Source organism: Abramis brama (assembly GCF_963993115.1).
Source record: "Abramis brama genome assembly, chromosome: 2".
Lineage (NCBI taxonomy): Eukaryota > Metazoa > Chordata > Actinopteri > Cypriniformes > Leuciscidae > Abramis > Abramis brama.
The window spans coordinates 64,155,246-64,227,334 of record NC_139964.1 but is presented as its reverse complement, the minus strand read 5'-3'; positions in this window follow the sequence as shown (position 1 = coordinate 64,227,334).

The window sequence follows — 72,089 nt, the reverse complement described above, 5'->3', positions numbered from 1 at the left end:
TTCCCATGAGTGAATAAATAATTTCAGCTAAATGAAAATTGGGAAAGAATGAACCAGACACTCCCCCCAAACCCGCCCCCCCCGCAACTAACCTGAGGCTAAAATACAGACACACACAGTCATTCCCCAAGCTGTTCAATTAGCAAACAGTAGATTAGTATCGATCCCTGTGTTTTTCACACTGTGTGAGAAGTTTTGCTCAGCTCATTAAAAAGTTAGCTGTTCTTACTGAAAATTTAATAGTCACATTTCCACCTAATGAAAGCATTACCGACACATGCTGTATGAGAGGGCCTATGAGGGCCACATTTTGGAGCTATTCATAAAACATGAGTCTGTGTACACAATAATCATTGTATTTAAACTGTAATTCAACGTTATTCTACTAACTATAAGTTACTTTGCAACATGTCCACTAACTAGGTTAAGTTTAGGTGCTAGGGTTCGGGTTAGTAGAATAAGTTAGCATCAAAGTTACTTACAGTCAGTAGAATGTATTTTGGGGATATTAAGCAGACAGTCAAATGCTCAAAATAATTAATTGGTTTGAGTATATGGTAAACTTAAATTCCACAAATTAGTTTAATCAAATTGACTTATATGAGTATTTAGAACTTTCCTTTTCTTTTGAGACCACCAAACTGACGCATCTTAAGAATTGTTTTGAGTTTTATGAACTTACAAACTTAAATTTAACTGAAAGTGTGCTGGAATTTCTATTTCCCCAGCAAGCTTTGCCATGACACTATAAAGGGAGAGCAAATACTAAAATTAAGTTAAATATTCTACATTGTCATTTAGCAGTTGCTATGCTATACTAATGCTATCAAAGTATTGTGTTACTAATTAACAAGTTAGCATTCACTGAAGTTTCCACTACCACATTTTTTAAAGGTCCCGTATTATGCCCCTTTTCACAAGATGTAAAATAAGTCTCTGATGTCCCCAGAGTGTGTATGTGAAGTTTCAGCTCAAAATACCCAACAGATCATTTTTTACAGCATGTTTAAATTGTCATTTTTTGGGGCTCAGAAAAACGCGCTGTTTTAGTGTGTGCCCTTTAAATGCAAATAAGCTGCTGCTGGACGACCCAGGGGGCGGAGCTTCATGAGCTCGCGCTCAGTCTCTCAGGACAATTTCATCTCACGGAATGATGATAATATCAGAAACTCTCAGTAACGGTGTTCATTTTGAGTCGGACAATAATGCCTACAGAGTCAGAGTGCTGTATAGAGATGAAACGGGTATAGTTTAGTAGTTTAATTACGGTTATTATAACGTATTTGTCATCTGCTTGTATGTATCCATTATTTATTAATAGCCTACAAGTCTGCTGTCTGAATGATGATCAAACATATACTGATGAGTTTAATAAAGTTTATTGTACATCACACAAAAGATGAAGCGTCAGTTTTACTTCAGAAAATCACCGTAAGAGCTGAGTAAACACAGTAAGTTATAAGAAGTGCGCAAGTACATAAACGAATTTCGGTAGAGTTGAGGGAGCATTCCTGTGGGCGGAGGTTAGTCAAAAAACTGTTCTATTGACGTCATTAAAGAAGGAAGTAGAGGGATGTAGTCCAAACGGCCCGTTCGATGTAGGCGACTTCTGTTAAATAAAATATCTCGCTTGGCATTGAACTTTGAGCTTTATAATTTTACAGATATTATTTATGCTCAAACAGCAACATTACACACTAACTAAAGTTTGAAACATGGGATCACGAAGAACGGGACCCTTAAGTTGACATTTCATGAAAATGTTAAGTTACAAGTATAAATTAGCTTACTCAAATATTTCAAGGGCAATCAAATTGTATGAGTACAAAATAAAAATCTGCTAGTTCTGCTAACTTAAACTTTGAATATCACAACTTGAAAATTGTGATGTAACCGATTACCTGATTTTTTTTTTTTTTTTTTACTTTTGCCAACTTATTTGGGTTTACAGTGACTAATATTCGAATGACTGCTAGTTGACATGTAGTTGCAAAGTTAGTTATAGTCAGTAGGATTTCTAAAGTGGAGGATCGAAATCAAGTGATTTACCAATGCACCTGAATTCAGAAACACTATAGTGTGTTGTTCCAGTAAAGTGACTTTACTTTCTCTACTTTAGTGTCTAAACTTTTAGGATACGCAAGTGGACAGCTAAGGTTAGTATTTTGCAATTTAAATTTTGCCCTCTCACAAATGTGCCAAAGTTTCAGGTCAGATTCTAGACATCGCCGGACAACAAGGACACAGCAATAAAACTGCTTGTAAATTTCTCCCCGACCCGTGGAAACAGCATGTATTAGTATTTGAATCCTTGCATAGTTTTCAGCCAGTCCTGTGATGATGATGCTCAGTTTCAAAGTACTAACCAAAGTCAAACACATCAAGCTGATGAAATCTGTGCTTACGGCACCACAACAGTAGTTTGTGACCTCACTCTCCACATTCAGATGCTTTTTCTATGATGACACTAAATGAACTTGAAAAAAAGTCTTGTTTTGTATCCAGGGATTAGAGAATCGTCCCTGCACCAGCATTTACAGATTGCCCTGTATGATTTACTAGAACCCGCGTTCTGCGATCACCCTGAGGATAACTTGTTTGAACACAGTCAGACACAGACACTCTTTCGGGAAAGCTCATGAGAGCTCCCATCATGAGTCTTTCTATCCTTAGTCATGCGGTCCCGTGTGTTAAGAACTACTCTCAAGTTTCGTGTGGCCCTGGAGGAGCGAAGATGAAATGGACTTATTTCTGGTTTCCACATTCAAATGCTCTTACCACTGCAGCAAAAGTTCACCCAAAAATGAAAGTTCTGCCATTTACTCACCCTCATGTCATTCCAGATGTGTATGACGTTCTTTCTTCTGTGGAAAACAAAAATAATAGTTTAACAAAATGTTTGCAGGCTCTTTTTCAAAGAATGAAAGTGAATAGACTGTCAAGCTCCAGAATAATAAAAAAACATCATAAATGTATAGTCAATCTGACTTGTGTTATGGAACTTGAACATAAATAATGTATAGGGATATCAATTGTATATGAATTTAGACTGATTTATAATGATTCTTGATATCTTATCTGTTAACACTTTACTAAGGTTTCATTTGTTAACATTAGTTAACTAGTTAACATGAACAATACTTGTACAGCATTTTTTAATCTTAGTAAAGTTTAATTTAAACATTTACTTATACATTTTTAAGATCAAATGTTGTATCTGTAAACATTAGGTAATGCACTGTGAACCAACAAACATTTTTATAAACAAAAAATTATATTATTAATTGTACAAATTATGTATAGTATTTATATTAATAATTGAACTTATAATGTACAATAATTATTAATGCATTTTTAAAAAAAAACATGGTATATCAGCAAATATTGAAATGTGCAATTAATTTGATTAATCAATCCTATATCATAACACCAAAAAAGGTGTGCTGCATTTTTCCAGGACTGAATAAAATAATTTAACAATGTAAAAAAAAAAAAAAAAAATACTAACCCCGGACTTGAGGGTTAGTGTATAAGTCAGCTTTTAATATTCAACCATATATCCAATGCTCTTGTATGCCCTCACAAATGGAATATGTTTGTCCACTAAGACTTGTTTAAGCAAGCACTCATTGTTCTAACCTCTCAGCTGGAACAATCTCCAGAAGAATAAATATTTCAGAGCTACCCCTCTGTTCTTAGAGTCCCATCAGGAGCACACTGGAATTAAAGCCTCTAATTTGCACGGAGCTTTTCATTTATTAATGCGAAAATAGAGTTCCAGTGTCGGAACATTAATTTGAAGGAGGATTCTTGTTTTCATTATGATTGTGTGCCGATCCTGCGTTACCTTTCTTTTAATTAACTTCTGCACGGACCTCCCACAACTCAGCAGCTGCACTTTAATTATCTCGCACAGCCTTATCGTTCCCACATAATCTGTGTTAACAGCAACTTTACAGAACTGTTTAAGAGGCGCTCTTGTCCTGCACACAGACGACGTAATTTACTTCACAAAGTTGGAAGTTTCAGAACTTCCTCTTTTTATGTCTTTTATCCTCAGCAGCCTATAATAATAAATAACAAAAAAGTTACAACTTTCAAATTAAATTTTTTTTTGTTCACAATACAATAGAAAACTATCTTCTTTTTTTTTTCTTTTCTTTTAGCTGTAGGCTACTGCTTTGAAATGGTTCCCGGATTCTCCATCAGTGGACTGTTTCCTTCTCTCCTGCTGTTGCAGTGACACTGGGCTCTGTCCTGCTGCTACACATGCGTCTCGGTGACGTCGATGCCCGTACGCTCTACAAAACAGAATCTTTCTTGTTCTTACGGTGTTTGGTGTTTTTAGCCCCCAACAGCGCCTTCCAGGCAGCGAGGGGATGGGTAGGTTTAAGGTTGAGGTTAGGGTTAGGGTTAGGGTTAGCTGCCTGGAAGGAGCCATTGGGGGCTAAAAACACCATCGAGCTGTTCCTACACCGCTAAAAGGCCACACTTTTGAATTTTCACATCCCTATAGAGCCATCCCCATTGACGTCTGCGGCGAATATTAAAGTCACACCACTAATGTTGATATATGGATCAGTGCGTGCACATTTCGATTAGTTTTGCATTAGCAAATGAATTAGGTCTGCAACTAACAATTATTTTGATAATCAATTAATCTGTTGAATATTTTTTTGATCGATTGGATTTAAAAAATAAATAAATTATACGTTAAAAATGTATTCTAATCCATTATTTTAAACAATGTTATTCCACATGCTGCCCAATGCTGTCCTCCAATATGATAGTGAATGTATCAATGTAAGCTATGTTGTACATTATAAGCAAAAAAAAAGGGTTCAAATACAAATATAATATTCTAAACCAAAATTCAACTGATATCACAAAATCACAAAATGTCTCTTGTTAATTCATTATATTAGGCCTACAACAATGGGCTATTCCAACATGGCTTTACTGTTACTGCTTGCATAAATATGATTAATTGTGTTAAATGTAGAATTGTAAACTTAAACTTATATATGTATATATACATATATAATATAGGCTATATATATATATATATATATATATATATCCTGTTGACCTTCACTGTCTCAAATTAATGTGTGTGTATATATATATATATATATATATATATATATATATATATATAAAGATTTTAGCAAAATGTGCTCTCTGTCTGTTTGACGCGCATGGCATGCGCTAATTTGAGACAGTGAAGGTCAACAGGACTTCCTTGCTTGTTATAATATGCTTAATGGAAATGTTTGTGGGACTTTCTAACATTTACAGATAAGGGTATAACCATAAAATGTAAGTTATGCGCTGAGGAAACGTGTCAGAGGAATTAAACATCATACGCATCTGTCAAAGCACGAGAGGGCACGAGGCGGTTAATGATAGCGGCTTTTGTTTGAATCGCTTTTAAATACAAAGCATTCTCATTTTTCGGACAACTTGGATCATGTACCTTTCCCGCAGCAGCTCACTCTGTGTCTTCCTGTTTTAATCTTTTGTCCACATAAATTAGTTATTCACTACTATAAAGCACCGTGGCAGGCTGATGGTTTCCCGGGCACAGAGCGCAGAGGCAATAATCAGATTCGTTGCCGATTATTTTAATTATCGATACTAGTCTATTTTATGTAATAACTTAGTTGTTGCAGCCCTAAATGAATATAGACAACAAACCAAAAAATGGTAAGTATATCATAACTTACCTTGTGTCCTTGGAAGTCCATAAGGTGTTCTCTGTTAAACAGTGGTGTTTTGTTCCTGAATCTGTTGATTGAATGATTCATTGGCTCACTCAGTTCTGATACGTGTTTCGTTTTGACTGAAGCAGTGTTTTAGAACGAATTGTTTATTAATTATATGGTTTAGTATAAGTTAGTGACTCATAAAGACATTCGTATCACCTGTTTCATTCCTGAATAAATAATTGCTCTGAAAACAAACGGTTGAGTGAGTGAACGATTCATCACTTCAAAATAGTCTTTTGTTTCCTTTCTGAATGATTCTGTGTATTTAAACGAATCTGTTTAGCGAATCAGTCACACAGTGGTAACATCCAAATATCCATACTTCCCTATTATATGACAATGACAACATGACGAATACAGTGTGTCTGGATTACTACTTCACATCCATTTCGTTACTGGATATTTAAACAAATCAATTGATTTAATGGTTCCATAACTCCATAGTGAAGAATCATTTTCGATAATGAATGAATCCATGTTTTAGATCAAATCAGATACGAATAATTACTCATTAAAAAGACACTTGTCGCCACCTATTAATGTAACTATGTAACCTGCAAAAACAATCATGTCCTTACATCTTGTGCACTAACTAGGTATTCCAAATCTTCTAAAGTCATTGTGTGGGGAATTTAAATACTTCTTCACTGATAATCCAGTCACACCTCTTAAATCACAGTCATACTTTATTTCCATACCATATTCATGGATGTGGCATACAACATGTATTATCCATCATAGTTATGTTTGTTCCTCACATTAAATCAATAACTTCGAAAGACTGGAAACCGATTCTCTTTGACTACTTTTATGTTGCTTTTTGGTCATTTTGGAGGTCGAAAGCCCCTTAGTTCATACGCTTTTGAAACAACATGAGGCTGAGATAGAAAGGGTTATATATATATATATATATATTTTTTTTTTTTTTTTTTTTTTTTTTTTTTTTTTGTATTTATCTGAGCTGTTCCTTAAAGTAGATGGCTGGATTTTGGTTGACTGGTCAAGTCTTTAATCCCCTTTGTTCTTCATGGTTCCATGGTCTCCTGACAGGGGACAAGTGACATCCAGTGGACACCTGCGAGGTCAACCTGAAAAACATATGGTGAAGCACGTAAAACAGAAGAAGGAAGCAGTTGTTGTTGTTCTTAAGTGTTAATGTTGTTGGTCAGTGACAGAGAATATGTAAAATAGGGACAGGTTAGGGCAAGGGGATGTGATGTTTTTGTAGCTTGATGGGGACAGTGTTGAAAGGGACTGCTTAAGATATGAGTCATGAATATGCAATGTGCTTGTTTCTTTGAACCCATAAGCAGGAAAGTTGAGACTCCTCTCTGATGTGTCAGAAGTTATTGTAAAACTGTTTTATCAGAAGATAACCATAAACACAAACTGCCAAGAAAACATATATATAGAGAGAGAAATAGCATTTCTCCTCAAGATATAGCCAGACGATGCAATACGATGACAATATTTTATCAGAGTTTATAAGGTTTATTAATGTCCCCCACCCATTTACTTTGATTCTTAATATTCCAACAGTGTTGTTGTTGTTGTTGTTGTTTTTATTAATGTTGGTGTTGCATCATATGCCTTTTATTTCCCCTTATGTCTTTGCACCACATGCTTTATTTTGACAGAATTCAGTGGCATGCTTGTTTGAAGAGAGAGACAAACTGAGAAATGCAACCAGATGTTAGTAAAAGTAAATATGATATTTTGATGGCAGGTATATGATTTATAATTTTGCATAAGGGGTCACCTTCATGTGCACAAACTGCCAGAAAATATTACATCCATCTATCTATCTATCTATCTATCTATCTATCTATCTATCTATCTATCTATCTATCTATCTATCTATCTATCTATCTATCTGTCTATCTGTCTGTCTGTCTGTCTGTCTGTCTATCTATAAAAATACGATTTAAGTTCAATTGAATTGCTTTAATAAAAAAAAAGACATTACAGAAACAGATAAATATATAATATAGTATTACTATCTATGTGATTTTTTAATCAAATTGAATTCGATTTAATTGTATATGTGTATTTGTTATTAAAGTAAGTATTAGGCTAGCATTATTCAATAGCGAGTGACTCAGGCTCATAGGGAGTTTTATGTTACAGTCACGGCTCTTTCTAAAGGTTGTTTTCACACACGGTTTGAAATGCTTTCCTTGTAATAAATATTTCATGTTGTTTGTAAATTGTACACCTCTTTCGCTGAACAGACTCTATCCCTGGCCCCACTAAACCAGGCAACCTCCATTCACAATAAAATAAATGAATAATAGATTCATAGTGATGCATTGTGGACTCCAGGGCCCAAGGCATTGAGGTGTTCGGAGGTAAGCACATTTAAATGAAAATCTGCGAGCTCATAATTAACTCGAGCTGCAACGACCAAATCAGGGTGAATATAATTTCTCTGTGAACTTTAAGATATTAACTTAGTTTGTGGAGAACTGCTCCAGCTACGTGAGGTTGATGAATCCAACTGCTTTAAGTGCCGACTCACATTTTAAATAGCTTAAGTTATAATTAACAACTAATGGCATGCCTAGTCTTTTAGAGTGTTTATTGTTAATTAGTAATGATTATGATTATATTATTGAAGTGACCACTGTGAAAGACGTACCATATGTGTAGGTTTGTTACCATATTTAGCTTGAAACTGGGCTGTTTCATGAAGGGTTTGCTGCGGAAGGAATAAAGCAATAAGCCACTTGTCGATTATTGCATGCTTACAGTATTCTCTTTCCTTCATGTGTAACAAATGACCCAGCTAAACTGACATTTTTCATGTAGAATATGTTTAATTTCATGCTGAACATGTTCGGTAACTCTTGTCATTTTAATAATTTAATAACTCTTGTCATTTGTAATGGAACAAAGGCCTTTATAACAATGCTTCATCATCAAAGATCGAGTCAATCTAATATTCCGCTGATGGGTAGACATGCTTTTTCAAAATCACATGCAAATTGCATTTTTTTTCTTCTTTTTTTTTTTTTCAGCAGTGTATTGGCGAATATCACGAAAGGCAATTGGGCAGTCCAGTGGCCTACAACACATTACAATTCTTGGATACAACATCAGCAAATTCGCTGCCGCTTCCGTTAAAACCTGCAACCTTGGTGATGATTGCATTTAATAAGTCTTGACCTCATATGCCTCTAAGGACACCCAAGGTAGTCCACTAGTCCTAGTCTTTCAGTATTGTGTATGCAATTGTGAAAGCAAACATTTGAGCAGTTGTGCACAAGGCTATAAATACATATTAAAAAAAAAAAAAAAAATCATTTTGACAAGAGCATGACCTCCAGTCTACAGAAGAGCATACAATTATAACCAAATGTTTACTTGAAACCTTGAAGAGATAATTGAATATTTTAAAATTGGAAATGTATTTTCTTAAGTTTTAGTTGTAATACATTTTCAGTCTGAAACAATATATTGTTTACAACATATATTTGAATTATATTGTAGCAAGGAAAAAAAATATGTGTGTCAACAGTATTTGTAAGCTTGTTTCCATTTCGTAATTAATAAATAAATAAAATAAAAATGTAATTGTGTTTTTTATTTTTTTATTTTTTTATGTCACCATTCTGACCTTAATCTCGCAATTTCGAGTTTATGAGTTTATATCTTGCAATTCGGACTATTTGTTCTCGAAATTCTGATTTCCAATGTTTTTTCTTTTTTTTTTTCTTGTGTCATTCCCATTTATACAAAGTCTTACTATGATAGCAAAAAGCAATAAAGAGCACCTCCACATACTGTATGCATCAGTGCCACTGCAAAACCCGCCAGACATGCAGTTTATTTGCACATTACACAACAGTTTACTTGGTCAGTGGGTTGTGCGGGTAGTTCAACAACATTGTGCGGTTCGGTTAAAGTGTTTAGCTTCTACACAGCACATAACTAAATAAAACAGGGGTAGTTTGACCTTTATTTTGACATTAAAATACATTAACACATTTAATATGAATCTCTCTCAAAATCTTTTTTCATGAGTTTGGCTGATTTGTAGAGAGCAAGCATGCCTACGCAAGTAAACCAATCTACTTCCTGCTTTGCTTTCATCTTGGAGGGATCCCATCTCAATTTTGTTCCTGCCTCTGGCAGAGCGCTTTCCTGTTCTGACTAATGCTGTTGGATTCAGTGTAAAGCATTAACCTAATGTTTGACACAATGTGAGTCTTTTGCTATCCAGCCATAGCATAGCATGAGAAATAGACTACACCATAAAGTTTTATTTCCATGTTCATGAGTGAAACTCAGATCTCCACATCAAGACTGATATGATAATACTCATCATAAGGGCATAACTCAAAACTTCCACAACAATATTTGGATGTAATTTGGTGCATCTGAATCTCAAAGGCAAAAGTTCAAATGGCTGCAAAATTGGACATAGTATTACAACAAAGTTATAACTTTGTTTCCCATAGTAAATGGCCACAGTCCTTATGAAACCCAGATGATATTTCTTGGTAAGCTCTAACCTCAAACATTTGCATACACTGAAAAAAAAAAGAATACTTTGGACTAGCTTAATTTCAGTTATAATGTGAAGCTCCTTCTGTTAGTCATTGTTTATTTTGTTTACTTACTATAAATTAAGACAACTCTGAAAGTTTATTGCGAGGCCTTTTCAAAATATGCAGCATATAAAAAAAATTAAAATGAATTTAACACACACACTCACACACACACACACACACACACACACACAGTTTTAATAAAATTAATAAACCCACGATAATTTATGCAGTTAGCCCCGGCTGCTTAACTCTACAATACATGACCGGATCTCCGTAAAATCAATTTGAACACATCTGAATGAAAGTTTATCATAATCCAAAATACCATGACAAGTACAAGTGAAAACTTTTGATTTAAACTAGTTTTGTTCGCATTGTAATCTGTGAAATGCGGTGCTTGCGCTGATTGAGAGACAGAAAGCCGCTTCTCTGACTCTCGGAATCTTGAGTGTGAATTCAGTATCTTTCGTGGCGTATTGCGATTTAATAGTGACATACACATACAATTATGTCAATAACACAAAACAAAAAAAGTATTCAAGTAAACACAGTCGGCAATGTCTTAAGTGAACATAACCAATTTGGTGAAACCTAGATGTTTCAGTATTAGATCCATGAGCTCTTAAAGTGACCGCAGTCCGTTCAATTTCATTTCAAGTGTATTTGTCACGTTTACAGATTTCAGTTACAATTTGTACATGCTTAGGTTGAGGCTCAGTCATTCTACAGTAGTGCAATATAATTAAATACAATACAATTTAGAGGAAAAAATTAATAATATAGGCCTATATATGCAAAACTAATGTGTTATGTTAAAAATATGTATGTTAGCTTTGCATATTAAATAATAGAATGGGTAGTATGTGTGCGGTATGTTTTAAAGTGAAAAGGATAAAAATATTGTGTATACTTAAACAAATATTAGGCTAAATCCTTAATGTTAATCAATTAACAAAAGACAAAATCGCTCACTGCTCTTATAATAACTTTTGTATCTTTAATATCTGTAATATTTAATAAATACAGTGAAAACTATGCATTGATTCTTTTTCACATTTGATTATTCAATTTCTGTATTATTTTTACTACATTTTAAATTAACATACTGTAACTGATTTTTTTGTTGTTGTTTTGTTTAGTAAAATTATGTATCTTTGTTCTGTTGTATTTGTCCTTTTTAGACTAAAGAACATCAGTACAGTGACAAGGTCCTTGGATGTGCTAAAACAGTGGCCTTTATTTTTTAAAAGATCAGGTGAGTTGAACTGAATTTACTTGTGTTGGTCTACACTTAATTCTTACTGTTTCAACAATGTTTTGTTTTTGTTTTTCAGGGTCTCTGCTCTCTGCTGAGTATTACAGGATCACACAAACTGATCCGAAGAGCACCTTTTTCTCTTAGTTAAATGAATACACATCTAGTTGTACAGAGCAAGTGGTGGAGCGTATGGAGATGAGATGAAGATCCTCCTAGACCAACTTGGTCATCAAATTATTTTGCATGTGATCATAACTCTCTGGTTAAAGGCTAAATGGTGCCATCTCTTTTTCAAGGTAATTCCCATGCTTCTCTTTGTATATAACTTGTTCCGTATTTGTTTTTCTGTCTTTCAGACACAGAAACTCCAATGTTCTTCCTCAGAGAAAGTCTAAAACTCTTAAAGGTCTGCCTTTGTTTATGAGGGAAAAGTCTGTAAACATCCTGAAGACTTGCCTGGTAAGAAGATCATCAAGCATATACACTCACACCTGATATATTTCACCTATTTACCATATGCTGTTAAGAGATAGGTTTTGTGTGATATACAAAACTTATCATCAACAAACAAAGTCATGGTAAAAATGACTTTATTAAATAATCGTAGTTGAAACTTTCTCAGTGATCAGTTTGACTTCACCTGATAGCACAAATTCAACAAGTTGTTATTTTACCAAAGCAAAGACAATGGAAAATTACTGTTTCACAACACTGTCTGGAGACATTCCCTCTGATATCTAACCTGTTAAAACAATACAGTGCACAATCATAAGGTTAAACTGTAATGTAGCAATAGCAGAGTAAATAAAATTAATATAATATGAAAGAATATGAATATAGGAGATATAAACAAGAAAAGGCAGCATGGAAGTAATCCATGTGACTCTAGTGATTTAAACCAATCTTCACTGATGCAATATGACCAGTTTTGGGTGATGAACAGAATGTGTGCCTTAATACATGTACGATTTTGGGTGACCTAAAATAAAAAGCATTAAATCAGAATGGCCGTGGATTCTGCTGTGGACGAGTGCCACAGGCAATCACATCAATGCTGATATGGCATTGTTTGGAGTTGGGAAATGTTTTCCGTTTATCAGTTTTAGCTCTATGGCTGAATTTGAACATGCTTAAAAAACATGACCACCTTTACTTTTCAAGTGAAGTTACATGAGCAGACCTTTAGGAACACTCTGTGGTCTAACATAATTCAATAAAATAAAATAAAAATGACCCTAATTTTATGCTGATTTATTTTCTACTGCAGGACACAGAGCCAGAAGACATTCACAAGGGGAGTAAATGAGGATCTTAACTATCGTTGAAGATGATGTTGCCACTATCCACTCAAACCCAAATATAAGGTGCCTCTCTGTAGTAATATAAGAGCAGATTGGGCCACATAATGTGCAAGACCTTTGCCACAGTTGTTACTCTCCTCTTTGGCTTGATTTATGGCCCCAATGTTAACTATTCTAAAGTATTAAAATACACCAGTAGTAACTGGTTAAGAAAAAAATTGTTTAGTTTGTTTAGAAAAAAACGTTTATTTATCTTGACCTAAAGTGCTCCGCAAGGCTGATTTATTTTGCATAGTCCTTCAAAAGATTGTCCAAGTAGCTGCAATCCATATGGATAATTGTAAGGTTGAGCATTTATTTATTCCAGTTTGTACTCTAATTTTGTGCATAGTCTTTAAAAAAAAAAAAAAAAAATCTTGAAGTAGGGCTGGGCGATATATCGCATGACATTGTTAGGTGCATCTCGTCACACTGTAAAAAATTATAGTAATTTTAACGGTAAAAGACTGTAAAAATGCTACAGTATTTTTTACAGTACAGTAAAGCCGGTTCCTTGATTAGTAGTAAATCGCCATCACCTGCTTTCAAATGGAGCGGCATTTACAACACAGAGCAGTAGTTCACTGACAAGCTGAGCCATATCGCATTAATTATCACAGGCGATACGTCTGCGATAATTAATGCGATATGGCTCACCTTGTCAGTTAACTATGGCTCTGTGTTGTAAATGCCGCTCCATTTGAAAGCTGGTGATGGCGATTTACTACTAATCAAGGAACCGGCTTTACTGACGAGATGCGCCTAACAATGTCATGCGATATATCGCCCAGCCCTATCTTGAAGAGTGGAATAGAACTTCATCACCTTAAAATATGTGTACCTAATGCAAATAGAAAATGTGTTGTTTTGCAGAATATTTGTCAATAAATAAGTTCTGTAATGATAGCAATGTATTTTGTATTGTGTTGTATTTACTCCCTGCATTTGGATTCTTAATGTGAAGGCTATACAAGTATCTGGGTGAGATATTTGAAGATATTTATATATTTCATCACGACCAGATGAAAACAATAAATTATCTAAATTGACAGAGTGTGTTAAAGATATAAAATACTGGATGACGTGTAATTTTCTGCTATTAAATTCAGATAAAACGGAGGTATTACTTATTGGTCAAAAAAACTGCCCACAAAACCTCTTACAATACAACTTTACTTTAGAAGGATGTCCTGTTACTTTATCCATTACAGTAAAAGACCTGGGTGTTATATTAGACCGCAACTTGTCTTTTGAAAATCATATTTCATATGTTACAAGAACAGCCTTTTTCCACCTTAGAAACATTGCTAAGCTACGTAATATGCTATCAGTTTCTGATGCAGAAAAGTTAGTTCATGCATTCATGACCTCAAGACTAGATTACAGTAATGCTTTATTAGCTGGTTGTCCTGCATCCTCAATAAACAAGCTACAGTTAGTCCAAAATGCAGCTGCTAGAGTTCTTACTAGGTCAAGGAAATATGATCATATAACACCAATTCTATCATCTCTACATTGGTTACCTATAAAGTTCCGTTTCAATTACAAAGTATTACTAATGACCTATAAAGCACTAAATGGTTTAGCTCCTGGGTATTTAACGGAACTTCTATCGCCCTACAATCCATCGCGCTCTTTAAGATCACTAAATTTGAGGCTTCTGGTCATTCCTAGGATATCTAAGTCCACTAAAGAAGGGAGGGCATTTTCATATTTAGCTCCTAAACTGTGGAATGGCCTTCCTGATATTGTTCGAGGCTCAGACTCGCTGTCCCAGTTTAAAACTAGATTAAAGACGCATTTCTTTAGCAAAGCATTCACATAATACTTACCTTTTATACTACAGTTGAATCAAATTGAATGCATTATTGTTATGAACAGCAGCTACTGTACGCTAATTATTTCCCATCTGCTTTTCTGTTGTTATCTTGGGACGCTAGTCCCGAGGTAAATACAGATTGTCTGCTCCAGTTTGTATCCAGCCTCCCATGGAAACTACAGATGCCCCAACACCCGTGCAGAGATGACTCGACGCCTGTGAAGAGACGACTCGACGCTGGCGATATGTTTATGCCCTAAATTAATGCATGATTACTTAACTAACTGTATTTTTTATGTACATTTCTGAAATGCACTTTCTGTAAAGCTGCTTTGAAACAATATGTATTGTGAAAAGCGCTATACAAATCAATTTGAATTGAATTGAATTGAATATTTAAGTTGAATCAACTTAAAAAAGTAAAAAAGCTGAATCAACTCAAAAAAGTAAAAAATTGAATCAACTTAAAAAAGTAAAGCAACCAGCTGCAAAGCTTTTTTGAGTTTACTGAACTTCAGGACCTCTGTAGTTGTGCTTACTCGTTTCTTTGAGTTGGACTGGTAGTTGGATGAACTTCGACCACTGAAGTTGAGTAAACTCAAAAATGCTTTGCAGCTGGTTGCTTTATTTTTTTAAGTTTACTCAACTTTTTATTTTTTACAGTGTACTAACCCTAACAGTCTACTAGTATTAGTTGCAAAGTTACTTATAGTTAGTAGAATGTCTAAAGCGGACCACCGAATTAAAGTTTAACCTCATCGGTAACTTCAACTCCCATGCAGCATCAAATCAACTGCTATTTGAATGTTACAGGATGTTTAATTCATATTAAACATCTGACATGAATGAACATTTGGCGAGAGCAATGACCCCATGTAAACAACCGTTCCAGACACAGACTCACCTTCAACGTGCAGAGGTCAAACCCCTCAAGCTGCTGATCTCTGAACAATTCAAAGTTGATTTGTTATGATGATAGCTGGCCACATGTTCTACCTACAGCTTAAAAGGCCCACATTGCAGCTTATTCAGGCAATTTGTCGGTCCTAAACCGGTGATCATGAAGCGAAAGTGTTTCCTCTACCTCAGTTTTATGTTTGGCCACACAGTGACCTGGTCAAATATGAGCTAGAGCACATTTGATCCTAGATCAGACAATGCGGTGCTCACCGGGCCTGGTTATAAATGAACATGTCTACATCTAGATTTCTATTTTCACTCCAAATGGATTGATGCTCATTTAAATCACATCGGAGGCACACAGGCGGTAAACTGGAGACCTACTCCAATTAACTTCAACACCCCAATGACACCCGCTCAAGTACACATATCAGAACTGAGCTATCAAGCACACTGTCTATTTTTCTCTCTCTCTGTCAAAGCTCTTCTATTAATACTGTGGCCTAATTACACCAGTTCACACTGACTGACAAAACCAATAACCCAAAAATGCTATTTGACAAAACAATATGCAGCCGCGGCCCGTCGTGAAGCAATGCAACTGTCAGCTGAAATAATGGTAGATTAATAAATCAATGAAGTTGAGTTTTTAAAGTGATTGTTTTACATGCAATGTATAAAAAGAAGATTCAAAAAGCAAATCCATGTCATGTGTTTTCTTGGAAAAGCTGAAAGTGTTTAAGATGGTGTATATCATTACATATAAATCATTACATATATAAATGGATAGGCACTTACAGCTTTGGATGAAGTGATATTGATTAGCTCTTCTATATGGGAAGATAAATGCATTTATTTGTTCGTTTGAAAACTGAAAGTGAATAAAAACAGCACGGTGGGGGTTCGTCAGCGACAATCATTTTAATGAATGTTTTTTGGTTGAAGTGTTTGTTTAATGAGTATTGAAATGTTAATTGCGGTACAAAAAGCATAATCATGTTTTCCATTAAAACCGCTGAATAGATAAACAATAACAATAAGCCTAAATTGTCTGCAAAGTGTGATTAGAGATCCTAAATATTTGCCATCGCTGTTCACTGTATAGTACTTAATGTCTTTCTGCTTTATGACTTTGAACATCTTTAATAACTGCTTCTCATGCTGAATCAAAAATGATTAGTATTCATTGTGAAAATATATTTGTGAGCTCTTGTCAGGCCTATATGTTCGACTCAGTGTGCGATGTTGGCGGATTGTCAGCCTGGGGGAAAATTTATGCATTAGGAATTTGCCTCATTAGACATATTCTGAACGGCTACAGACCATTCAAAAGATAAATTTAGCGCTGCTTTCATCTTAGTCGCGCAGTGCTTGTGTTTCTCGGAAGCTTTTGCATGGAGTAATTGGCATCCTTAACACAATGAAACATTTTCATTAGAAGTTACACTGGTCTCAAATTGCAAAGACATTACAAAAAGTTTGATGATGGTGGATGATCATGTGACTGTGTGGCTGACCACTTCTTGTTGAGAAGTTGATAAAATACCTAAAATCACCTATTTATAATAAAAGAAAGTGTCATTATTCAGATAAATTCACTTCAGTGTTGATTCAATTCAGTGAGTGTCAATGTTGCAGTTCAATTGTGAACAAAATTCAAAGACTGCTGTAAAGTAGATCTGGAAAAGCCAATTGTGTCCTTTTTTTAATTAACACATCATAAATCCTTCTTCCAAAACGTGTTTTTGTCTTACCCTGATTCACTATGATAATCCTATTATAAGTGTTTATATTTTAGACCTGATTTGATAGTTTTCAGTGTAAATTGCATACATCACTGCATGATTTTGCATCGACGCCACATTTTTATACTTGAATTGAACTTTTTGCCTGTATGTTGATTCGATTAGTTTTGGACTGCCGTCTTGAACTTGAGATCGTGACATGCTTTGCAACTTATAGCCATTACGAAATTGAGTCGCTGTGTAAGTTACCGTTATATTTTTTGCTCCATTAACAGAGTTAATTAGACAAGATAAATAAGATAGTTCCAAATTGATCCTACATTATGTTTACATCTGTGCTTGTAATACACCCAGTGGAGTCAGTGTCATTCTTGCAAGTATATAAATGTTTAGTTAATGTGGGGTAATATGAAGAAACCCTTTTGGACAACACTCTCTGCAACACTGAAGAAATACAAAGTTCTGTTATGAAACTCTTGATGGCGCAGGCTGATAGGTCCATAACTCAGTCTGCTTGTAATCACATCATTCTCTATAGGGCACAGCTGATTGGTTCCTGCTGTATCAGTGTCCAATGAGCTCGCTGCTCAACCTTCAAATACTTGGTTAGCATTTGTAGCAGTGTAGTGCGCTTTCAGAAACCCTCCTCCTTCCCCAGCTCCACCTGTATAGACCTGCTACAGGTAATTCATGTAAGCTATATCAATGCTATCTCACGACCAATTCGTACGAGTGAGTAAAAGGTGGATAATTTGTACGACCTCACTCGTACGAATTTGTACGATTTGTCTAAACCCACATAATGGGTAGGTTTAGGGGCAGGGTCAGGGGTAGGTCTTATAGGTCCTATGTAGGATTTAGCAAAAATCGTACAAATTCATACAAATTAGCCACCTCGTAAAATTGCCGTGAGATCAGTTTGGCTATATTGTACAGCAGCAGCATGTCTTACTTGCTCATGTCGTGTGTGTATTGCCAGTAAGTCCTGTTCTTGCTCTACAGCAGCAGCAGCGAAGCATATCTATTCTGCCAAGGCCAAACATATCAACATTGTCATACCCATTACAACCCCAAACACTCAGAGAGTTGTCGTGACAGAATTCGAGGTTACGTGAATTATCACTTCAACCTCTAATCACCAATCAAATGATTTATTCATGCTTTTTGATGCCAGGTTTGGATTACACACTAATTTTCTTTCATGGTCTATGGACCCCCTGAAGTAGCTTTGGCCACCACCTGTTATAAACCTCAAGTTCTTCCACTGCCACCAATCCAACACCATAACCAATAGACACACACACATGCACAAGTGAATATAAATGAGTCATGGGCCGATGTTCTGTGTCCTCCTGCGAGAAAACACATTCAGGTCGTCCTCTCAGTGTCCGGGGGAGTGTAGAGCTTTTCACCTTTTAACATGCATTTGCTCAGAGTATGATAAAAATAATACTCCTCGTCACGCTACCTGCAGAGAGCCTCATTGTTTGAAGTGTAAATCCTTCTTCAGAGGAGGTGGAGGTGGGCTACAATGCTCTGTGATTCACTGGTAAACATTACAGGCAGCATGGGAAATAGCCAAAGAACAAACGTACATTGAGACATTTTCCTCTCAGATATGGAATATTAATGCGTCGACTCACATACACATTCTATTTGTAGTAAGTTCTATCAGCAGAATTATTTAGGAAGCTATCAGTGAGTTAAATAAGCCGCACATACACGGAAGCTTTTCCCTATCAAATGTTTTAGCTCTAAATACGTTTTGTTTAAATTGAATGGGGAGGAAATACTATAATTGCATTCATACTGAATTACTTGAAAAGGGCAGTGATTTGAAAAGAATGGAGAGTCACGGAGAGAGAAAGCAAGGGCACTTTCATGCTGGAATATTACATTGTAAATCAGAGACATTTATATGTCCCTTTCGTATAATATAGTCGGTTTTGTGGACTTCTTCAAGCTCTGCTTTGCACAAAGTTCTGCCAAGTTCAACACCTGCACTACATTGCATTGCAAACTAATAAAATAATACAAATAAAATAAAGGTTGAATTTAATTAAATGTATTCCCATTTAAAATTATAATGTACATTTATCTGCTATTTAGTGTAGTTTATGGGCTATACAGTCTTCAAGTAAAGTTATTCTTGGCCTTAAAGTCACCTTTCTTTTCCTTCGCTGGTGGGAGAGAATCAGTAGGAGGTCTTCATTCGTAACCGGCTCGAGAGCTGACTGGAGTTGTGAACCCTGGTTCAGGAGGCAGATGGTTGTAAAGTCAGTGGGTGTAAATTAAGGAGGTGCAACTGAAGTGAGAACACTATCTTTAGACAAGCCCCTCCCACTACAGTCTCATGTTTATGTATATGGCATGAACAATAGCAAAATCACTGCTTTGATTGACCCAAACTCTGTCATTAAAGCAGGAATGGTCGACAAAGTTTGGAGGGTGTGACTTAAAAAGAGTAAAAATTTTGTCGGAAGTCTAAAGGTCGGACAGTGAAGGTGCTTTAATGTTCAGCACAGCTGCTATTGAATGAAGATTCCTTAGAAATGATGGGTAAGATAAAAAATAATCTCACAGACTGAGCATCTGATGCATATTTCACACTGAAATGGCAAGAGATGTCTTGAAATGACAAGTATCTTTTGTTATTGGTTGATATTACAAAATTTATGAGAGTTTTTGCATGTTTTGTCATGTGTATATATATATATATATATATATATATATATATATATATATATATTGTTGCATTGACTTTAAATTGTATATAATTACTATTATATCTAATTAGGAGTCATTCAAATTAGACACAAAAATAAAATGTCATGAATTTAAGGTCACTATTCAAAATGGTTCTTAATGGTCCTAAAAATATGCAAATTTCAGTTTCTTTGTGCAATGCAATTATTATTATTATTTTTTTTTTTTTTGGTTCCACTTTATTTTCATATAACCTTCAGAGCAAAACAGTCCACTTTAGACATTTTGTTGACTATAAGCAACATTGCACCTACATGTCAACTAACTCTCAGTAGAGTATTAGTAGAGTATTAGTAGACTGTCTGCTTAATATCTGCTAACACTTTATTTTGATGCTCCCGAAAAGACATTGTACTGTCTAGAAGTCAACAGGTAGGTTTAATGTTGACAGATATAGGTGCAATGTTGCTTATAGTCAACAAAAAGTCTAAAGTGGACTCTTTTGCTCTTAAGGTTATGAAAATCACACAAAAGAGCAATTATGGCTGGCCACTTCCAGATAGTTCGGGTCAGATGGTCTTTTTCTTTCTAAACTGTCTAAAATCAGTTCTAGGCTAGAAATATTGTGCAATGTGAACTGGCAACATGAAACTAGGTGGATAAAAGTCAATGCACTGATATGAGACGCACTTAAATTCATGCATGTTTACGTAAACAGCTTGTTTGTCAACAGCGAGCGTCACACTTAAGAATTACGCAGTTCTCTTCATCAGAAAGTCAATGAAATATCACGAACTCATGCATGATGAATCTGCTGTTCTTCCGCTGCACATTAACTGGCAGTAAAGCAGGCTGGGGGAACACAGGGAATCTGTGATGAGACATACGAACAGGTGCTTGATGAGTTGATCTTACAGCTTCTCGCTGGGTTCGGCTCGGTGGGTGTCAGCTGCTGGAACACACTGATCAGCCCAGGCCTCTGAACTTTCATTTAATGGGAATCTGCTCTGCGCATTTGGGTTCTCTGCAAAGATGCTGGTGGAAAACACTCGCATGCTCAAAGGCCTCGCTTGAGGATGTGGAACATGCTAATAAACTTCAAATAAATTGTTTATGGTATTGCAACAGAGTTTTTGAAGAATGCCCTGGCCACTCTTTAGAACAAACTTATAATTATTTTTGTGTTATGTTTTTTTTTTTTTTTTTAAGTCTCTTATGTTCATCAAAAATAATCATATTAAAAACAATAATGTTGTGAAATATTACAATTTAAAATAACTGTTTAAATGTAATGAATGAATTTTCAGCATCATTACTCAGTCTTCAGTGCCACATGATCCTTCAGAAATCATTCTAATATGATGATTTGCTGCTCAATAAATATTTCTGATTATTACCTATGTTAAAAACAGTTAATATGCATAGAAAGTTAATAATGCATGTTGATTTATAAATGTTTGTACTGTCATTTGTGATCAATTGAATGTGTCCTTGTTGAATATAGGTATTAATTAATTTCAAAAACTTTTAAACGATACTAAATGTAGTAAAAGCATAAAAGTGTCCCATATGACTGGCCAATTTTTGAATGAACCATTGTTTTGAATTGATCTATTCAGGCAGGACAGGTCTGTCATCGAAAAATATTCCAAAACGACATGAGGCCGAGTAAACAAGTACATACAATCTAGGCCTACAACAAGAACAGCGGCGTAGAAATTGATCTTAGGCCTGTATTTATGCTTCTCTTCATGCTTTTTTGAATTATAATCTTGTATTCCTCATTAGGGCATGTTTTCACCGATCGTAAACATGGGTAGGTTGATAAATGCTTTCCATTTGTCCCACTAATGGCTTACAATCCAAACTTGCCCATGCAACACTTCGCTGGTCAGTTGCTTCTGGCTAAACTACATTTTGATTATTTATTTCTAAGCTTACTTTCTTTTCTTTTCTTTTTTTGTACGTAAGAACATTATCTGTATACAAATACACCATGTGCATTTAATAGACTACATAAGATGAAATGGGTCTCTTAAAACCTACCAAGACCAATACTTAGCAATTCTCGCCAAGGCACTAGCACAACTGTATTTATGTTTATGCCTGATATAATTAACTATTGATTTAGCTTTTCAAGTCCTTCTCTTTTTCCTGATGAAATGTACCCGAGTGGAGCAAAGCCAATACGCATAACATTATTTTCTGTTTCTTTGGTGCCAGTAGAGTTATTGCTCCCTTTTTGCTGCATTTTACAAAGGTCCATAGGGCAATTGATTACTCTTGCCGTGGGGAGAAGCCATCGGGGTCCACATGACCTTGATTGACTGGTGTTCACAATCCCACAGCACCAGCTCAACCCTTGCCATCCTGCACATAGACAGAAGCGGCACTTTTTGGACGCAGTTACATTTATAAGCGGCAACTGGGAATGTGTGCCTCTTAATGGATTCTCCTTTGATTGGTTGAACTTGCGGGGTTATTTTAGGCTTGCAGTGGTGTTCAAATCTCCAGGAATCTGTGGCAGATTGAAAGAATGGCCAGAGTGATGTGCGGTGGCACATTTTAAGTGGGTGACGATGACAATTAAATCCCTGAGACTAAATATTTTGCATAATTTCACATTCTTACGATGTGATTTATACATAGATATTTTGAATTGTCTGGCCAGCCAGAAAGCTGATAAAGAGCACAAATATGTGCTATTTCTGTATTCCGTTCAGTATTTTTTTATTATTATTAATAGTGTTATTCATCAAGGATGCATAAATATCATATAAATCATATTTTGATATTTTGGATCAAAAGTGACATTTGGGTAACAATTTACAATAAGGTTCCATTTGTTTACATTAATTAACTACTTGAACAGCGAAGAGCAATTCTAAAGCATTTATTAATATTAGTTACTGTTAATTCCAGCATTTACTAATACATTATTAAAATCGAAAGCTGCATCTGTTAACGTTATTCAATGGACCCAAGCTGACATGAACTGGCAATGAACAGTTGTATTTAAGATTATTACATATTAACAAACGGATTGTTCATTGTAAGTACATTTTAGTCAATGTATTAAATAACATTAATGAACGGGACCTTATTGTAAAGTGTTACTGACATTTATAATATTACAAAAGATTTCTATTTCAAATAAATGCTGTTCTTGAACTTCCTATTTATCAAAGAATCATGAAAAAAAAAACTACAGGAAAAGTGTAGGGAACAAGGACTGCCTCTGTACATGGCCTTTATAAACTTGACAAAGGCCTTTGACTCCGTGGATAGGCAGGCACTGTGGAGCATACTATCAAAGTATGGATGTCGTGCCAAATACATCCGTGTACTGAGGCTACTGCATGAAGGCATGTCAGCCACAGTGCTCAACAGTGGCTCTGAATCTGAGCCATTTACTGTAGAAACTGGAGTCAAACAGGGATGTATCATTGCACCCACCCTATTTGCCATCTTCATTGCAGCCATACTCCACCTTACTGGCCAAGAGTTGCCACAGGGGATCCCAATCTATTACAGGACTGACGGCAGGCTCTTCAACCTTAACAGATTCAAAGCAAAGAGCAAAGTCGGGAATACCACCATCATGGAACTGCAATATGCCGATGATAACGCCATTGCAGCACACTCCCCTGAAGACTTCCAGGGCATCCTAAATGCCTTTGCCAAGGCATACAGAGCCCTGGGTTTGGCCTTGAACATCAAGAAAACTCAGGTTCTGTATCAACCGGCACCCAACCAGCCGTCACTCCAGCCCATCATCAAAGTGGATAACACCACTCTGGAAAGCGTGGACCACTTCCCCTACCTTGGCAGCATTCTCTCTTCCAAAGCCGATATAGATTGTGAAGTTAACCATCGCCTGAGATGTGCCAGCGGAGCCTATGCCAAACTCAGGACAAGAGTCTTTGATGACCGAGACCTGAGGCCTCAAACCAAGGTCCTGGTTTACAGAGCTGTGATTCTCCCAACTCTGCTGTATGGAGCGGAATCCTGGACCACCTACAGCAGACACCTGAGAGCACTGGAACGATTCCATCAAAGTGCCTTAAGAAAAATCTTGAGGATCAACTGGGAAGGCAGACGTACAAACTCCAGTATTCTGGAGGAAACGAATATGCCACCATAACGCAGCACCAACTCCGATGGACAGGACATCCGCATGCCCAGCAACCGTCTCCCTAAGCAGATCCTGTACTCCCAGCTAAAAGAAGGACAGCGAGCCCCTGGTGGGCCAAAAAAAACGCTTTAAGGACAATATCAAGACCAGCCTGAAAAAGTTTAACATCACGTCCGGCGACTGGGAGAATCTTGCGTTTAACAGGGACCACTAGAGGAAAGCAGTGCAGGAAGGTGCAGCACACCACGAAACAGAACTCCGCCGTGCCGCAGATGCAAAGCGGCAACACCGCAAGGACAAACAGAGAAAGGCTCCACCACCACACATCACCTCAACCTTCCAATGCCCACATTGCAGCAGAATCTGTGGATCACAGATACCTGGTACAGTACACAGTGGCTGGTACCACTCATCTCCACTACAAATAGGAAAAAGAGGCTACAATTTGCACAAGCTCACCAAAATTGGACAGTTGAAGACTGGAAAAATGTTGCCTGGTCTAATGAGTCTCGATTTCTGTTGAGACATTCAGATGGTAGAGTCAGAATTTGGCGTAAACAGAATGAGAACATGGATCCATCATGCCTTGTTACCGCTGTGCAGGCTGGTGGTGGTGGTGTAATGGTGTGGGGGATGTTTTCTTGGCACACTTTAGGCCCCTTAGTGCCAATGTCCATCCCTTTATGACCACCATGTACCCATCCTCTGATGGCTACTTCCAGCAGGATAATGCACCATGTCACAAAGCTCGAATCATTTCAAATTGGTTTCTTGAACATGACAATGAGTTCACTGTACTAAAATGGCCCCCACAGTCACCAGATCTCAACCCAATAGAGCATCTTTGGGATGTGGTGGAACGGGAGCTTCGTGCCCTGGATGTGCATCCCACAAATCTCCATCAACTGCAAGATGCTATCCTATCAATATGGGCCAACATTTCTAAAGAATGCTTTCAGCACCTTGTTGAATCAATGCCACGTAGAATTAAGGCAGTTCTGAATGCGAAAGGGGGTCAAACACAGTTTTAGTATGGTGTTCCTAATAATCCTTTAGGTGAGTGTATATATATATATATATATATATATATATATATATATATATATATATATATATATATATATATATATATATATATATATATATATATATAATAATGAAAAACAAAACATGCACAACAAGAACATGCAGGAACATGAAGTAAGAAAATATATTTTGGTTATGTTTGACATTAAATAAAGCCAGCAGAACAACCTTTTTGCTTTTCCTATTCACCCGAACAATAACAATTAGAAGCATTCGCCATCACTGGTCGTTTTCTAACATCTGTTCTCATTCCCTCCCATTGCATGATTAATGGAGCTCTCCTCTGTAGTCTGCATGCATGCAGTGAGCAATGCAGGGATCATATTCATTTGACAACCATATAATACAGGTTTATCCCTACCTCTCTCCTATATACTCCCATATATATATATATACACACATACCTTTGCTCTCAGAGTGTAGTTTATGGTGCTGCACTTTATGGTGTCACTCCCATGACAGGGAGTAAAAGCTCGCTCTGAGAAGTGGAACCGTTTAAAACCACCATTAGAGATGCAATCTGCAAAAAAAATATATATATTTCAAAATGCAGGGGTCTCATTTGTTATGTGACTTACAATAAAAACGGAGCCTGGCTATATGCCAGTGCAGTGGCGAAAAAAAAGAAGAAACTCTATAGAAAAAGACTTTCTGGCATATACTGTATTGCAGTGCCACTTTTAAAAGGCTACACAATAAAATATAAGACAATGGATGGTTGAGGTTTTTAAATCTGATTGGATGAGCCGCACATTGACCGAATTCTATTGTAACACACCAAAAGTATAAAACTATATAATTGTTTATTTTGATTATTAAAGTTAATAAAATTATGAATGTATTTAATTATTGTTTAAAAATATATTTATTTGTTTGCATCTCAAAAAAAAAAAAAAAAAAAAAAATGCTAACATTGTTCTTCAATTTATTTAGCTTTTGGGAAGATATATGATATGGACAGGTTTCATGAGATTGTCTTTTATCATATTGCTGTTGCTATTGCTTTATAAAAACAATAATCCTCTAGAGGCTGTGTGTTATGTGTAGTGCCTACATGCCCTTTTTATTGTAGAATCACTGCAACACACAGCCTAATGTGGCTTTTTGTTTTAATATGCCATTTTTCTATAAGAATGGGTGTGACATGCAGCTCTCTGAATTACATTGAAAATAACAATGGAAGCCAATAAACTTAAGCTGGGTCACTTTTGCAGTTTTCAGCAGTACTATTTAGTACTTTCACACTTTTATTTGGCTTCACTGCTATTTTTTGCCTCCTCAAATGAGTTCTTGGTGTAATGTGCCTACCCTAATGGTAGCCAGAGGAGACATTTGTATAGTGAGTTTTATAACCAGTAATTGTCTGTTTAGACTGACTCAGTTAACTGGAATGCTTGGATGAAGTAAATCTGAAGTAACATAAAAAGTTATCCACTTTACACTGAGATATTTTTTTGAGATGCCTTGAATTTCTCTGTAAATTTATATAATAAAGTCACAAAGTCTTAATGAGATGAGGTGGGAGAGAATCAGAAAGATATACACTCTCCGGCCTCATTTTTAGGTTCATCTCGCTAGTACTGGGTTGAACCCCTTTTGCCTTCAGAACTGCCATACATCTTCATGGCAGAGATTCAACAAGGTGCTGGAAACATTCCTCAGAGATTTTGCTCCATATTGACATGATAGCATCACACAGTTTCTGTAGATTTATTGGCTGATAATTTGAGCTTTGTGATATGGACATTATCCTGCTGGATAATGGATAATCCATGGACAAAATTCCAGTCTGGGTTTAAGCCCTGGCACAGTACCGAAACTGCTCTTTCAAGAGTTTTTAAAAATCTTATTCTAGCTGTTGACTCGGGTAAATCTGCTGTCTTAGTGCTTTTGCATTTGACTGCTGTCTTTGACACGGTCAACCACTCCATTCTTCTATCCCGACTTGAACAGTGTGCTGGCATAAAGGGCACAGCCATTAAATGGTTCCAATCGTATTTGACAGAAAGGAGTTTTTCTGTTCACCTTGGAGAATTTTCTTCATCCGCTGCTCCTTTTACTTGTGGTGTTCCCCAAGGGTCCATATTGGGACCTATGCTGTTTTCGTTGTACATGCTGCCTTTGGGGTCCATAAAAAAAAAAAAAAAAAATAAAAAAAATATTTCCTATCATTGTTATGCGGATGATGTACAAATCTATTTGCCCATCAAAACAAATGATAAAGTTTTTATTCAGTCGTTGCTTAACTGCCTGAGAGACTTATGGTTAGAAATATGGTTAGATCAGAATTTTCTCTGTCTTAACGACAATAAGACTGAGGTTGTTGTGTTTGGTCGTCCTGGGGATTTAAGTGCTTGTGTAGATACTATTGGCTCATTAGGATCACACATCCGTCCATTTACAAAGAATCTCGGTGTGATATTTGACTGCTTTTAAATTTGAAAAACAGATTAGTTATGTTGTAAGAGCCAGTTTCTTTCAGCTGAGATTGTTGGCTAAAGTCAAGCCCTACCTGCCACGCAAGAATTTTGAAAGAGTAATCCATGCTTTTATTACGTCTAGGCTAGATTACTGTAATTCTTTATATGTTGGACTGGATCAGTCATCTCTTCACCGTTTACAGTTAGTCCAGAATGCAGCAGCTCGGCTCCGGACTGGGACTAAAAAGCGTGAGCACATTACTCCGGTTTTAGCCTCGCTTCCTGTCCGTTTCAGGATTGATTTTAAGATTTTATTGCTTGTTTTTAAGAGTTTGAATGGGTTGGCGCCTTCTTATTTATCAGAACTTTTACACGTTCGCACTCCTGTCAAAGCACTGAGGTCGTCCAATCAGATGTTCCGAGATCCAGTTTGAAAAATAAAGGTGACGAGCCTTCACAGTGGCTGGTCCTAATCTCTGGAATAGTTTACCGGTTCATATACAGTAAGAACAGCTAGGACTGCTGAAATGTTTAAGTCATTGTGTTCTTTAGCTTTTATTTCGAGTTGAGTTTTGCGACTGAGACATTTTCTACTGTGTTTGTTTACTGTTTATTTGTTTATTCGTGTGGATCTTGTCATTGTTAAGAACTTTGGTCAACTGTGGTTGTTTTTAAATGTGCTATATAAATACATTTGAACTTAAACTTAAAGATGGAAACACTGTGGTCATAAAGGGATGGACATGGTCAGCAACGATACTTAGGTCGGCTGTGGCGTTTAAATGATGCTCGATTGGTACTAAGAGGACGAAAGTGTGCCAAGAAAATATCCTCCACACCTTTACAACACCAGCAGCGTGAACCGCTGATACAAGACAGATAGATCCATGCTTTAGTGTTGTTTACACCAAACTCTGACCCTACAATCTGAATGTTGCAGCAGAAATCAAGACTCATCAGACCAGGCAATGTTTTTTTTTCCAATCTTCTATTTTCTATCTTCTATTGTGTTGTTGTAAACTAGTACATTCATTACATGGGACAAATCGAATGCAGAGATGGTGGCAGAGATACTGTCTAGATTGAAATCACCAAGCCTTCCATGCTGACATACACAGCTCAATAATGTTGATGTTTATGCGTAGAATAAGTAGTAGTAAACACAGAGAAAGTTACAGTTTGGAGGTTGAAAAATAGTTCACCCAAAAAGGAAAGTTTTGTCATAATTTACTCCCCCTCATGTTGTTCCAAATGCTCATGGTTTTCTTTCTTCTTTAATAGTTGCAGAGTCAGGCAAATGACTCTTTGCCTCTTAATAAATGACAAATAAATCAATTTTCAGCATCTTACAAATTAATGGACCGATTGCATATAGATTAACTTCAGAGGGTGGCAAAAAAAAAAAAAAGATGAGCAGACTGAAAAGATTGTTTTCAGTGAAAGCAGGTTCATCCATTCTATGAGTTAATAGGCAATTTATGACTATTTGAGCTTTGCAGACTACACTAAATACAGTTTTAAACCCTTCATTCTAGAAATAAATATTACACTTTATTTTAAGGTGACATAGTTACATTGTTCTTACTCAAATTAGTACTGAGTAAAAATAATTAATTATACATAGACTTACTATAGAGTTACGGTTAGGGTTTGGTTAAGGGTTAGTTACTTGTAATTATGCATAGTTTACCATTATTACTATAGTAAGTACATGTAGTTACATGTAACTACATCACCTTAAAATAAAGTTGTTGTTTTTTTTGTTTTTGTTTTTTTTACCATAACTTGGTGAATGGATAAGCTTGATGAATGCAGTCAACACAAAGATAATTGTTCATTAAAATGCGTACGTATTTCCTCGATGAAGCTTCTCCTTCTAAACAGTACAATGTGATCTCCTTGGTCGGCTGGATCAGTGTGTTATGATTGGTCAACCACTTTAAGTGTGTTTGGGAAGTGCCTCGCCCGTTACCATAACCACGAGTTTCAACACACTTATTTTAATGAGGAATATTGTGATGTGTTCGTTTCCAGAAGAAAACTCAAGACTACAATGGAAGCGTTTCAGTTCAGAAACAGTGACACTGATATATAGAAGAACTCCTGCTGGAGGGACTTTGTGACTTTGCAGAGCTTGTTCACGCTCAATCAGCATCATTACACATAAAATAAATTTGAAAATGTAAAAAAGCACAATAGTTCCTCTTAAAAAAAAAAAAAAAAATATATATATATATATATATATATGTTTAAACATAATGAACGGAATAACACAGAAATAGAAAATAGCAATAAAGACAAAATAACAAAAGCTACTTTTCATACTTTTCATTTACAAACGAAGCCAAAGCAGAATCAACCACACAAATCCATGCAACACACGTTAGTGGTGCCTTGTTCCTGAACTAATGAATGTTTTTGAACAAATTAAATGAATGACTCACTTAACAAAGACTTTACTATGAAAAAACTGAAAAAATATTACAGCACAAAACAGACAAGCATTACACAATAATATATAATAGTTTATGTAACAATATAACTATTAATTATCACAACAAAATACATTGGATTTGTCCATCTAACACAATGAGAGAAAAATAAACAGCACCCTGATGTGGCAAGAGTCTTATACTAATAAAATAAGTGCAGCTTTGATGGGAGATGCATTCTAGCAGATGGCAATGAAAAGTCTGGCATGGAAAGCATGGTAGCTGCAAGGCATCACTTGCTGTTCACACTTGACAAAACATTTTCAGACCTGGTGTCTGGAATACAGTTTAAGGGCCGGGGGGAGTTCGGGGAAACACTCTCGCGCTCTTCCAGGGCTGGAAAAGCTCACAGGGCATATCAGACAAATGCTTAGTGACAAACGTGGGGCGGTGTGCGTTACGTGATCCAGACAGCTCAAAGCTCTTGGTTTGTAGAATTTAAAAGTAAGTGACTTTTTAGTGAGTGTGCCCATGCTAATGCATTGCAAATTTATGTTGCAATCAGATATAGGATAATTAATTTAAACGCATGTCCATTAGATCATATGGAAGAGTCATTCTACACAACCCAAGAGCAGATTCGTTGTGGGTTTGGGTGAGAAGTTCCACAGGGCATGTGGTGACACAAGCGTTGAACTTTCTAGAAATGATTCAAGGGTGATATTCTTAGATCACTAACAAGAACAAATTGCCACACATGAATCATACTTTTAGACCAGAATTTCTAACAGGCAATAAACAATTAAACATGTTATTTAAAAAAAAAAAAACAGCATAGATGCAATTATAGCACATTACCGTGATGACCCGGATGCAGCTAAGCAAATACTCGAGTCAAGCATTGAAAAAAAAAAAAGGCCAGCATTTTCAACAGCATCAATAACCAGACTATTCTCCCAAATCCCTTAAGACCCATTTGAATTCGATTTAGAATCAATTAAAGACTTGAAATGACTAAATAAATGAACAAATAGTCCATTTAGACCTCTGACAGTTTAAGTACAGGCATTAGCTTATAACAGAAAAATAAATAAACTTTTCAAAGAACAGTGGTTAAATGTCTGTGAGATGCTACTTATATGTGCACAGATGAAAAGATTTTTCATTAATATGTTCAATTATTATAATTTATCAAAATTTCCTCATATATAAAATATGAGCATCTGCTTGGTAATATTTTATATTTTAGGGTAGGCTTGCACTTTGAAGCCTGTTTTCAAAAGTTTGCGTTTTTATGTAAATTAATGGCCCAAACGCATACAAATAGTTGTTTTTGCCACTGCAAAAGACCAAAAGTAAGCCAGACTGATATTAAATACTGATCAATATAGGGAGGCAAATTCTTATTATTATTTCATGAACATCAAGAACTGGGACTTTGCAAGGACCTGCCATGATACAAAAACTTTTTTTCTTTTGGAATACACTGGTGAATCATGCACAACAAGGCCACAAAAACATAAGTAAATAGGATCCATTTTAATTTCATGTTGACTTTAAATCAGCACAATATACATGTACATACCATATGCATGCTGCATTGCTGATTCATTATATATGAAGTCTGTACTATATATATATATATATATATATATATATATGAGCAATTTGCACATCATGCCATTCAATACTCTGATGTCTGAGAGCCATTTACCAGAACAACAGGAGTCAACAGGATGCTTTGTTAAAAACATTAAATATTAATCTGCACTTCAGTTTATAAATGTATGATCTCAATGCATATTGTGTAGGTTGAACATGGCAAACTGAGCTGAACAGTTTAATTTTAAAGGGGTCCTATTATGCTTTTCCACTTTTTCATCTTTAGTTATTGTGTAATGTTGCTGTTTAAGCATTAAAAAAGATCTGCAAGGTTACAAAAGCTCAAAGTCCACTCCAAAGGGAGACATTTTTAACAGAATCCCCTTTTCAAGAACTACAACGAACGGCTCATTTGGACTATAACGCAATTTTTCCGGATCTTATGAAGTCATCATTTTACTCATTTAAATAATCCGCACCCACAGAATACGCAAAAAAAGGACGTGGCCTGCTTGAGCTGCATTAGAGGAGACAGTGTTGTCGCTATGTCAAAGAGACACTGTTTTTTTTTCTTTTTCGAAACTGTTTTTTTTTTACCTTCCTAAGGCTGACGAACTTTAGGAACTCTACTTCCAAAGGCTGTTTATCTGTGTGCTGCACATTTGATGGAGAACAGCTTGTAGCTTTTGTAAGCTCTCACTTTTGTAAGAGGTTTCACTGCTCCTTAGGAAAATTAGCCATGATTTTGTGATCGATTGCTGTTTGTATTACCTTAGTTTTCCTACAAATATCACAATTAAATGGTGGATAACATCGTATCTATAATGAATAAGAAAATTACAAACATACGACTCTGAAACGTCCTGTGAAATCCGTGCTTGCAAAGTCTGTGCATGAAATCCATTCTGCACAATCTTCTTGTTCGTTAACATTGTCAGGGTCTGAATCAGGCTCGAATTGGTTTGAAATTCACGCCATCCTTATTCATATTTACACTAGAGAAGAAGTCGCAGTTATGGAGGGGCAGGACATTTCCCGAACACACGCTAAGCGGTGCCAATCACAACACACTGGGCCAGCTAACCAACTGACTGGGGAGAGAGGTTCTCTAATAATGTAAAATATGTCAAAACATTTTTTGAACAATCAAGCATGATTAATCAAGACTTCATAAAAGGGCATAATAGGACCCCTTTAATGCAGTGATGTAAAGTTAATAGGTACATTTTTTTCTTTAGATTCTGAATGACAATAAACACAAACCAAAGAAAAGATAAAAAAAAAAAAACAAAAAAAAAAACAACAACAGTAAAGCATTCATTTTCATGCACAAAAAGAGACATCAACAGCAATGCCTGAAATCATCCCATTAAGACAATGACTCATCCCATGCAAAAGCTATCTGATAAAGCTGAAATCCCCACTGTCCCAGCCAGCAGTTCCGCACTAACATATGTTTGCACAGTGTTGGATATTTAGGACACCCACACACTAGTTTGTGCTGCGTCAGAGAATGCTCTGAATCTATTTTCAATGCTGTTGATGCATCACAGTGACATAGCGAACAAATACAAGTGTTACCTAAAGTGACACTGTCATTAAACCAAAAGTTGAGAATCCCTTTAAAAGACTAGGCAATGTTTTTCATAAACACTTTTTGTTATACTGGTTGAAACACTCTTCACATGATAGCAATCAATAATAGAAGTGGTCTAAATATTATAGCCACCTTTTACAGTTCCTCCTGAACCAAAACAACAAGCTTATTCTGTGTTCATGCCATGTCGTAATTACCGTAATTGCTAGATGGCAACTCGTGACGTTCTACTAAACTGTTTACGTCCTCAGATTTGGATGCATTTTTATGACAACTTTACGAATCACAAATGACTTAACACGGACATATAAGTTTAAAGTTGAACCATTAATAATTTGCTGGCTAAATGAGTTATATGTACAAGTTTGTTCTTATTAGTGACTGAAAGCATATGGAGAAAAAAAAAAAAAAAAAAAAAAACAGAAAAAAACCCCCCAGATGGCACCATAAAGAAGAACTGATTCAATTATGTTATGATACAGAAGTAGTTGAAGTGTTTTAATTTCTGGATAACTGTCAGTCTCTGTTGACAATGCTTATAAATACCCAAAGTATGCTAAGTTAAGATCTTTATCCAGTGCCAATATCTGAAGTAGTCCACCATTTCAACCTTCTCTCCTCTGATGGTAATACCAGAATGATGGATCAGCAATGTAGAAGAGTTAAAATAAAAGCAGTTCTTTAGTTGTTGAGATGTTAAGGTGGAGAAAATTCTCACACCATGTACAAAAAAGGATACAAAGCATTTTTAGGCGTAAAGGAGTCATGTAGTTATTGAGCAGTGCAAGAATAGCTGTTTCGTCTGCATAGGTAAAATAATAGGTAGTAGGAAGTGGACTCTGACAATCATTTGTATGGAAAGTAAAGAGAAATGGACTAAGTACAGGTGGGCGATACTAAATGACCAACCCTTACCACTTACAGTCTATTAGAAAGGAAATTATAGAGCCAGTGTATTAATGGAGATGGAGCTTGTAAATGCTGCAATGTCTAGATTAGCTGATTACCTGAAATTAATCTGCAGCAGTCAGGTGGTACAAGTCAGAGTTGTTTACGTTCATTATTATTGTAATGTTATGTGCTTTGAGGCATGAGGTTATTTATTTTAACGCCGTCTCTCGTGGCGCTTTGCAGATTCTGCTCTGGCTGTGTGCGTTCATTTGCTTTGGAGATGCTCTGAAGGGTGGGTGTGATCTTATGCTTTTAAAGCTAGCTTGCTATTGCTAGCCCCACTGTAATTGCCTTCTTTAGCTTTAAAATAGATCTTATATTGGGAGGTTTTTTTTATGATTGGGAGTTGTTGTTTTTTTACATCAAAATAGTTGAGAAAAGCCAGTTGCAATATGCCAACAGAACAGCATGCATCACCGAAATGTCAAAAAACTTTCACTTGTTTTGTAGTGCAGTGTTTCTACATGCCATATTCATTAAAGCCATCTGATCTGTGTTAGATCATAATGCCAGAACACTGTCAAACCGACACTTGAGTGATGGAATCTGTTGACAGCTTGTCCCATGGCCAGCACTGCCTCCGCTGAAGAGACAAACAGACCTCAGCCTATTTGTGTCATGATCAATACTTTGTCATAGTACATTACTCAAGATGCTTTTACAAGCCACCTATATTCAAGTCAACAAGGCCCTCCATTTACTCAATCAAAGAAATGAACAGAAACAGCAGTGCGTGAGTGAAATTAGGAAGCATAGCCAGCCATTTGGAGTTTTTCTTGGAGTAAAATCATGAGTGTTAAAGGTCTCTGATCTGAGCTTACAGTCTGAATTAAACAGCTCTCAAAAGTGTTTAAAGATTTATTAGTGCTGTTATTTTGGTGCTCTCATTTCATTTTGGAAATATGACGGTCATGAAATAAAACTAAAATAATGGCTATGTTGCAATGATCTGTGTATCAATATGGATCAAGTGTGCTTTGATAACACTATTGATTCTTTGAGTCTCTTAAAGAAACAGTACACCCAAAAATTCCAATTAAGTCTTTAATTACTCACCTTCACATAATTCCAAACCTTTGGCTATTATTTTATATGTGGAACACGAAACGAGAGGTTTTCAAGAATCTTCATACAGCCCATTTGGTAACACTTTATTTTGATGGTCCCTTTTGAACATTCTGTTGACTATAAGTAACTTTGCAACTACATGTCAACTAACTCTCATTAGAGTATTAGTGTACTGTCTGCTTAATATCTGATAACTCTTTATTGTGATGGTCCTCCAACAGACATTCTACTGACTATAAGTAACTTTGCAACTACATGTCAACTTATTCTAACCCTACTAGTCTACTAATACTCTACTAATACTCTAATGAGAGTTAGTAGACATGTAGGTGCAATGTTACTTCTAGACAACAGAATGTGTTAAAGGGACTATCAAAATAAAGTGAAACCGCCCATTTGAATACAATGACAATTCATTGTGACCCAGCTACAGGGAACTTTCTTGGAACTTTCTGGTAGGTTTCTCTCAAAGTAATGAACAAATGTTCTTCCAGTAGTAATAAAACGTTAGTTCAAAGTTCTCCAGTCTTAATAATGTTCTCAAAACATTAGTACAAAGACATTAATGATACATCATTAATGGAGCTTTAGTTTTGTTTGTTTGTGTTGAACACTTTTAAATGTCACTGCCTGTTTCAGAATGTCCAAAGAACATTCAAAAGTAACATTCACATAATGTTTGCAAAATGATACAATTAAATTAGCGCCAGCTGGATTCAGTTGTTTGTCCCTTTATATGTTCAGTAACCGGTGTCTCATGTTGTCAGATCGTTGTGGTTTCCCGGTGTGTTTCCCGTGCCTGTTCCTGTGTTCCTCGTGTTGTACTGGATTCCTGTTTCTTCGTCGTGTCGTTTCTGGATTACCTGCACTCTACACTGGATCATCGAGCACCATCACGAGGAATCATTCACTGCACCAGAGCACCGTCACGAGGGATCATCACTGGATTACAGCACCAGTACCTGTTGCCCACCGAGGTCCCTGCGTCACCGTACCATCAGCGTTTGTGTCCGCCCGCCTGTCCCGCTGTGTTGACGACCATCTGTGCTCTGTGTCCTGACCATTTGTGTGTTCTCTAATAAAGAGCGTTTTTTGCATTTACATCCTGTTCTGTCATCCATTACATGTAGTTTTTGGTTGAACGATTTTTTTTTTAATGTATACTATTTGAAATTGGGCTCATATGCTGCCCACCTGAACTAAAGCACAGCTGTTCTGCAAAGTAGAACTGGAAATTTCACTCCATGTTTGTAAAAGTTTCCTACTTGTATCTACTTGTTAAAGGGGAAACATGAGCTTTTGACCCAGCAGTGAGCTGTCAATGAGTCAGTGGTATAAGCAGTCTTGCCAATAGCAGAAAATTGGGCTCTACCAGACTGGCAAAGACTTACCGTTCACGCAGGCTCCCAATCTCGTACATCTAGTTAAACCAAGCTCAACAGGGCATATTTTAATACCCCGAGCCACTGCGGAAAATTCAATGTAGCTATAAACCGTGTGCTGCTGAAGCATCCACTATTCATAGGACAGAATTTTCTTTATCTCAGCTCTGCACTGGCTTGCATGACAAACACCATTCGCCTCCAGTACAGATGACACGGGCGTCTGGGTGGTGATAAGTCCCTCTGAAACCAATGATCAATTATGTGGAACTAATCAGGAACCACACAAGCACTCTCCATATGGTGTGCTTCCCTGCGTTACATTCTCAGATTCAATCTCCTCAGTCTTGAGACACAAGGATTTCAAGTTGCGGAGGATTTCCGGTCTCTGTGGACACACATACATCCATTTCCAACAAGGTCCCTGAATATGTTGTCCTTTTGTTTGCTATGAGCTTTGATGGAGTGCCTCTTTTTAGCAACTGCCTGAAAATATTGAATGGGAAAACAAAGTCAACATGAAATCCTGTCAGTCCTCCTTAAGGACGGCATATATATAGTCACTCACACACACGCACACGCACATACACACGCGCACACACACACACACACACACACACACACACACACACACACACACACACACACACACACACACACACACACACACACACACACACACACACACACACACACACACACACACACACACACACACACACAGCCATGTTTATGTGATTTGTGAGGACATTCCATAGGCGTAATGGTTTTTATACTGTACAAACTGTATATTCTATCCCCTTACACTGCCCCTATCCCTAAACCTACCCATCACAGGAAACATTCTGCATTTTTACATAAAAAAAAACACTGCTTAGTATGTTTTAAAGCCATTTGAAAAATGACGACACCCAAAATGTCCTCATATATCACCTATTTTCCCGAGTGTCCTCATTTGCAGGTGTGTTATCATAAAAATGTCCTCAGTTGTCATGAAAACAAACTCACACACACACACACACACACACACACACACACACACACACACCAACCACCGTTTGCTATTGGAACAGTTCTGGAGTGCTGCCATATGAGTCCAAAACCGTGTGTGTGAGTGTGTGTGTGTGTGTGTGTTTGGTCATGGAATATTATGCCATTCTTCAAGAAAAGCCTCCAGTTCTTTGAAGGATGAAGGAGGAGGAAATCTACTTTGCACTCTTGGCTTCAGAATTACCCATAACGCTGCAGTGATGTTCAGATGGTGACTGGGGAAGATGTGCAAGACATTTGACTTGTGACGACCCTGACATGCAATCATTGAACTTAACTCCTACAACATGGCTGCAGGTCAGATTAGACCAGAAACATCCAATTGGGGGGATCTAAGGGTGTGCTGACTCGGGAATAATTTCATCGGAATATTATTGGCTCTTTCCTGCCACATTTATATCTTTGTATAAAACATTATTGTAGCCCAAACAGTAAAACGCACAGGGCTGCCAATGCAAAATGAATGGGTTTGATTTCCAGGGAATGCATGCACTTATAAACTGCACATCTTCAATCCATAAAAGCATCTGCCGAGTGCATACATGTAAAACCTACTATTTATAAAATGATCTTTGTGTGACAAAACTGTTTAGTGCCACTGCATAGTGCACTTACCATAAAACCTAAATCCAGATCACAAAAATCAACAGTTTGTTGAGCATTTTTTCTACTATTATTATTATTATTTTTAAAAGACACTTGGACACATAACGAATCAGCAACAAAATCCTATCCTTTAATATGCCTAATGATTCTGCATTATAATGGGAACATTGCTTCTCAGCAGGTGATTTTGAGTCCAGCAGCCAGTCTACACAAATTGTAGCAGCTTTAAATGAGTTGAATTATGAGAAAAAAAGAAAAAAAAATATATTTTATAAGGATTTTCTGTGCTGAATGTTAATACACTAAAGAACACCATGCTAAATTCTTGATATACAAAGGAAATGCAATGGATGCATTTGATTTATTATTATTATGGCAATGCAGTTTTTTTCTCTGGTTATTTCCAAACCTTTTTGTTACCTGTTTTATTGTTATTTCCAAACCTTTTATTTTATTTTATTTGGTGCATCAGTTTTCATTGGTTTGGCCTGGGATGCATGCAAAAAAAAAAAAATGCCTCTGATGAACACAAAAATATGATGAATGATTAAGCGATTGTTCTCTACATAATAGCCGTGATTGGTATTCAAAGTACAGAAATGGGCTCTTTTATCCAGTTATTTACTTATCACAGCTCTAGCAAAACCTGCTTTCTCCAAATGCAGCAGATGACAAATTAATTTCACATAAGCCGTCAATATGGATGAAGTATATGCCTTTGTTTTTATGTTTGATTGTATCACATCTTTGCATGGTAGATATTAATGTGTAATATCTGAGTATGAGTCCAGAATATGAGTCCAGAACGACTGCAGAGAAATGAATGCAAAAGAAAAGTGTGAAAAACAGTTCCACCAAAAGAGGCTATGTATTGTAGAAACATGTTGCTAGAAGTGAATACGTGAAGATGTAAATAAACACAAGGCGGCCAACGTCTCAAGACTTGGCTCCCAATTTGTAATAAGTGGGTGTCGGGAGCAACTCTTTTCCAAAAGATAAAAGAGTTTATAAGAAGAATTCAAAGTGGTAAAAACATTACTCTTCATAAGAAATACTGCAAAACATCATGATGTATATTTAAAATTTTTCCCGCTCAGTCTTAAAAGTTTCATTTTGACAACTTATCCCATAAATCATATATATGCATACTTCATCCATATTGACGGCTTATGTGAAATTAATTCGTCATCTGCTGCATTTGGAGAAGGCAGGTTTGCTAGAGCTGTGATAAGTATTTATATATATATATATATATATATATATATATGGTAAGTCGTCAAAATGGAACCTGCTAATATATTATAGACTGAGCGGGAAAAATAAAAATGAACAGCAAACAATGTAAAGTTAACATACACATATATCAAACCATTGTTTTGGCCAACAGGAATTGAATGCAACCAATTAAGGTTTCACTTTATTTTAATGGTCCATTTAAAACATTGTGTTGTCTATAAGTAACGCTGCACCTACATGTCTACTTACTCTCATTATAGTGTTAGTAGAGTATTAGTAGACTGGTAGGGTTAGTAGAATAAGTTGACATGTAGTTGCAAAGTTACTTCTAGTCAGTAGAATGTCTGTTGGAGGATCAACACAAGAGTTAGCATATATTAAGCAGACAATCTACTAATTCTCTCATGAGAGTTAGTTGACATGTAGTTGTAAAGTTACTTATAGTCAACATAATGTTCAAAAGGGACCATCAAAATAAAGTGTAACCCAAATGAATGCAAAAGCTTACTGTATGTGTTTGCAAAGTCATTGTACTTCTGACCAGGCAACAAATAGGGGCAACAAAATAATACCAGAGGGTAAAAAAGTATAGGAAAACACTTTCCTGTCGCTGTATCTGCAAAAAAAAAAAAAAAAAAAAAGAAGGAAAAAAAAAAAGATACAAGCGTCAAAGCAATCTGCAAACCCCACCAAATGTGTCAAGTCAATCCACATCATTAAAGGCTAAAAGGCTGTGTGAAAATTTGAATATGACTCACTATTGTCCCTCTGGTCATCATTTCCTGTCAGACTTCTTCCTGGTGGTTCAATGGCTGAATCAGACTTCTGTGCTTTGAACTGCTGCCGTATCAGATCCTGAATCTCCAGGAGGTCGGTTCACCCCCTACAGTTCAAAGAGCACATGCACACAGTGAGTCCAGTCCTAATCTAGTGGCCGGCCCTAATGATTGATTGCATACTGGGAAGTGCCGTCACCTCTGCTGAGAAAAAGAGTGCAAGAAATGCTCATCAAGAAACCGACAGAGGAACTGAGAATAGCTTGATTTGTGGTAGACTGGTTAACTCGGAGGGCTAATTGTTTTCTAGAAATTTGTGCAACCATTAACCAAAGGATTTTTATATGAATTTTATGCATTTTTGTGTTTGATGTACTTTCTGTTCATAAAAGAATCCTGAAATAATGTATCACTGTTTAAACAAAAATATAACGCAGCTCAAATTTTTTCAACATTGATGACAATGCAGCCTTGGTGAGTATTAGAGACTTCTTTTAAAAAATGAAAACAAACATTGTTAAGCTCAGAAAGTTACAAAATAGCACAATAAAAGCAGTGCGTATGACTCTTTCAATACATATCATGTCTTCTCAAGCCATTCAATATGAACAGACTGTTATTCACTGAGAATATTCCCTTCATACTGATGTATTCAAATGGCACACAAAGGTGCAACTTGGCATTAATGAAGTCATTTGCTACTGTTTTTTGTTCAATGTGAGCAAGAGTAATACTAGATTAGCAGAGGAAAACCTTTTTTTTTTCACATAAAGCTATCGCATTGCTTCAGAAGACGACTTATGTGTGAACATGCTGTCTATCAGCTCTTTTTGTGTTTGAACACCTTTAATGACTTGAGACTGAGTAAATTATGACAAAATTCCTGGATCTCTCAAAACTTGTTCTTTGTGAACACAGTGTGTTTTAGATCCCTGGACTACACACACATATATGGAAATTTGGCGTGAAATGTTTGTGAGTATGGTGCAAAGTACTTCCTATTTATCATCGATGTGGTTTGTCATGTCCAGTTGAGTAGCCTGTCCTTTACAGTAGTAATTTGGTCAAAGCATTATTGGGACAATACAGCTGTCAAACCATTTAAAAGTCTCTTGAGCTTCACAATAACATCCACAAGCTACAAGAGCTCATTGTAACCCTCTGAATTATTCACGCTGTCATGCTGACCTTGTTTTTGGTGGTGTTAAGATAAATAATTAGCTCTATTATTGATTAGAAAGGCTGCGGTAAACTAGTCAATATCAGATCTGAATGTATAATGCATCCAGTAGGCGACTCAATACATGAACGCTTGAGAGCTCATATAGTGTATGCAGTAAGTAACAATAAGGCAGATCAATCTTCTGATGTTTTCTACAACAGAAAACGAGATCTAGACCGGGGAGAAAAGACGGGAGAGGATATTAGACAGATAGAAAGATAGATATGGACAGCGAGTGAAAGAAATCCAAACGAACAATGGCTTTGTTTAGATGTGAGTGGGCAGGAGAGGTGAGTAGTGTGCACATTTCTTTTCCACAGGGGTATTTATGAATCTGACGATAATTGCATAATTATCTACATTATCTACATGTTATCCTTAAAAAAGTACTATTGAGAAGGCAAACAATAGGTCATCCGAGTATGAATCATATTGATGATATTCCATACTATACTATGTTTCATTTTAGCAAGAAGTAAGCAATTAAACATACACAAACTAAATTCACCTTATAAAAGACAAGGCTGCTGCGATAATGACGTTGCCTTTTAATGACGTGGCCAAATTTGGTGTGTGTCTTCTGTGTTTTGTATTGTTAACTAAAACTATGAAATTATTGTATTTGCTAAATGAAGTAAAGCTGAAATAAAATATAAATATTAGAAGGAAACTAATAAAAATGGTGGTAACACTTTATTTCAATAGTCATCTTTAGATATTCTACTAACTATGAGAAACTTTGCAACTACATGTCTAACTCTCATTAGAGTATTATAAGTTAGGTTAGGGTTCGGGTTAGTAGAATAAGTTGACATGTAGTTTATAGTCAGTAGAATTTCTGCTGGGGAGCATCAAAATAAAGTGTTATCAAATATTAAGTATACAGTCTTCTAATGACTGCTAGTTTACATGTAGTTGCAAATAGTTAGTAATATATATATATATATATATATATATATATATATATATATATATATATATATATATATAAGCACTCTGTGCTGTTTCTATGCTTGTATGTCATGTATTCTTATTCAGAGTATGCATTGAGTAGTACATGTATTTTATTATATATTTCAACTGGATAATTTGATAAACTCATTAGGATTATTTTGCAGTATTGGCATGAATTGTGAATCAAGAGAGCATCAATTGAGCAGTGCTATTTATAGGAGTTGCTTTCTTATAGTGTTACAAATTGGTCTCTTATGCGGTTGTGATTCACTCAAGAATGCTGTCTAAGTAGCTACCAGCCTATGTATGCATTACAGTAAAGCAGCTTATTAGGTTTTGGAACAGAGTCCTTATGTAACACGCACATAAAACGGGATTCCTTCTCCATATCATTATCTTGAAAATGCCTCTAATTATAAGGTATTGTAGCCGTCAATACTTCTTGATTTGTCTGGTTCCTTATACACTGCAATGCAATTCAACCCGCCCCCTGTCCTTTATCTGTAATAGAGCCCAACAGCTACAAATCAATATAGTGCTACAAGATAACAATGGATGAACTTGCAGTGTTGACCATCTCTTAAAAAGACCTGCACTTTCAGGCAGTGTGGTTCATAGAAAAGCTTTAGTTGGTGCATTGTTACCTGAGTTGTTTGGTAATGCCACAAGGCTATAATTGCATCTCAATCAGTAACTTCATCATTGTTCTGAACTTTGGAAGAAATGCACAAAACTATCTAGCATCAGTGAGCTTGTGAAACAACAGAGAAGCACATACTGAGCACTAAGTGGTTCATCCCTTTGAACTTTGAAATTGCGCTCTAAAAATGTCAACGGCGTGCCGGAAATGCATTGCGCACACTGACGTAGAATATAGTCTTGAGAGTAGTGTGTTAAGAGCTCTAACCTTTTCCACAACCGCATCAACCCTCTGACTTCATCTCTCTCTAACTCTCCCCTCCGGAAAGTCTTGTAATGCATGCTGGGTAAGTATACTATAAGTTTCAAACAATTTTGTCGACGTTTACTTTATGACACTATCCAAAAATAGTCTAGATTTACGCTATCATACACAATCAAGAAGGTGACAACAAGTAATATACATTCATTTATGGCTTGGCCTGATAGCGCTCTGCCAAAGCTGGAGATGTGCACTTGGGAGTAACTGCCTTTTCTGCATGGGTGAGCATCCGTAATCCCACTTGACAAGCATATATCGCTGTCTTCACATCAGGCCAGGCGAAGCAATCGGGTTAGAGCAGGTTTGTTTCTGTGACCTTGGCTGTCAGAGCATGCATGCTGAAGTCGGCCCCACTGGGGTGAACATTGTGTCGAGGTGGACTTGACCGCTTTGGGTCATACATTATGTAGACGTAAGATGTGCTTTAATTATCATTTAGAGCAGTCTACCTCAGACAATGCTAAAGGCTCTTATGCCTATGATACACAAGTTAGGTTGCCAGCCGCACCATAATAGGTAGGATATTCTGTTTTTGGCCAATGTCTAATGTCCTGTATGCCAAACGATGAGTAAATGACACAATTATGCTACATGCAATGATTATGGTCTCCAATCGTCCTGTAGTACCAGGGGCATCTTGTTTTTTAATCAACGAAAATGCCCCATATGCCAAACTCAATAAACGGTACAACACGAAAAACAATCATGCTTTTATTTCCTACAATTAGGGTGGACAAACATCCTGCATTAGCCAGGATGTCATGTTTATGGTCAATAAAAATGCCTCATATGCCAAACTTAACTTATCTAAATTGAATTGCATGTTAACTTTCCCTTAAGAACAACATAATTATTTCCCTATATATATATATATATATATATATATATATATATATATATATATATATATATATATATAGATATAGATATAGATATAGATATATATATTTATTAATACTGTGATTGTCAACCAATTTTAAAGGTGTAATAGTGTGCATGACATGCTGTTTTCGTCATTGCGATTATTGTGCAAACATACTTTGTGGTACAATAAAAAGTGTTTAGATGTATCTTTATAACTGGATGAAAGTAAAGCATTAATTCCATAAATAGTAATGATGTCACATGACTAGCTACTTCAATTAAGAGTAAGGCAGTACATTCGATTATGAAATCGTGTGTAAAAATGCATACTTCCTTTTATACATCTTATGCATATCCAATTTGCAAACATGTTTGTTATTTCCGATACGTTTCATATACAAGTGCATTAGCCAGGACGACAATGTAAATGTCACTAAACTTACACATTCTGTGCTGCAATAAAAGGTGGTTAGACGCATCTTTACATGATAAGTAAATCATTAATTTTCCATAAATAGTAATGTAACATGACTAAGAATAAGGCAGTATATTCGCATTATGATCATGCAAATACACATATGAAATCAAGGAAAAGTCTAATAGTGCAAACTATAGCATATTATGCCTATGCAATTGTGTTTGTGTAATTTATCGGATGTTTCATAAAATAAGCAACTGCACATTTCTGCTACAACATCTTTATAACCTACTGTCCTGTATTTGGGTATCGAGACATCAGACACACTTGATACAAGCCAAATATATTATTGCAAGCTTACAGCGTCCAGAGGTGCTTGTAAGGACACAGTGGTATTACTAATAAAAGCAGATGGTGAATATATATGGTACAACAAACAGATAAGTGAGACTGCTCGAAATTTTGTTTGAAATCTGCCAGCTTTGTTCGGAGCCTCGCACAATTGATACGGGTCAATCAGGTGTCACACAAATATTGCAAGATTGGTCAAGGCCAAGAATTCAATTCTTGGCAAAGACGCAACTCTACAAAGGAAATGATGCAACGTTAGCACTGTGTTGCTCCACAGAAAGAACCTTGACATTGTACTTTCACACCATGTGAAATTCATTACAAAGCTTGTAAAGTTTGCCTCGGCAAGCTGAATGTAGATGCTGCTGAAATCCGCTGATAGTGATTGTGTGAGAAAACAAGCAATATGTGATAAAAACCAGTATTATCACTTTGCAAAAGCTTAGCCTGAGAGTGGAGATGTTTCTTCTCACACCGGCTGATATGATTCGGTGAACCCAACATTAAATGAAAAACACTAGACATCATCATTGATAAAATATTAATTTAGCATAATTGCAACAAAGCTATGATGATTATGCTGAAAAAAATATATGTACGGTTCTGTATGTGTATATATATATATATATATATATATATATATATATACTGCAGTAACTTTGCAACCATATAACTTTTAAAAACTGAACAAGCTTGTGTTTTTAAACATTGCAAAATAGAAAGTCAAAATGTAAAATAGCCTATAGGTAATGTCGCTATATTGATACGGTTGCAATTTTGAGAAATTAAGTTGTTAATTACGAGATAAAGTCTCAAACCCAGTAAATAATGTCATTTTTCTCCCTCTAAGACTTAAACAGTCTTCCACTTTTCCATAAAAGGGTTTAGCAGACTTTCAGAAATGTCTGCTAGTCAAGCTTGGGAAATTAAATGTTAATTATAACTAGTTTATTTTCACATTGGGATGAAGATACATAATTACTAAATACAGAGCTAAAGTGTATACACTCAAACTTTACATGACTATATACAACGTCAACGTACAACATTGTAGAACGTCATCAACGCTAGGATTAATCGACAACAGGCAGGACCTATATTTTTGATATTATTGTTTATGCTGTTTAAACACATTGTTCTGTTACATATCCTTACAATATTTCAGCTGAATATTAATTATAAATACGTCTTCACTACCTGTCTAGCGATTTGTTTATGCACACATATAATACAAAAAATGCAGTTTGTCTTTTCAAATCTTCTATCGTGGCATTATGTTTATTGAGTTGACTCGTGGGTTTTATGTTTCACACTTCAGAAATGTGACATTTTCAGTAAGGGAGAATAGTGAGCATCGATGCTGGTTTTTGCGGTATATTGTAGGATTTTTTTCATGGAGCAAACTTTCCAGTGAGACAGCCCTTAAAATGGCCGACAGTGCCCTGACTACTGAACTAGGGAGCTGATTGAGACGCACCAATACCGTGCACAAACCAATGCAACACCATTGCTAACACTCACTCATGTTTGTTCTGTTGGTTCCCTTGCTGAAGTCACTTCCTGAATGATTGGCTTTTCAGGAATTGGCTTTTCTTTTGTTAAAATTTTTTCAGAAGGATGGAAAGTGAATTGGGCACGCAGGAAAAGCCACCATCAAAAAACACCAACAAAACTTTAGCTTGGAACATTTTGATTAGAGAAAGCAAAAAGGAAATGATAATAAATTGACAGTGTTTAGTGCACCGGAGAACATGACAAAAATGACAACATCCACTTAAAACAAAGCAAGTGAGGTAATTTAATATTCTCCCTGTATTCACTTAATTGTGATATTTCAATTAAAAATATACAAATTTAACATTTTATCTATATTAAGATTAGAGGATGAGAAAATGCACTGCATACAGTAGTAGGAGCAACTCTAGCATGCACAGAAAATAAATCAGTTTTCCTTGTAGAACAACATGTCGTGCAATCTTCCTCTGTCGCTACCTTCACACATCCCCATGAGTCTGGAAGGGCGTCTCTCTGATGAAACCGATGACAGGCAAGACTAAGAAGTATAGCGGCGTGGATACGGCAGTCTAAAGGTCCATGCATATGTATGCCTCATCGCCATATGGACGCAAAGACAAGGGCATCATCAAGGTAGACAAAACCTGGCCACACCATTCTCTCTTCTCTCTTAATATATTCTGTCACCGACTTCCGTGAACATGCGTGTCACTTTGGAACAATAATTAGACATCTGATGCACCGTAAGGGGTCTGGGGAACATGAACTCCACAAAGTCCCCGGAGGAAAAAGAATGTTCATCATTATGCATTAGATTGTTTCCAAAGGCCTCTTCCAGCGGGAACAATCTCCATTCCGCTCGTAAAAATGATCAGCGCAAGTTCATCCAGCCTGCCGCCTGCCAGTAATGAGAAATGGACACACATAATGGGGCCTGAATGGGTTTAAGTGAGGGCTAGTGAGTCATATTATCAGAGAGCGTCCAGTCGACTGCCAATAACTTGAAGCATTCCTGTGCAGGTATCGATTCGTCTGTTGGCGCGTTCAACTTTTATCGCACTAAAGTTTTATGTGTTGTACACTCTGCTGATAAATTCTAGGGGGTTTGAAATGACTAAAAATCAAATATGTGCTGAAGAAGATTCAGCTAATACTATTTTCTAATAATTCAACAGCCCGTCGTCAATTTAGCCATGCGTTTAACTGAAAATAATTGCACACCTTTGAACGTTCATCAACCAATCAGATTCAAGCATTCAACAGCCCCGTAGTTTACAATACAATACAATTAATATGAATTCCTCTTGAACACATATGCTTCTTCTAAATTATATACCTTGAATGCAGTGTAAGTCACATTTGATAAAAAACATCTTCCAAATGAGTCATTGTGATTCAAAAGAAAACCGCTCCACAATTTCCTACCGTTTTTCGCATGCCGATCATTGTCAGTGGTTCTTCTGGGAGACACATTCATCAAAACTGTTGCTCAGAGGTTGAACCAGAGCAGTTGTGGGAAACTAATTAGAACACCTTGCTATTAATGTGAGGCACTTGGAGCTCAGCTTCTGATTATTCATTATTTGCTTGTGTACATCACCGCACAGCTGCTCGATCAGTGTGTTGTTGTCAGAGTCGCCCATCTGTTTGGGATGTTTAAGACAGAGAGGGCTCTGGAATTGGGGAAGGGCAGGGGTTGCCAACCCGCTTCATATCTCCAAATATGATGGATTGATAGTCTTTCTTTATTCTTAAGGGAAGAGCACAGGCAAAACCACTGTTTTGAGTCAGTTTTGAGATTTTAGGCTATTTTGCTTCCATAACGTGTCATCTTTCAGACTAGTTGAAATAAAGCATCCAAACTACACATTCAAGTGTTTATTTTATCACACTTTATCTATTTGCATGTCTTTCGGTTGCAATACATATCTTTAAATGATGGATATTTAACAAAGTTCGGGAGGAACATGTTCAGGTAATCTAACCAATCAGTGTGAGAAAAAGCCTTTATAGCTGTCTCTCACCTCTGTCCCTTGATAGTTTTACCGATTTACCTGATTTAAAGGGGTGGTTAATTATGATTTCACTCTTTTAACTTTAGTTAGTGTGTAATGTTGCTGTTTGAGCATAAACATCATCTGCAAAGTTACAATGCTCAAAGTTCAAAGCAAAGGGAGATATTTGCTTTTAAAGAAACTGCTTTTTAAGACTACAACAAATGGCTGATAGGAACTACACGACATTCCTCCAGGGTTAGTGACATCACCAACCCTAGAATTTACATAAACCCCGCCCCCTGAACACAATTTATAGATTATCAAGACAGAATATGCTAATCAATGACTAGAAGATAACTACACATAAGCTACATAAATTCATTAACTAACCATTCAGAAATGTCCTGTTGCTTCTACATGCTGTCTCTTCTTCTTGAGTCTCTCCATCATTGTCTGAATCCGGTTTGAACATAAAAGGCTAAAAGTTTTTGAAATCTTCAGTGCATGTCTGTGTGAGGTAAAATGACACAAGCTCTTGAAGCTCCGCCCTCTGTGCCGGCATTTTTGCATTTAAAGGAACAGACACAAAACGGTGTGTTTTTGCTCACCCTCAAAAAGTGACAACTTTAACATGCTATATAAAAATATCTGTGGGGTATTTTGAGCTAAAACTTCACACACACACTCTGGGGACATCAGAGACTTATTTTACATCTTGTGAAAAGGGCATTATACCACCCCTTTAAATAACATTTTATTCCTAAAAACATGATGATTTTTTCTTTTTCTGACTGTTCACAGTATTTTCTGATTCACAGAGTGATAAAAGATACACCTGAAATATCCTCAGTAAAAACCTTTAACTCTACCATGTCAACAAATAGTAGATTTGCTATTAATTTGCCCCCCACACCCCACACCCCATATATTTAGGGGGTCAAGAGTCAGCTGGTTAATTTTGGCAGTTTTAAAAAAAAGTCTTAAACAGTCTTACAAAAATGTAAAAATACATTGACATGCATTAAAAAGTAGCTGTCTTATTTTGACATAATTATATAGTAGATGATGTGGCAGTGCATTCTTTTTCAGACGGCTCTTAACATTGTGAAATGGACTTTGGCTGACAGATTTGACTCTCTGTGGGCACACAAACTTTTAAGACGCTAAGTTTTATGCATGAAAACTCAGACATTAACAACTAAGTTGCCACCCCCACTGAGGATATTTATAGAAACTTCAAAATATGACACACAATGGCTGCTTGGTGACACTTAATATTCAATGCATAGTCTAATGGCCTGACACTGAATTGTCAGAATGACCTCTAGATGAACTTTATTTTTATGATGCATACTTATGTTATGTTCGCATCATTGATCTAAATTACAAAGACAGTAGCAGACTGACCTAGATCCTCTGTTAGTTTTGCACTAAGGTCATATTCATATTTTTTGTGAATTTTTTTAGGCCAGATTCCACATACAGTATACACCTTATTGTTGATGTACAGGCGAGCAGATGAACCCAGAATAGTTTCTCGTCAAGCATTTTTCCATAGAAAACCATTATATACAAAACATAAATAAAAACTCTTTAACCATTTAGCGAGTTGCATTCATATCCTGAGCTCGCCTGTATATGCATCATCAATAAGGTGTATATTCAATTTGATGTTTTAATAACATTAAGTGTTTTTCACATTAAAAGATGTTGAATGTCCTGCTGTTTTTGCCTTTTGTTCACATGTTTTCAGTTTTCATCTTTTGAAATTGAAAATTGGCCTTTGCTGCAGTTCTATGGATGTTTTGTCCTCCAGGTCTCCACACCAGTCATGTGACTGAAAACTATGAATTGATCTATAAGGAAGCTTTTCATTTGCAGTGAATTTGCGCCCTTGAGAACTTCCCAGAAACTAATGTCTATATAGATTATGCTCTCTCATATTTGAAAACTACTCAAGGATTTATGAACAAGACCACAAATAATTACTAGAATGCTAACCTGTAAAGGGGTTTGTTAAATAAAGTCTGGCAGTGTCAAAGTGAGCCAATTAGCTTGGATTAACATTATAAAACTATTGACCAGACCTGTGGCCTCAATGGCTAGTGTGCTTCGACATTGTATAACATAATTTCCTCTTCACTGTCTAGTCCCATCATAATATAAGTGTAAAAAAAAGAAAAAAAGAAAAAAGAAATTCTAATAATTTTGAATAGTATAATTTAATCATGAAGAATCATTAGTATAATAACTAGGAATCATTTGTGTTATTTTTTGTAACTATAATATGAGATAAAATAATTATAATTTAAACATAATTGGAAAAACATGTTAAAAAAAACATGTTGTTTTTTTTCCTACTATGGAAGTCAATGGTACCAAAAACTGTCTGGTTACTGACATTCTTCTAAATATCTTCCTTTCTGTTCAGCAGAAGAAAGAAATTCATACAGGTTTGAAACAACATGAGGGTGAGTATATGATGACAGAATTTTCATTTTAAAGTGGAGTATCCCTTTAAGCCAATTAGAAAACATAAACGATCTTATTAATGATTGGGGTTTTTTATCGTCAGTGACAAATAAAAATATATCAACGTGTCAGTAGGTGCATTTATACCTTTACCTTCGTTCTCTGGAGCAAATCGTGGCGTATGTGAAGTCACTGGAACAATAAGCAACGGCAAACACTGTCTAATCCATCATTCCACAAGAACACAGATGATCTTTTGCCCTGATCGTCTTTGCCACTAATTACCGTTGTTGGCCCTAGCACTTAGCAAACAAACGCAGCGATTTATCTAACCAATCCTGTGAGAACTTTCAGATCTTCTTTCAGTGACAGTAAACATAATATATTTCAGGTCTAGCACCAGCATGTACAAGTCAAACGGTATCAAATATCAATAAAGAGCCGCAATCAAAAGCTCATGACTAATTAACTGGCAAAAAGGATAGCTGTTTTATTAAGATCATATATCTGCTTGCTCTCATGCTGTGAAACTCGAGGCCTTTACCGTAAAAGAAAAACATAAAATGCATTGATGCAGGGAATCTTGTTAAATTGCATTTTGTGATTAATCTTTATAAGCCAAAACATAAACCTCACTGACCCATATTTATGATATGCACTTTGGACTGTGCAGGATAGTCTGTAAAAAAAATGGCTAACAATACTGTATATATTTGTGAATTAAATGTCTACTAGGGAAAATGTTCAGAAATAGTTTGTACTCATGCCTTCAATATCTGTATTTGCGTAGACGTGCTCGGCTTGTGCGCATTGCTTCCGTAGAGTGTGTGATTGTCAGCGGAGTTTAAACTGACATTTGAAGACAAGCCATGCGAGATGTGATTCATCACAACAGATTGAGGCCTTACATAAGAATGTCCTTCAAAAATGTGTGATGCAAGTTTACCTTATCTTCCCCGGTTTGACAACATGAAGTTTAAAGTCAAAAAGAAGAGGCGTTCACAATCTGTTTTAGTTTTACAATTTTTTAAGCATAACTGTAAAAGATTTCCAGTTGGATAAACGAAAGATCGCCCGCTGCCTTTCAAAATGTGAGTAAACTCAACTAAATATGAGTAAACTCAACTTAAAGATAACCTTTGTTTCTTAATTTTTGAAGGGTTTAAAATCCAATACTTGTCATGACAATTGGAGTTAAAGAGAATAAATAAGTTAAAAGAAAAATCACTTTTTTCATATTGTGGACCAGTGTTATTTTAGTATAATTGAGATAATATTAATTACTAATTAATTAATTATAATTTAATTATAATTTAATAGTTAAATTTGAGTATTTTTTGTTGTTTTTCTTTTCATTTCTTTAAGGTATTTTAGTACATCAAGTTAAACTAAACAAAAATATAAAATGTTGCCTTTGCAACTAGTTGAAATAACATTTTAAAATCTATATATGATTTATTTTAGTTGATGTTTATTTTATTTCAAGTAGCAATAAATTATATATATATTTTTTTTGTGTGTGTGATTTTAGTTTGTTTTAGTTAAATATACTGATCCTGTTGTGGACAGTGAGTGGTTAAGTATGCATATATAATGTATTGTGAGATACCTGTAAGTGGCAAACTGTGCACTGTACTGTAGCTGGGTAGGTTGTGGGCCACAGTGGGAGTTGACTGACTTGTTTTGGGAAAAACTGTCATTGAAACTTCTAAGTTGACCCAAGGACACCACAGGGTTGTATTTGATGAAAAGGGAAGACAAGGGTGACAGCATGCCGCTGAGTGAGCGAGGTATTTATATATGTATACCTGACATAGCAAGTGTATTTTAAAATCTGACATGCACCATAAAAAGCTGACATGCATCAACTTGAGCATGTATTCTATGAATGTGTATACATGCACTGGAGACTCGATGCATTCTGGTGCAAACGTTTTTCAGTGCACCTGGCTAGTAGAGATCTCGAGTATGTGACAGATCGTGATGATACACAGCACATGCATGCCCTCGGAGACAGAGCCGTGTACACTTGAATATTAGAGCACTCATACTCAGGTGGCAGCAGATCAATTTTGAAGGCCTTTTGAGGTAAAAAAAAACAAACAAAAAACAAAATCTAATTGTTGTTTATATAAGTCACAATCACAGAGGGGAGGTGATTCATTGTCGACAGGAAGCACACACTGTGCTGAATTAAAGGTAGACGGTGTGACTTGATTAATGATTAATTAAGCAAGTGCTCGCATTAATAACATGCCAGCCAAAACACATTTGACAAGGTGTAATCTGCTCTCATTATTGTCATCCTTTGTGTGACCCAAAAAAAATTAAAAAATGGCGGTTCGGCTTATCCACACCTGCAAGATAGGGGGCGCTGACTGAGAATGCATTTTTTTTTTTTTGTGATCTAAAGCTCAAATGTAATTGGACAGCCCAGTTCATAGGGCAACTGAAAAAAAAAAATGCTTTGTCGCGCAGCGATTGAATGTTTGAATAGCTTCATAGGGATCCATTGTTTCGTTTCACACAGTTCATTCTTTACAGTCAAGCTTTATTATTAAAATATTTTAGCAGTTCTCAAGGACTGGGCTAAACTCTGCCCTGCAGTACATCCATCTGTTTATTCCACACAACCGCAAACCAAAGAAACAAAGAGGAATACCTTGAAAGCTGGTTATTTATGGTCAATTAGAATTAAATGTTTCCATACTCTGAGAAACAGGCAACAATGATCCAGCGTGTGTAAGGCTTATCCCTGTTACTCTATCCGAATGTATTCAAGTAGAGGATTCAAGCACGGACAGTTTGAGAACCTGAATTACAGCATTTCTGCAAAAGCCGTAAGCTGTTTCTAAGCCCAACCTTTCCAATTCCCCAGCTCACATGTATCAAGACACACAAACCCATCAATGACTATAGTGATCCTTTCAGAGCAGGAAATGGCTTTGCATGCTCCAGACCCGAAAGCACAAGCCATTCTGGTGCAGGAAAATGAAATATTTAAAACTTCCCAATAGCTTTCTCGTAACTGGATTGATGTGGCCAAGCAGTTTCTTCTTATCATCACAAGCCACACTTTATTGCCTGGCCTACCTCAACGAAAATTAAAAGCACCTAGAGCCCTTTGATATTTTCATGGTTGTTTTATGATATATATAGTGCTTAGTAACCGTCTTACGGCTTAACACACACACACACACACACACACACACACACACACACACACACACACACACACACACACACACACACACACACACACGTTGAATAAACATCATGATTTTTATACTGTACAAACTGTATATTGATTTAATTATGATAACTATTGCTTTTGTTTTCTTTCTGGTTTCTCTTAACTTACCTTACCTTAACTAAAAAAAAAAATGAAACCACAAAATGCAACATTTTTTTTCCCCAAAAAATTATAAGACAATATTATACCCAATAGTGTAATAGCCACTATTAATTTCATGGCAACTGCAAATTTCAAGGCAATTCATGGAATTGCGTGGCTTCATATGCCAAATGAATATTCATATTACATGTGATATATTCTTTTTTTAATTGTATGGAAATAACTGACTATCAATATACTAAATACATTTACTTATACATACTAAATACTACACATTTTGAGTGATGTGACATAAATGACTCTCCAAAATATGGACCTTGCAAAGTAAATTACAGTAACTTTTCAACTGTGAAATAAACTTTTATGGTTTTCCAACCTAAGGGCATGGGCAGTTGATCGTCACCTTAATTAGCCTTTTTCCAGGAGACTTAGACACATAGAACAAGACTATAAAGTACTTCAGTAAGTGTTTTGAAGTTATAATCAACTAATGACATCATTAATTTTCAGATTTACAACCTTCCTAAAACATTTTCGCTGACAGATTTTACTTTCCTCAGTTTATTGTCTGATGTAGTAAGTGGTGTGGATTCTTTTTGACAGATGTTGGGTTTTGTGAGCCAAAGCAAATGTGTTTCATTTCCAGGTTTCACCCCTCGCTTATGCCATGCCTACCTGCTGCCAGACATAATACATTCAACCTGTCTAGTACATCTGCACACACACACACACACACACACACACACACACACACACACACACACACACACACACACACACACACACACACACACACACACACACACACACACACACACACACACACACACACACACACACACACACACACACACTCACTACAAAGCAGCACATATAAACAGAAATTCTAATGATATGATTTATAATAAATCCCAAAACAATCTCTCTCTTGCATGCTTTCTGTTTTGACAAGATCATTATGATGAAATTTGGAGAAACATCAAGCAATTTTCTTGTTCGAGAAGCCATTTCACTCAGATATATGTCACAATAAGGAAGAAAATACTATCGCAACTTTTGTTTCATGCCGACTATAATGTATGTACATGTAATGCTATCCTGTCAGACAATGAACATCAACATTACAAGGACAGCATTTACCTTACAGAAAATATACTCAAATATGTGTACATTTTATGCAAAATAATATTAATAACAACAGTAATATACATAAATGTGTCTCAGATATTATGGCACCATTTGAAGCATCATTTAAGAAATTAGGGGGTCAAAAATACATATATATGTCATTATTTTTACCAATGTGTTTCTCAGCCATATTTAACAAAGAAAAGTAATTACTGTCACAAAGTTCACCTACAATTCCAGTAAGCCTTTGATTACAATATGTTTTCCAGAGAGAAATTTAATATATTCTGTGCTGTAGGGACAAGGGGGTTCGAAAATTAGGATTTCATGGTTGATGACTTTGATTCAGATAAGCCTTAATCCCTATTTAAATCCTGCATAATGACTTCACTATTGCATTTTATTGTATTTATAGCTCACCCACCACAAGACTAAGAGTATTTTTATCCTGAAGTTTACAAAAGTTGTATAACATGCAGCAGCACCAGGGGCTTTTGGATCAGTGAACCAAAGCACAGGGACTGACACCGAGACTGTAATGAAGCTCATGGAACTGGTGCATGAATACAGCAGCATCTGATTAATCCCAAATAGAGTTGCATGCAGAGTGCAAAGCTTGTTTGTCCGTAAGCATGCGTCTTTTTTGTGTGTGTTTGTCTTCGGGTTCTGGTTCCTGTTGGTCGTGGAACAACTTTCATTTCAACCAATCTTTAGGATTAGTTTAGGTTACAGTTTTCATCAATATTTTTGCCAACACCATTTACATTTAAAGAGCAATTAATGGTGTGGCCATGGCTTTGCGGTTTGTGTGCATGCTCCAACATTGGTGCTCATGTGGGCCATGCTGATTCGAATCCAGCTTGAATTGTTTCCCAGTTCCAAAAAACAGGTTAAGGTTCTACAGTATATGGAACTCATTCAACCCCAACGCATCATTCATTCTAAAAAGAAACTGTATAGAACATGTTGACTCTTGGGTTCTTTTGATTGATCTTACAAATGGTTTGATAGGTTCAAAATTGTAAACAAATGATGAAAATGTTTACCAATGTTTATAATTTTTTTTTTTTTTTTACAAAATGGCGATTCCATGTAAATTGGTACGAAAATGTATGATTTTTAGAAAATGGTAAACAAAGGTCCACCCCTAAACCTAAGCATCAGTGGAGCGTAATTCTACTAATTATAAGTAAATTTGTCAACTAACTTCATGCCAACTATCTCTCATTAATTTGCAACATGCCAGCTCACTCTCATTAGATTAGGGATAGTCTCGTGTAGCCACACATTTAGACTTTCATTGGGCAAGGACCAGCCAAAGGCCTTCTGACTGACATGTAAAGCAACCAATCACAGTTGGTTTTGTTCCGCTTTCCGTTTAGGGGCGTGGAAATGTTACGTCCATGCTTAAAACTCTCTGACGTATTTGAAAGAGTCTATGCCGCGAACTTTACATACTTAACATACTTCTGAAAATCCAGCATTTAGTTGGTACTGATAAGCGCTCATTGTCACAGTTGTAATCATGACAGCGTTCTTCTGAGGGGGTTTGGCATCACGGCATCTTTGTTTTAAGGCGGACCATTAAAGAAAACGACACACACGTCTCCCAGACATCCTGTAGAATTCAACCAATCAGTTGACGACTTCGAAAGTCCTTAAGTGTTTTCAGTTAAGTGTGCCATATGCCTCAGACGTTCAGCCAGCGGTCCAAGGACGTCTGAGACTTGGGTTAGTAGAATACGTTGACGTGCTTGCAAAATTAATTTATAGTCAGTAGAATATCTGTTGGTTAGAATAAGTGTTAGCTTATATTAAGCAGACAGTCCAACCCAAGCTCACAGCAATTCGTACGAATTTCACGAGGTGGCTGATTTGTACGAATTCATATGACCTCACTCGTACGAATTCGTAAGATTTTTGCTAAATCATACATATTTTATGAGTTGCCCTTTTCGTATGAATTCATATGAATGACCCACCCAACCCCACCCCACCCCTAAACCTCCCCTCACGTGGGTTTAGACAAATCGTACGAATTTGTACGAGTGGACTATCGAAATAGTGTTACCAAACAAATGTATGAGATGCCATCTGATTGTGTTTAAAAGGTTCAGTGAAAAAGTTCTTGCTGTGAAATCATGCTTGTTTTTTTACTCATTTCTTTTAGAGAACAATACAAGGAAAGTGTAATGCTATGGTCCTACTCTGTCATAGAGAAACTTGCTGAAAAGGTCCATAAGGTGTTGCAGTCTCTATATGTTCTGCTGAAGATGGCTATTGGTGTCATCCCGCCTGCAAAATTGAAAGACGAAAACAGATTGCTCATGCCACTCCCACGTATTTGATCATGAGCAATCTATTCAGAAAAAAAAAAAAAAAAAAAAAAAACAGAAAAGAAAAGAAGCTGCTTTGACAGTTTTGAGGATAACTTTCCCAGACTGTTGTGTCTCATCTTTGCAAAGGCTCAAACAATGCCTTTCAGGGTTGCTTTACCTCAACAGCTGGGGTTGTGAATTATTCTTCAGACTTACACCATGTACTGGCTTCTCTCCACTTTCTGTGCCCCCTTTTCTCTCTGTGTCTTTCTTTTCTTCCAACAAAACCCTACTCAGCAGCCTGGCAGAGATCACAGGTGGAGGGGTAATGAGATACATTTGCTTTCCTGTGCTCAGCTACCTGGCGAGGAGAGAGATGTAATTCATTATCGAGTCGACCCAGGAGACTGTTGTTGCTGTTGTTGTGTGAGTGATCGACGGGACAAGAGAGAAAGCGCCATCATAGGTTTGGCAGAGAAGATCGCTAGATAGACAGTCTGACTGGTCAATTTGTGTATTCATTGTCCTTAGTTTTTAAACACAGTGATGTCACAGCATCGTAGATTCATCTGAGAAAGCTAAACATGGAAAATAATGAATACACCCATAAACTAGCAAACAGGGAACGTTTTCAGAACATTCTGGCAAGGTTCTCTCAAATATATGAACAAACATTATTCCAGTAATGTTATTATAATGTTTGTTCAAAGTCATCTATCACAATAACATTATTTATATTTTGTTAAATTTTTTTTAAACATTTGACCTTTTTTAAACAGACTCTCTTTCGATATTCCACTTTAGACATTCTACTAATTATAAGTAACTTTGTCAACTAACCCTCATTATTTTGCAACTACATGTCAGCTAATTCTCATTAGAGTATTAGTAGACTGTATGGGTTCGGGTTAGTAGAATAAGTTGACGTAGTTGCAAAGTTACTTGTAGTCAGTAGAATGTCTGTTGGGGAGCATCAAAATATAGAGTTAGCAGATATTAAGCAGACAGTCTACTAATACTCTAATGACTGCTAGTTGTAAAGTTACTCATAGCCTACAGTAGTTAGCAGAATGTCTAAAGTGGACTAAATACAATGTTAGCATATTTCTATTTTCAGAACTTTCAATGGCCATTTAAAATTAACTTTCCTATTTTGTTACCAAAATGATAAAAATGGAGCATTCCCTCAATGCTTTCTCCAATGTTCACATAAAAAGCGAGTAAAAAAACAAAAACAAAAAAACTGGAGGCTTTGAACATTTTCATAACAGAATTAATGTTTTCATAATGGGAACACTAGCAAAACGTTCTCAGAACATATGTTTGTTAGCTGGGGTCAGCTTTCCAACAAAAAAGCAGGTATTTTCATTTGTGTATTTGTGAATGGTGCTCCCCTGGCGGGCCTGAATGACTCTGAGGGACAGAGACGTGTGTATGTGTGTGTTTGCTAGTGAGACAGAGAGTGTTTATCAGCCAAAGAGAAGGTGAGTCGTTAAGTGGTTATGTATTCCAGACGGCCTCTGTCCCCTGGCCGTGCTGTATTCATGAGATAGCATGAGCACTTATAAATGGATCAAAGGACAAAATCAAAGGCATTGCTCATGAAACCCTACGGAGAAGCTTCTGTTTACAGCCTGAGTCCACATTTACCTTGACCTGAATAAAGCACGGAACTGATTAAGGTGCTTGTCATGGTCTGGTACTGGTAGTGCTATTAAAATGCTCCTTAAGAAAGAAAAATCTCAAATGACATCTATTTAGATTTCCCCTCGACGGAAATGAGATGATATAGAGGGCAAAATGAGACTTTTGCTCTTGTGACTTTTAAGAAGAGATCTCAAAGTGTGCTCACATTTGCCAAGACACCAGAAAGTGTCTGCAAGAGTTTTCAATATCAACTCAAATATTTCCTGTAAAGCCTGACATATGGGGGAAAAAAATGGAATAGTTTATTGAACGGTCAGAATTTATTAAATTTTGCATATGCATTTTTTTTATTTATTTTTTATATCATATGTTATACATCAGGGTTTTTTGGTTCATAGAGTATGATATAGAGAGAATATGGAGCTCATACTTGATGAAAAAATAAATAAATAAATAAATAAATAAATAAAATAAATACCCCCAACAGCCCAAACTGAGCAAATATATGCAATTTGGTGAATTTGCTGTTTATATATATATGGACAAAAAGTAAGATGCAATTCTTCTAGCTTATAATGTAAATCAATGAAATCTTATATCTCTCAATAATATAACTTAGTAACATTTTTAAAATGCTTAGCTTTATGATCAAAGCTTTGTAGTTATTATTGTGAGTGCAAAACATACAGTATCATGCAATGGAATACAATGATGATTGAGATATTTACAAATAAATATTCCTCAAAAGCCTGTTGAATCTTATTTAATATGTCGACTCACATTGAATATGGATAATCAAGTAAACCTAAGTTGCTTCAGTCCAGTAGTGTTCATCTTGAAATGTTACTTATACAAGTTATACGTTTACTTTAAGACACATGTGACTTTAAGAAAATTTTTAGAAAAGCCTTTTACTTGCTAAAATACTATAAACTATTAATAATGCAAACAGAATGGCATGTAATAGATTGTACAACAGGCCCAAGAAATGTGTGTATCAAATATAATACAGTAGGTAGGGTTAAACAAAACATGTTGTGTGTGAATTGCTCCTAACCTAACAACTGAGAGCTCATTTATGTCCCTGACCTATGAAAGAGCAATAGAAATTCCCTCTGGGGAGATGCACAGGAAATTTACATGTGTAGAATTTGATAAATTCTGTCCAATATGACTAAATCATGGCTTCAAATGACAATACTTCAACAGCTGAATCACAGATACTTTGGATGGATGACTTGTGGCTGTGTGGGCTTGTCTCTGACAGTATGAATGACTTATAGGACTAGAGGAACAGATGGGTTGTGGGAGAAATTCTCAAGAAGCCAGAGCGAGAAATAATGAGAAATGCAGAGAGAAAAGACTAAATGAGTGGGACACTAGCAAGACAAACCTCCCTTAAAGATACAGGAAACAAGCAGCATCTTGCCCACGATAAATCTTGTTCTCATTGTCACAGTGGGTATCTCGATTCTAGCATCTCAGATCCATCGGACTGCACCAAAATATTACGTCTTTCTCTGGCAGGACAGAATAATAGTCAGGAAATAAAATGCACGTAGGGAAGACATGTCACGATGATAACTCTGAGAGGAGAAGCATTGTGAGGAACACAGGAGAAGATCCGGGACGCTGACAGTCAAAGGGTGAGAACAAAAATTTGAGCAGAAGAAGTAGCAGCGAGCCGGAAGCAAAGCATCATGGGGATTGGCTGACAGGATGTGGGGGAGAGATCATTAGAGATGACAGAGAAATAGAACAGGGGCGCTGAGAAGAGAGACACGGGGTGGGATGGAGACCAGGGTTGGACTCAAAGAGAATAGATGATTGTGGAAGAGCATATCAGTAGTGTTTGGATCAAGCTCTGATCACATTTCAAGGGTTTTTAGCTTATGTGTCCCATTTTCATGCATGTTTATGTTTGTCTGGATGTAGGTGTGTGTAGGGTGTGTTTGTGTGTGTGTCCGGTTACTGTCGCAGAGGTTTCTGGACCATGTCTAGGTAAACAAGATTCTTGAGAGAATCAATTGGAATTGGTCTCCTTGGCTCACATCAAAGAACTACCCTGGAGCAGGATAGCAGCCCAATACAGTGCAGAAAGAGACAGGGAATTCTTCATTCCTCAAGGTTGCTTATTTGTCCTTGATAAAGAGAGGGTCCAATGAAATCCATTGTTTGTTGTTATGTAAAGACATTCCGAATCTTTTATCTTTATTAGGACACAAATGGTTTCAGTTCTTTTGAGAATAATGACCTCTATGCACCTCTATATAATCATATTCCCATGTTGCTTGTTCAATGAAATGGCTGTTTAAATAATAATACCCACACATGGAGATTTACAATGTTGAGGTCTATTTAGCAGTCTACTGGGAGGGATACTCCATATAGCAAAAATTATGTATCTTGATATTTAAATATTCCCAGCGATCAATTTTGTGTTTAGAAGACATCTAGCCAGCCAAAAACAGCCCTGAAGTCTAGGCTAAAATAAGGCAACATTTGGTCTGTTGGTGAAAATGTAATAGACGTCTAACCATAGCCCAAAAATAGATGCATAGAACATGTCAAAGAAATGAAACCAAACACCTTGTAATCACTGTGGACTTTGCTTACATGATGGGATATCACACACGTCGCAAGATATTTTGGCAAAAAACGACATGTAACTAAACTCAAGGTTATTTTGGCTAGAAGTGGGTTACTCATAGCTGGACAATATAGGGTCTATAGGTAAGCTGAGATGGTGAAATGACCGCTATTTTTGCTGGGTTCTAAAATGGCATTTTTGTCCAATCAATGGAACCATAAGCAGAATTTAGACAGACAGTTTTGCCAACTACTTATTTAAAGTTATTATTCTTATTCTTATTATTTACTCTTAGTTCCTTTTTTTATACCTATAAATAAACATGTAAGTCATTAAAATGTACTTGGTTATGTTTAAAGCATGGTTTTGTATGTTTGGTGCCTTGGAAGACTGTTTGAAAGTTTCCTGAAAGTGATAGTGATAGACACCCTAAAATGAAAATTTAATCACCCTGGTGTTGTATGTCGTATGGCCTTCTTTTTTTTTTATGGACCACAAAAGGAGAACTTTTTTTTAATTTGTCCCGCTCACACTTGTCCATATATTAACAGTGAATAGTAACCATCATCAAGTGTTTTAAAAAAGACACAAAAGTACCCTAGAATGATCCTATGCGACACGTGCCATATATTCCATGTGTTCTGGGGGTATATGATATGAAATTGAATGTATTATTTAACAAAAATCCTGACAGTGAAGCAAACACAGTCTAAATGTGCATGGAGAAATATAAATGGTTGCATGATGTATTTTATGCCTGTATCGTTTTCTATTGCTGCTATAAAAAACGATTCAGAAGCTGAACATGGAGAACCGGTAAAAAAATAAACTTGATATGAATTTAAGAAGAAACAAATAAATGTTTCATTCACCTGAGAGCATGTCTGGGTTTATCTTTGATCATCCTTCATCTTATTCATCTGTGTATTTTCAGACTATTCCAGTGTGAAACAGAGGAAAGAGGGCTAAAACTGCAAATATAGCTTTAAGACATGCCTCTTTAAAAATGTGTTATGCAAAAAAAGTTTTGCTTTCTGCAGATGCAATGCACAAAGATTGGTCTTTCATAGCTCATGAGACTTAATGGAGCTTTCAGTTGTTTCACTGAAGTATCAACGTTGTCTCAGGCGTTTCTTCTAAAATGAAACCGAAGCTCAAATATTCTGGTTTTGGATTAATTTGATGAAATGTTTGAGTTCATATTGAAATTGAAATCTATTTTGAAAATGTTTTTTTATGAATGGAAAACACGTTTAAAGTCTTCATTTTTCTCTTTTAAATCTCATTGCAGTCTTGAAGAAACAATTATATATTGAAGAGATTTTTTCCACAGGCCATCTCAGTGCGTGAAATAATATATGATTTTCTCATGTATTGTATATAATGTTGTGGTAAGTGGAGTATTTTTGGAAGAAAGAAAAAAAGAGGTGCGTCATCTAAAATGTTGATGGCAATCCACAAGGCCTGCACGACACCTCCCTGAAAACTTTTGATTGCTTTCCAATTCCGGTTTGCATTCGGACTAATCATCTACATTTTTTTAGGAGTACAGTCTGTTATGCTGTGAGGATCCGTGAGGGAAGTATTTTCTCTCTCTCTCTCTCTCTCTCTCTCTCTCTCTCTCTCTCTCTCTCTCTCTCTCTCTCTCTCTCTCTCTCTCTCTCTCTCTCTCTCTCTCTCTCTCTCTCTCTCTCTCTCTCCTCTCTCTCTCTCTCTCTCTCTCTCTCTCTCTCTCTCTCTCACACACACACTCACTCAATCTCATATTAGAACCTGTGACTCAGTTTGGTTTTAGTGGCATTAGCATACAGAACTGCATTATGGATGTAGACAAGTGCAGTGAATAAATGTAAAGTTAAACACAGCTCATAATCTGTGGCCTGCAGTTTAAGAGTCCATCTTCATTTCGCTCTAGGTATGTGACATGCTTATGCGACTATGCGTGCATTTGCATCAGTTGTGTGAATGCATTAAAACAGAGAATACAAATTAGATGCCACCGTACCAGACATGTGGTACGTCACTAGGAATTACAAAGCTTCGCATTTATAACTACTGAAAGGATTCAAATACAAGTGAACCTCATGAAAACCAGGCCATGTTTCATCACAATAATAATTAATCATAAAAAATCATAAAAATAAATAAATAAATAACATTATATTTTGCACGAATGGTGCCTATTTTAAGGGCAGAAAAAAGCTTTTTAAATGTAAATCAGCACAAATTTGCTAAATAAAAATGACAACAAAACCTAAAATAAATTTGTTTTGTTGCTGTTGTTGTTTTGCATGCAGTAATGAAAATATTCCATAGACCCTAAAAGGGACATGGTGATGAAAATAATACGAGAAAAGGTCTTTTAAAAAATATTTTTTAAATCTTTTGCGTTCTCTTGCAAAAATGTTGCGTTCCCTGATAAACTTTGCGTTCACTCGCAAAACATTTGCAACATTGCAAAGTTTCTTGGGGGAACACAAAACATTTGCGAGAGAGCGAAAAAGCATTTTTCCTCCCATCTCATATTTTTTTCCTGCACCCTTTAGCAGCTCCATAAAATATTTTCTTGCCATTAAAGGCATTAAAGCAACAATGTGAATTGTCACAAAAATGAAGTCACAATGCAAAACAATGTTTGGTTAAATATAACCCAGACATTCTTCAACATTTAGTGAGATTCATTCAGGTACTTAATGGTCAGATTCTATGAAATTTTTCCAGTTCACCTTCAGCACAGGACATATTCTAGAAGTCAACATTAGTATGTTTCTCCCATCTTGCCCTAGATACACATAGAGCCATTTCCCTGTCTAATCTGCAGACCAGTTTACAGTGTCTGGAGTATAGTACTCTACAGGGACAAGGGCTCAAACGCGTGTAAATGAAATATGTGACATTCCCCAAGGGGCAGAGGAAGTTGTCTTAAAAGAGCAATCAATTTTTCCCTCAATCCAGAGAGGCCAAACACAATGAAAGTACTCACTCATTGTCTTTCACCTTAATTAAGCAATCCATCATGTGACTGTCTGGCTTAAAAAAAAAAAAAAAAAAAAAGAGTTTCTAAGAGGAAGTTATTTGAACGGAATGTACTGTGTAATGATGCGTCAATAGTTTGAAAAGAAAGCAATGGCTGGATGATTAACGGCTTCTCTATGATGTTGCTACTAAGGAAACGTCACTCTTATACTGTATTCAAAGGACATTAAAAGGTCATATCATCCATATGACTTTGTGCTATTTTCTAAGGCATGCAGTACATTTTTGCTCTCAGGTATCTCGTGAATTTTTATGATAAACAATATAATAATAGTACAATCATTTTAAAGTGACAATAGTGATAAGTTGTAAGCTCAATTAAACTGTATTATTTCAAATCTCTGGAACATAATTAATTGTCTAAATAGAGGTCCATAATTATTACAGGGGTGGTTGATTATGATTTCACTTTTCTAACTTTAGTTAGTGTGTAATGTTGCTGTTTGAGCATAAACAACATCTACAAAGTTACAATGCTCAAAGTTCAAAGCAAAGGGAGATATTTGCTATTAAAGAAATTGCTTTTTAAGGACTACAACAAACGGCTGGTAGAGACTACATGACATTCCTCCAGGGTTAGTGACATCACCAACCCTAAAATGTACATAAACCCCGCCCCCTGAACACGCTTTATAGATTATCGAGACAGAATATGTTAATCAATGACTAGAAGATAACTAACCATCAGCTACATAAATTCATCAACTAACCATTCAGAAATGTCCGGTTGTCTTCTTGAGTCTCTCCATCATTGACACTGTTGACATCATCTGACTCCGATTTGAACATAAAAGTTTTTTTTAAATTTTCAGTGCATGTCTGTGTGAGGTAAAATGACACAAGCTGTTGTAGCTCCGCCCTCTGTGCCGGGAGCAGCAGCTCATTTGCATTTAAAGGAACAGACACAAAACGGTGCGTTTTTGCTCACCCTCAAAAAGTGACAGTTTTAACATGCTATATAAAAATATCTGTGGGGTATTTTGAGCTAAAACTTCACATACACACTCTGGGGACATCAGAGACTTATTTTACATCTTGTGAAAAGGGCATTATACCACCCCTTTAAGTGGGTCTTTATTTTTCTTGAAATAACGTACATATCAGTTCAGTCATTGTGAAAAATGTGTGAACGGCATTAAAAAAAAATAAAAAAGAGAGAGAATTGCAGAACAGTACTGCGCAAGTACATAGCATAAATGGAGGTCAAAATAATAATAATATTAATTTATTTATTTATTTATATTTGACTGGATTATGTCAGATTGGTAGTCAATTATTTAGGTCATAGTATTCAGATCAAGGTCAGATCATATATTTGACTGGGTCATTGTAGGTCACCTTTTTATCGATTCATTGCTGTGTTAATTTGACCTTGTGTTTGCGGTCATTGCAAGCGACCCGAGCTTCCGTTTTTCAGTGGACTGAGGCAGCTTTTCTTGCAGTTTTTCCGGACATTTTGCACCATCCTTTCTTTCTCCTAGAGAAGCACTAGGAAATGCAGGCTCACAGCAAAATGTTACTACCATCATATACTCTCAATAAATGTTCCAAATAGAACCCTAGGGTTCTTGACCCAGTTTTAAAGAGCTCTTTATACCAAAAAGGTTCCATGTATATGGGGAAATGTCTTAAGTCAGTCTTGAGTATGTCTTGACAGCATAATACTTACATGTTTAATGGTTATTTCAGTTTTGTCTCATGATAAAGTAATTAATTAAAACCAAATAAAAGTATCCCATGATAGGAACCCCTAAAAGGTTCAATATTCAAAGCACCTGACAGAACCCTTCTTCAAATTATGATTGGTATTTTTTGTCAAATTTATGCCGTATTTTTAAATTTTGGAATTTACACACTGTAATTATTTGAAAAATACATCTAGTACATTGCTGCTATTCCTGAGGTATACTGTATTTGCACTTTGCAAACTTTTTGACCTTCTACATTTGTCAAAATGTACAACAGAACACACATGCAATACTGTGTCTCACAATGCAAAATGCTCAATGTGACCTTCCATCTCCAGTTTGATGGATGAACCAGGGATAATATCTGTAATACCTTTTTTTTTTTTTTTATCTGACAAACATGCGTAGCCGAACATTTTTGTTTTGTTTTGTTTGAAATGGTTGCATGGTGTGTGCTATTTCACATAGCATTATTAAAGGGGTGGTATAATGCCCTATTCAAAAGATGTAAAATAAGTATCTGATGTCCCCAGAGTGTGTATGTGAAGTTTTAGCTCAAAATACCCCACGGATATTTTTATATAACATGTTAAAGTTGTCACTTTTTGAGGGTGAGCAAAAACACACCGTTTTGTGTCTGTTCCTTTAAATGCAAATGAGCTGCTGCTCCCGGCACAGAGGGCGGAGCTTCAAGAGCTTGTGTCCTTTTACCTCACACAGACATGCACTGAAACTTTCAAAAACTTTTAGCCTTTTATGTTCAAACCGGAGTCAGAAAGATGGACAGACTCGAGAAGAAGAGACAACATGTAGACAACATTTCTGAATGGTTAGTTGATGAATTTATGTAGCTTATGTGTAGTTATCTTCTAGTCACTGATTTACATATTCTGTCTTGATAATCTATAAATCGTGTTCCAGGGGCGGGGTTTATGTAAATTTTAGGGTTAATGATGTCACTAACCCGGGAGGAAGCTTGTGTAGTCCTTAAAACGCAATTTCTTTAAAAGAAAATATCTCCCTTTGCTTTGAACTTTGAGTCTTAACTTTGCAGATGTTGTTTATGCTCAAACAGCAACATAACTAAAGTTAGAAAAGTGAAATCATATCCAACCACCCCTTTAACATTCAGTGTACACTACCAGTCAAGGTTTGGAATAATTGATTTTTTTTTTATTGTTTTTATGCTCACTAATTAAGGCTGCATGTATTTGTTCAAAAACATAGTGAAATAGTAACATTGTCAAATATTACTACAATTAACAAATTTCACCATCATTACTCCAGTCTTCAGTGTCACAAGATCCTTCAGAAATCATTCTAATATGATGATTTGCTTCTCAATTATTTTCAATTGTTCTTAGTGCTCAGTTATTCATAATGGTTCATATTTATCATCACTGTTGGAAACAGTTTTTGCTTTGAAATCAAATAAATAAATTACATTTTGAACTACTACTGTTTATACTTGATCAAATGAATGCAGCCTTAAGAGTCTTCTTTCAAAAAGATTTTAAAAAACTGTTGATCACTCCAAACTTTTGATTGGTGGTTTGTACTGTATGTAGTTAGCAGTGTGCACTTATTCCATTTCCAACATACAGTAGCTCCACTCTCATCTGACAGCAGAGGCGTCTCCTTCATTGTAACTGGGTCACCATTATAGTTCCCTTTCGAAAGGGAACTCTACACTACGTCAGAATGACGCTATGGGGAACGCCTCAGGCGTGACAGGTGTCTGAAATAAATATCAACTCACGTCAATTATGTTGACCGGCGACAGCCCGTGAATCATCAGCTTGATTGATTAACGCGCAACCTGGATGTATAAAGGGAAGCCTTGCATACATGACAACATCTTTTCGTCTTCAGGGACTGTTTGTCTGTATTGAGAATATCGCTGAAGCGCGCGGGAGGCTCTCGAGAGAGCCTCTTGTGCAAACTGTGAGCGTTTTTTATTTAAAAATGCTCCGCTTTCGCGGACCCTTTTCTCGAGGGAGGAGGGTTCAGCATCTGAGCTGTGGTGCGTGCGATCTGTGAAACAATACTGTTTGGGTACGAGGCGTTCACAGTCAGTTCCTGAGGGTGCTGGCAGTGTTCATTAAGAAATATCTCGGCGCGCGTGAGAAAGAAAAAATCCGTGCGCTGTCGGATGTTTCAACCTCGCAACTGTTGACTTTCTTCTCGAGGGATGAAAGCCAAATATTTTTTAACGGCTCTTTTCTCGCGCTTGCCGAGGCAGTGTGTAGATTACGAGAACGTATAAATGTTAAAACAGTATTGTCTGGTGAGTATGGCTGCATTTAATTCTATGAATTAAAATAATGGAATATTATCTGACTTTTAAGAAGTTAGATATTTAGTAATTCAGCCTATCATCCAGATCGCGTTACCCAGTGTTTTTGGCTGCATTTTAATTGAAAAATGAGCAGTGAACAAAAAGAGCAGGTGTAATTCTGGTCTTTTTGTAAAATGTGAAATTAACATATTTCTGTTTCTTTTCAGACCACATCTCCTGTTTTAGAGTCTGGGGCAAAATGTTATGGGAGTAAATCTAAAGATTTTTTCGATGGTCAGGTAGTAGGTCTTAACAGGCCTCCTTGACCAGACAGTCCCCATTTTGCAACCGGACAGTGCTTGGGCCTCCCTGAGGTGAGCTCCCAGGAATTGACTGTCAAGGAGTAATGTGGTTATCAGGTTATAGGCCTCACTAGGCCTTCCTGAATATGAGCTTCCACATACTATGGTTAAATGAGCTCCCACATATTATGGTTATCAGGTCATAGGCCTCACTAGGCCTTCCTGAATATGAGCTCCCACATACTGTGGTTATCAAGTTATAGGCCGCTCCAGGCCTTCTTGAATATAGCTCCCATATAATGTGGTTATCAGGTCATAGGCCTCACTAGGCCTTCCTGAAAATGAGCTCCCACATACTGTGGTTGAATATGAGCTCCCACATTCTGTGGTTATCAAGTTATAGGCCTCACCAGGCCTTCTTGAATATGAGCTCCCACATACTGTGATATGAGCTCCCACATTCTGTGGTTATCAAGTTATAGGCTTCACCAAGCCTTCTTGAATATGAGCTCCCACATACTGTGGTTATCAGGTCATAGGCCTCACCAGGCCTTCCTGAGTTTGAGCTCCCACATACTGTGGTTGAATATGAGCTCCCACATACTGTGGTTATCAGGTCAGAGGCCTCACCAGGCCTTCTTGAAAATGAGCTCCCACATACTGTAGTTGCCAGGTTATAGGCCTCACCAGGCCTTCCTGGTTATGAGCTTCCACATGTCAGGTTACAGGCCTCACCGGCCTTCCTGAATGTGAGCTCCCACATACTGTGGTAATCAGGTTACAGGCCTCATCAGGCCTTCCTGGTTATGAGCTCCCACATACTGTGGTCGCCAGGTTACAGGCCTCATCCGGCCTTCCTGGTTATGAGCTCCCACATACTGGGATATCAGGTTACAGGCCTTTCTAGGCCTTCCTGAATATGAGCTCCCATACACGGTGGTCGCCACGTTACAGGCCTCGCCAGGCCTTCCTGGTTATGAGCTCCCACATACTGTGGCGCCAGGTTACAGGCCTCACCGGCCTTCCTGGTGATGGGCTTCTACATGTCAGGTTGCAGGCCTCACCCGGCCTTCCTGAATGTGAGCTCCCACATACTGTGGTCATCAGGTTACAGGCCTCATCCGGCCTTCCTGGTTATGAGCTCCCACATACTGTAGTCGCCAGGTTATAGGCCTCACCAGGCCTTCTTGGTTAGGAGTTTTTCACATGTCAGGTTTCGGGCCTCGCCGGCCTTCCTGAATGTGAGCTCCCTCATACTGTGGTTGTACATGAGCTCCCACATACTGTAGTCGCCAGGTTATAGGCCTCACCAGGCCTTCTTGGTTAGGAGTTTTCACATGTCAGGTTTCGGGCCTCACCGGCCTTCCTGAATGTGAGCTCCTACATACTGTGAGCTTCCACTTACTGTGGTTATCAAGTTATAGGCCTTACCAGGCCTTCTTGATTATGAGCTCCCACATACTGTGGTTGAATATGAGCTCCCACATTCTGTGGTTATCAAGTTTTAGGCCTCACCAGGCCTTCTTGAATATGAGCTCCCACATACTGTGGTTATCAGGTCATAGGCCTCACTAGGCCTTCCTGAGTATAGCTCTCACATACTGTGGTTGAATATGAGCTCCCACATTCTGTGGTTATCAAGTTTTAGGCCTCACCAGGCCTTCTTGAATATGAGCCCCCACATTCTGTGGTTATCAGGTCAGAGGCCTCACCAGGCCTTCCTGAATGAGAGCTTCCACATATTTTGGTTGAATATGAGCTCCCACATGCTGTGGTTGTCAGGTCACAGGCCTCACTAGGCCTTCCTGAGTATGAGCTCCCACATACTGTGGTTGAATATGAGCTCCCACATACTGTAGTTGCCAGGTTATTGGCCTCACCAGGCCTTCCTGGTTACGAGCCTCCACATGTTAGGTTACAGGCCTCACTGGCCTTCCTGAATGTGAGCTCCCACATACTGTGGTGAATATGAGCTCCCATGTTATATGGTTATCAGGTCAGAGGCCTCACTAGGCCTTCCTGATTTGAGCTCCCACATGCTGTGGTCGCCAGGTTAGAGGCCTCACCGGCCTTCCTGAGTATGAGTTCCCCCCATGCTGTGGTTGTATATGAGCTCCCACATACTATAGTCGCCAGGTTATAGGCCTTACCAGGCCTTCTTGGTTAAGAGCCTCCACATGTCAGGTTACAGGCCTCACCGGCCTTCCTGAATGTGAGCTCCTACATACTGTGGTCATCAGGTTACAGGCCTCATCTGGCCTTCCTGGTTATGAGCTCCCACATTCTGTGGTTATCAGGTCAGAGGCCTCACCAGGCCTTTCTGAGTATGAGCTCCCACATACTGTGGTTGTATATGAGCTCCCACATACTGTAGTCGCCAGGTTATAGGCCTCACCAGGCCTTCTTGGTTAGGAGTCTTCACATGTCAGGTTACAGGCCTCGCCGGCCTTCCTGAATGTGAGCTCCTACATGCTGTGAGCTTCCACTTGCTGTGATTATCAAGTTATAGGCCTCACCAGGCCTTCTTGAATTTGAGCTCCCACGTGCGGTGGTCGTTAGGTCA